This window comes from Coturnix japonica, chromosome 25 (assembly GCF_054131305.1).
Source record: "Coturnix japonica strain WE chromosome 25, WE-NBRP24, whole genome shotgun sequence".
Taxonomy (NCBI): domain Eukaryota; kingdom Metazoa; phylum Chordata; class Aves; order Galliformes; family Phasianidae; genus Coturnix; species Coturnix japonica.
Genome location: NC_140687.1, coordinates 8,281,710 through 8,352,500, shown reverse-complemented (window position 1 = coordinate 8,352,500; position 70,791 = coordinate 8,281,710). Strand labels below are relative to the sequence as shown.

General features: G+C 45.9%; 2 protein-coding genes and 1 long non-coding RNA gene across 5 annotated transcripts; 2 read left to right on the top strand and 1 right to left on the bottom strand.

Annotated features, from left to right (window-relative positions):
* The first annotated feature begins 19,278 nt into the window (after window positions 1–19,278).
* Window positions 19,279–24,934, top strand: LOC146756926 (uncharacterized). Of its 2 annotated transcripts, XM_085523890.1 has the most exons (3): window positions 19,279–21,611; window positions 22,210–22,320; window positions 22,426–24,934. In XM_085523890.1, exons 1-3 carry the CDS (start codon window positions 21,578–21,580, stop codon window positions 24,192–24,194), a joined length of 1,914 nt encoding a protein of 637 aa, XP_085380016.1. In that variant the 5' UTR covers window positions 19,279–21,577; the 3' UTR covers window positions 24,195–24,934. The 2 variants fall into 2 exon arrangements, with proteins under 2 accessions (XP_085380016.1, XP_085380015.1); XM_085523889.1 differs by lacking the exon at window positions 19,279–21,611 and having other exon boundaries at window positions 21,755–22,320.
* A 2,698-nt stretch (window positions 24,935–27,632) lies between these two features.
* Window positions 27,633–28,798, bottom strand: LOC146756925 (uncharacterized). Its single transcript, XR_014937200.1, has 2 exons — window positions 28,085–28,798; window positions 27,633–28,009 (listed from the first exon to the last, which is right to left on the bottom strand). It is a non-coding gene; the product is annotated as an uncharacterized LOC146756925 (long non-coding RNA).
* Window positions 28,799–33,413: 4,615 nt separating this feature from the next.
* On the top strand, window positions 33,414–44,183 carry LOC146756924 (solute carrier family 15 member 2-like). 2 transcript variants are annotated; one of them, XM_085523887.1, is made up of 5 exons: window positions 33,414–33,773; window positions 37,040–37,127; window positions 37,746–37,887; window positions 39,653–39,745; window positions 41,033–44,183. In XM_085523887.1, exons 1-5 carry the CDS (start codon window positions 33,669–33,671, stop codon window positions 41,253–41,255), a joined length of 651 nt encoding a protein of 216 aa, XP_085380013.1. In that variant the 5' UTR covers window positions 33,414–33,668; the 3' UTR covers window positions 41,256–44,183. The 2 variants fall into 2 exon arrangements, with proteins under 2 accessions (XP_085380013.1, XP_085380014.1); XM_085523888.1 differs by lacking the exon at window positions 33,414–33,773 and adding an exon at window positions 34,684–34,918.
* Window positions 44,184–70,791: the final 26,608 nt, after the last annotated feature.

Sequence of the window (70,791 nt, the reverse complement as noted above, 5' to 3'; positions counted from 1 at the left end):
CATCGCCTCCAATCATGGCCCCCATACTGATGTCCTCCATATTGCTGTCTCCCCCATTGCTGTCCCCCATATTGCTGTCTCCCCACTTGGTGTCCCCCATATTAGTGTTCCCTGCACTTATATACCCCTCATTGATGTCCCCCTCATTGGTGTCCCCCATATTGCTGTCCCCTCCATTGGTTTCCTCTTCCTTGATGCCCCCCATATTAGTATCCCCCCCTTGGTGTCCCCTCTATTGATGTCCCCCCTCTTAGTGTCCGCCATATTGGTGTCCACCATACTGGTGTCCCCTCCCTTGCCGTCTCCCCCCCTTGGTGTCCCTGTCCCCTCCATTTTTGTCCCCTCCATTGGTATCCACCATATTGGTGTCCGCCATATTGGTGTCCCCCATATTGGTGTCCCCCCCCTTGGTGTCCCCTCTATTGTTGTCCTCCCCATTGGTGCCCCATCCAATCATGTCCCCCCCCTTGCTGTCCGCCATACTGGTGTCCCCTCCATTGTTTCCCCCCTCATTGGTGTCCCCTCTATTAGTGTACCCTCCATTGATGTCCCCCCCCTTGCTGTCCCCCATATTAGTGTCCCCCCCATTAGTGTCCTCCATATTGCTGTCCACCATATTGCTGTCCCCCATATTGGTGTCCCCTCTATTATTGTCTCCTCCATTTGTGCCCCCTCCATTGATGTCCCCCCCCCTTGCTGTCCACCATATTGTTGTCCCCCCTATAGTCGTCCCCCCCCTTACTGTCTCCCCTCAGTCCTGCCCTGACTTTGACATTGGGGCCATCATGGTGGTCACCACCTGCAGGAGGAACAGCAGCGGCTTGGACACCATTTTGTGGCCATTTTGCGGCCATTTTGCAGCCTTTTTGAGGCCATTTGTGGCCATTTTGTGGCTGCTTGGAGGCCGTTTGGTGGCCATTTTGAGACCGCTTGGAGGCCACTTGGAGGCCATTTTGAGACCATTTGGAGGCCATTTTGAGGCCCTTTGGAGGCCATTTTGAGACCATTTGGAGGCCATTTTGAGGCCCTTTGGAGGCCATTTTGAGACCACTTTGAGGCCATTTTTTGGGAGGCCATTTTAAGTCATTACCTGTCACCTGGCTGCTCCTCCTTTTGCCCATGGCGCCGCTCACCTGAGGGGTACAGGCGCCCATTGAGCATCATTTCCTCACTATTTCCCCTCAAATCCACCCCTGGCCGCCTGATTTCTCTCCCTCCCCCTCCACTTCCCAGAATAACACCGTTATCCCGCTATAACGAGGCCCAATGGCGCCCATCCCCCCCAAGGCCCTTCCTGGCCCTGCCGCCATTTTGCTTCACCTCATCTCCCGCCCGACGCCTTCCCGCCTTTTTCACACCTCGCGCTCTGCGCCTGCGCCGCACGGGGGACGCTGGGAGTTGCAGTCCCCGGAGAAACGTAACGCGGCGCAGCGCGAGGGTTGCTGGGAGTTGCAGTTCGCGGCACGCCGTAAAGCGCAGCAGGGTGCGGCGCTTTTGTGACAGCGTCGCCATAAAGTGCGGAGGTGTTGGCAGCCCCGTAGGAGGAAGCGGTGAGTGGGGACAGACCGGGACCGGGACGGTCCGATGGGGGGGGATCGAAAGTGGGGGTCCAATGGGGCTCCAATGGGGGGGGGGGTGTACAACGGGGGGGATCTAATGTGGGGGGGGGGTCCGATGGGGGGTGCACAACGGGGGGGGTGGGGGGGGGGGGAATCTAACTGGGGGGGGGTCTGTGCTCTGGCACAGGCATACATGCATTTAAGGAATTATAAAATGATGGATAAAAATCAGAAGTATTTTGTATTTAAATATATGTATACATTATTCAGTTATTCTAATGCGACATCAAATGATTACCATTTTGCCCACAGATGTGAGAACTGTTAAGAGAAAATATACTTGCTTTTAACCACTGTAGATCACCCATGGCACATACCTAAGGACAACATAACAGCTGAAAGCAGTAACTGGGAGAAACACTGTACAAAGTATACAGATTGGGCTGCACATGCATCAAGTGATTTATTAACACAACGAGGTTGGGGGGGAAGAAGAATTAAGTTTGATACCTGTTGTCTTCGTTTCTCCTCTTCAATAACAGCTTTGGCTTCTGCCTCTTTTATCTGTCCAGACATACAAAGTGATAAGTAACTGTTGTAAAAGCAGGTAAAACTATTATCTTACAGAGCCATAATTTATAGAACAGTTCTCAGAAAAGCGAGCAAAACCTTCACCAAGTGAGCTGTGAGCTTACTCAGATTCTAAAACATTCTGTGAAAAACCTCTATCAATTCATGTTTGAAAAACACGGAACATAAGAGACGCTACCATGTTATAAAACTAAACTTCTGACTAACTGGAAAATTCAAATGACAAATATAAAACCTGGGGAAAATATAAATATATATATTCATTAATACCAGGGAAAATTCCTTAATAAAGTCACTCTAAGCTTTCAGTAACTCAGTCCTCAATTCAGCACACTGTACACTGACGGGTAAATCCTTATATATGTATGTAATTTACACTCACACACTTCATTCCAAGTAGTTAAATATGCCCTGACTGCTAGAGCAAAAGGAAATCTCCACTTTTGTACCAAATGACATATTGGATAATGCATACTCATATTGTTCTACTGCTCTTGTTGTAATGGAAACTGTCAATGCAATTACATTTGCTTCACCATCAGAAAGTTTTATGAAAAATAAAACCTGGAACTACAACTGATCACTCTACAGAACTGTTACATAGCATTCAAGACAGCGAATTAAATGCCAGAAACTTAAAGGAAAAAGAATGGCACAGAAAATATTAAAACATAAACATACAATGCATCTGAATCACAGTTCCTGCATTATTTTCATCCTACAATAACAAAAGAATGCAACGCCTAACATACATAAAGAACAATGGGATGGACTGGCTCCGGAATCACAGAATGGCCTGGGTTGAACAGGACCACAATGACCATGGAGTTTCAACCCCACTGCTGTATGCAGGGTTGCCAACCACCAGACCAGGCTGCCCAGAGCCACATCCAGCCTGGCCTTGAATGCCTCCAGGAATGGAACAGCCACAACCTCTCTGGGCAACCTGTTCCAGCACATCAGCACCCTCTGTGTAAAAAACTTCCTTCTATTATCTATCCTAACCCCCCCTTCTTGTGCTGGTGGCCCCAGGCCTGGATGCAGTACTCCAGATGGGGCCTCACAAGAGCCAAGTAGAGGGCATCTCCCTCTCCTTGCTGGCCACCCCTTTTTAAATGCAGCCCAGTACACAGTTGGCCTTCTGTGCTGCAAGCACACACTGCTGGCTCATGTCCAGCTTCTCGTCCACCAGGACCCCCAAGTCCCTCTCCACAGGGATCTCAAGGAGATCTTCCCCCAGTTTGTACAAATATCTGGGATCGCCCCAACCCGAGTGCAGCACCCTGTACTTGGCCTTATTGAACCTCATTAGGTTTCCATGGGCCCACTTCTCCAGCCTTTCCAGGTCCCTCTGGATGGCTTCCCTTCCTTCCAATGTATCGACAGCACCACTCAGTTTGGTGACATCCGCAAACTTGCTGAGGGTGCACTCGATGCCACTGTCTGTCATTGATGAAGATGTTGAAGAGCACCTGTCTCAAGACCAACCCCTAAGGGACACCACTTGCGACCAGCCTCCACCCAGACACAGAACTGTTGATCATAACCTTTTGGCTGCATCCAGCCAACCGATTCCTAATCCACTGAACAGCCTATGTACCTGCAGAAGCCCTTCTTGTTATCTTTCACTCCCCTTGCCAAGTTCAGCTCCATCTGTGCCTTGACTTTCCTAATCCTGTCTCTTCACACATGGACAACAGCTCTGTATTCCTCCCAGGCTATACAACACTGCTCCACTTTCTGAACATTTCCCTCTTTTCCCTCAAGTTTAAGCTGCAGGTCCTTGCACATCCATGATAGCTGCCTGCCTTCCCTGCTTGACTTCTTCTGCAGGGGGATGGAGAGCCACTGTGCTTTCAGAAGGGTGTCCTTAAAGAGCTGCCAGCTCTGTTCTATACCCCTGCCCTTAAAGTTGGTTTCCCAGGGGAAGCTGCTAAGAGATGTTTAACTTGGATTCATCAGGTAAAAAGCAGGTGATTGACAGGACACACAATCCTGAAGACAGTGAAAGTGCCAAATAGTATTTTTCATTACACAAAAAGGCATATAGATGCAGCAAAGCCATCAAACATTAAGACACTGTCTCGCTCCAATTTACAGGAGGGAGGCAAGGTTCTTTTCTGTATATACCCGGCATGAGATTAAGAAGCAACGGTTCAAATGTTGGTCCAACCAGTTTATTAAAGTCCTAGCCATTTTTAGGGAGACGGGTAAGGGAAGGTAGGCGATAGGGAAAGTAGGAAATATAAGCAAGGAGTCTTTGCAGATAGCAAAAGAGATATAGTCACCACCGTGGGTCCAGCGAGGTACACAGTAGGTCCGTTGATCTCAGGAACTCGTCTGATCGCCGCAGGGGATGGGAGACAGCCAGGGAGCTCCGCAGCAAGCCGGTCCCGGGGTTCTTCCGACAAAGTTTTCCCCTCAGGGAATTCTCCGTCAAAGGTGTCTTTGGGAGTTTGTCTCCAAAGTCCCCAGTTTAGCGAGGGCCTTTTATCCCCCATTTCGGTGGGAATTTTCCCTCTTCGAAGTTTGGGAATAGCAGCTCAGCATTTTTGGTGGAAATACCAAACTTCCAAACAAACAGGCAACCATTCTTCGAAAGATGATTTAAAACCAACTTTTGTGGCATTCCTGGCCCACAGATAAGCCAGCAAGGACGGGGGAGGAGGGTGTCTCTATTGCCAGACACAAGCGTTATCGCCTTCCGCAGGGGTCCGCTCCTTCGAGCAGCACCCCTGAGAAAAGACTGCTAGTCCTGCTTCTGCTTATCTTTGCAATCATAAGCAGAGGGACTGTGGCACAACAACACCCACCATTCACCCTCCTAGATAGTTAGCAGTCGCCAGTCAGAGTCTTATAATCAGAAAGGCCTCACGAAGCAAGCTTTGAGACAATAAAAGAAAAACAGTTCCGTCCTTTACAGACACCAGCTCTATCTCTGAAATTCCCTCAGTCAGGCATCACTACAGTGACCGCAGTACCAGTGTGCTGGGTCAGTGTATGCGTATCTGCTGCTTGTACATGTTTCTTGGACCTCCAACTCTGCAGCCACTTAACACTACCTTAGTAAAATTAGATCTCAGAGTAATAGAATGCCCTAAGATGTAATGATATGATTGACAACTTGAAGTTAAAAACCATCTTGATCTCAATAATCAGTCTATATATGTACATATATATATTTATGTATCACATTTTGCACAGTAAAAATGGTAATTAACTAAGTAAGGTATGCACAGATGGAATTTGTTCCAATCAGTCTACAACTTAAGAGCTGTTGAAGACTAAGCAGAAGGCACACCAGCTCGTGCTTAAGAACACCGCAGCTCAAAGAGCGTGCTCTGTGCAAGCAGTTACATTTGTGGATTTTCAGATTTATTTTTTTTTTAAATTGTTAAACCATATATGAAATATCACTAACAATTTCATTTCACCTAGACAACGTCAGAGTGTCTCATCAGAAAAACATACAAAGGTCTTTTTAGTCATGAATACCTGAAATAGGAAAGTTTGGTTTGCAAAAACTGCAGCCCTATCCCTCCTGGTATTTCACTGCCATCTAATGGCAGAACATCAGTTCCAAAAGAGAAATCAGCCCGTGAACACAGAATGTAGCTTCTTTTGTACGCTGCTGTTGTCATATTTGTGTAAGATTCCTGCACACGTTTGTGCGGAACTTCCTATGCTCACAGGAACCTGTAGTCATTTGCTTGATGCATTAGATTATTTTCCCAGTTGAATTCAATGGTACAGATAAAAAATAGGAAATATTATCTGCTGAAGTGAAACTGCAGCTGATGCTGCACCCCACTGAAATGTGCTCCTTTGTTGATGCAGACTTCTATGAATTCACCCCCCTTCAATGCACTCCATGCCCAATAAACTCACTTCCACACTTCACTAGAATGATTTGTTACTGCTGGTTTTTCTAGAAGTATATTCCAAGAGTCTTGGTGTTCAAGCTGATTGCAAAGGTGTAGAATTTGATTTACAGAGTACGTCTTAGAACTTGCCTGACAATCCTGAAATTCTGAGCAGAAACAGACAGATGTAGCTTTTACAGAACGAGGTTTTGGGTTGAATATTTAAATTATATATATCAGTATATTACATATACTACTAAGTTGATAAAAGTTAACCAGCTCATGCACCACTTCCTCATGTTTCCATAAAAGGCCTAGAAAAACAATGTGGATATTCTGTCTCTTTAGGTGAGATTCTGCAGCAGTTTCTTTACTTCAAACAAAATTATTGGAGAGCATCCATGTTTACAATGGGCTGAAAAGCACATGCAGTTGCTGAAAGCTCTCTGTAATTGTGGCAGTCACCTAATACTGTGTGACAGGAACACACAAGATAACACTTTGCTAACCTTCAAAGTAAAAGTAAGGCCTAAATGAAGTGCTTCTATAGCTCTCACTAGCAGTAATGATTTTATTATCATTGATTAGCACTTCTTGGCTGAAGAGGAAATCTCCAGTTCCAATGTACATTAAAAATAAAGAGGTAATAGAGCATTACCTTAAAACAGTGTTTCATCAAGTGAGTTGACACTATCTACAAGTAGTGCAATTCTCAGCAATAAGCCAGATTCAATAGTCCAAAAATTAAATGTGCAATTAAACTGTACGCTGAGTTACACTGCATTTCTTGCTATTACTGTCTTGAAAAAATAACGATCTGCCTGTTTTTTCCAACTTTTCTCAAGGCAATGAAGATAACATAACTAAAATGGATACACCACCTCAGACGCCTTCCGTTTCATTTCCTTGCATAACGCATCACACTCCAGTGAAACTTGGCCTTCTTGTATCTTGCTGCACTGTACTTCCTGTTAAGTATAAATTGAATTGTTTGTAATTCATTTCCCTATATAAAAATTTAATTATAACGTTCATTTTGTTGGGAAAATTGTAAAACAATTTTATTCGGTATATTTACAGAATGAAGCTAATAAATAAATATTATTTGAAACTGTAACTGTATTCAAGCATCCTTTTCTATTTTCCTTCTTTCTGATAAGCTAAACTGAAACAAGGATAAATCAAATGGTTCAGTTTAATTTTTCTTGTCTTTTTTTTTTCACTTATTTATTTAAGACAAAGCAATATAACCTTGTGAACTCTGTTACAAAAGATACCATGCAAAGTAGCTAATAAGTAACTCTTCTGAAACTTCGTATCAATTCTCTAAACTGGCTGAAACTACAGGGCAAGGTCTGGTCATGGGAAGATCTCCCCTACTTCCTTCTCCTTCCTCCCCTTACATTGAAGGCCAAAACAAACAAACAAACAACAACAACAGAAAAAAAAAAAAAAACAAAAAAAACCACCAACAAAACCAAAACAGAATACCAGCACAGAGAGAAAGATCTTATAATCTATACCACTAGCCTATGAAGAATTTTGTCAGGAAAGCACAGTAACAGCCAGAAGCTATTCTGGTTTTCATGCTTTCTGACAATATGCAGAACAATTTTCATAGCATACAGTAAAATCCAAAAACTAGCTTCTTCAGAGCAATTCCAGCATGCTAAGATAAACCACCTGCCTAGATGGTTAAGAATATGGTCCACTACAAGTTGTGGGTTACAAATTCAAGTGGTTTATACGACCTTGCATGTTTACATGCATAGCCTCATGGTGCAACAGTTAACTTCAACACCAGAAAAGGAAGAAAAAATCCTCCTGTTTTGCACTCAAATTATGAGCTCCTACATTTGATATTAATTGTGATGGTTCAGATGAGGCATATTTACAGAGCAGCTTGGAATACGTGTCCTGTCAACCCCCAACTTCACCAGTAGTATACACAGACAGAAGACTGGTAGAGGAGAATTCAGCTGCAAATATTAGGTACTCAATTCTGTTTCTCCTTATCTTCAAGATCACAGGCTGCAGGCACAGAAGACTAAATATACAGGTACACTATCCTATCCAAGCTAAGAAAGAAGTACACTATCTGCTGTAAGCATGCAGCTCCAAGCAAATATGCATAAGGACCTTCTGGAATCAAAGATATCCTAATTACGATCTCAGACAAGGGCAGATGCATAAAGCAAACGTTAAAAGACCTCATCTTTCACACTACAGAAACGAGTCATATTTCTGCAGTCAGATTAGCTGCAACTAATACACAGTCCAATTATCAATGGCTTATTGGTTCTACCATCATTTACCCTCTACACTGTAGCTCGCTGTACAAAAGAGAGCATGGATTTGGGGCTTGACCTGGAAACAGTGAGATGATATTTAAGGTGGGGATAGTGTTTTCTTCTCTTTCTGAAGGGAGACACCATTTCACTAGGAATCAGAAGGATCACTTCGTGGCTATTTAAATAAGTGGGCTGTCATCATATAAGAATTAATTTTTTAAAATTATATAATTAACTCATAACAACCTTTCCACCTTATTAAAATCAAATTTACAAGATTGAGGGGGGGAAAAAAAGTAACCGTCATCATATTTAAGGACCATAAAACTTTCAGAATAGCAGATCTGGAATGTTCCATTTCAGGCCACTGTAAAAGTGAAAAGTGAGCATCCTAAACATTAATTTCATTGCTTCTTGCTACCACATTTCAGTTGGACATCCACATAATCACTGAAGACATCCCGGCACTCTGGGACAATAAAATCTGAACTGGTCTGAAATAGCTATACAGTGTCAGAACTCAGCAGAAGATGATGACACAGTTTTCCAAAAACAGTATGAAAATTAGGGACAGCAACAACTAGATGTAACAGAGCTATCATGGAAATACCCATCTTCCTTATTCAATTAAGTCTGGCATAAGAAACAAGACCTCAAAGATCATCAAGTCCAACTGTAAACCTATATCTTAAGGAACAAGAAGCAGAAGTATACACGCAACCAATGATATTATTGATTTTACTGAACACAATAGAGTAAGAAAAACTGAAATTAGTAAGAGCACTTAGTCACAACAAAATAATTTATCCTCAGCAGAAGTCAACATTTCAACTTACAAATAAAGAAAAGCTAGTTATTTATAAGCAGAGACTGCTCAATTTGAAGCACGTACTCTGGGCATTACCATCCTTTCTCTTGAACATGCGCCCTGCAAGATCTGAGATTTCTGAAGACATTTCTTGGAGAAGCTAAGAACTCTGGGGAAACTGCATCTGTGTGGAAAGCTCAGAAGTTAACCGGGTCTTGAAAATAATTTAAGCATGCTTTGTTCAAGCCAGATAGTGAATTTTTCATTAAGTTAACACTTGTCAAGAGGTCACAGCAGCCTCTGGTTTTCCCCTCATCATACTTGATAGCTATAAGCTTTGTCCTTTATCTCTGCTGAAAGCTAAGGATGCTGATGCCTCTGTTTGCTTTAAGGGCCTCAGACAACCATCAATTAGGAATTCAAAACATCTGTGACTGTTCCAATTTATGTAATTATAAACTTCTCAGTTCCTAATGAGGAAAATATGCTTTGACTTCTTAAATCACTCCAGATCATCTGATTATTTTCCTAATGGAACTACAAAAATTGAAGTGTGCTTGAAGAGAAAGGTATTGCAAATCTGGGAGCTAACATTTTCTACAATGAATTTTATGTTCCTTAGTGAATATTTTGATTGTTCCACCCAGACTTTCAGCTGCTGTTGCTGCTCTGCTCAAGTAACTGATTCTATTCCAGTCTTGACCAGAGACAATCCATGTACACAAGCCTAGGAACATACAAAGAAAATGTGTCACTCTCAGAACTGCAACTTCAAAACTTACCTTTTTCGGTCGCTTACAAGGACACTTGAGTTTAACCTTCTGGCTGCAGTTCAGAGGACAATCACCTGAATGGCAAATCTCTTCACACCGGTGACCACAAGGCAACTACAAGCAAAACAAGAAATACCCCACCAATGAATAACTGAAATTGCATGCAGTCTATGAACTAGTTTTATTTCAGACACAGCAGCTAAACAGAAAACTCATTCAGCTCATCAGGTTTGTCTTCCTACCTGCAAAACTGCAAAGAAAAAGGTCAACTTATTTCACTAGTTACTCAGAGTTTTTTGGTTCACATAGAATTATTTATCTTTTACTGGGAACGCTTGATCAAAAAACAATTTTTTCTTTCAAATGTTACAGGAACAGTCATCTCCACAATGATTCATATTTCGACTGCCCTAACTACCTGTATGATGGAGGAATAAAAGTAGATGAAGTAAGAAGGAACTGAAAACTGAAATGAAGTGTGATGTGACCCAGCCTGACCCACAAATTGCTAACAAGAGGGTAGAATTAGAAGCAAAAATACCACAAAACTAGTTTTTATGTGCAAGAACCTTGCAAACTATGCAGGAGTCAAATACAGGCCACCAATATTCTTACACCTGAATTAATTTCACTAAATCCTAAATTTCTGCATTTGGTAAATTATCCTGTTTTTGACATCTGACAAATAGCATTTCCTTTTTTTAAACTATCAGTGAAAATTTTAACACTTATTATGAAACTATTATTATTCCTTACTGTATATTATTATTCATTACTGGGATAATTTAAATATGCTGCTGCCTTTTAGGGATGTAACAGTGTTCCCAGAATGACATTAGAGATTAAAAAAATAATTCACAAGAATAAAAACAAGTTTTCTTCCACAGCGTGTTGGGAGCTCAACTGACCTTGCTCAGGTCCCAAACAAAATCTTCATAACGATGATTTTTCATTTCCAATTACATAAATCAATACTGTCCAATACTGTTTATAAACAAAGGCAATAACTCATGTAAGATACCCAACTGATTCATTTATAAAGGTAGGTTTAAACAATATCACTCCCTGTACAGAAAGAGTTGGGGGAAAACACACTGGACAAATGACCACAGAGTCTCTTCCAGGATCCCACCTTAAGAGGCAAGAGCTTTTCCATTCATTTACATTTATTTTATCCAGCCATTAGTTCTTATCCACAGACTGAAAAACTTCTCTACTGTCCTTTCATAACAGGCTCTTTATTCCCATAATATTCCCTTCATTGAATTCCAAGCAGCTTCAATCAATGTTTCTTGAATATAGTAGCCAGAACTGCAAGTAATATTCCAGCTGGAAGAACATTGTACAATGCCTTAATTGCAGCTTATTCTCCACAGAATATCTTTCCCTATACATCTTCCACTCTCATGTTCACTTCTCTCCAGTTATCCATGCTGCAACAGTAAGGATTTCTACTGTCTCCCAGGAGGGTTGTTATTGGCCTTGACATGCCCAGTCTCACTGGTTTTTCTGTATCTGTACCATGTCCCAAACGCATGTGTTCTGCTGCACATGCGTTTCCTCAGTTGTCACCTACTGACAACACACCACAAATTCTCATAAGAAAATCCCAACGAGTTTTTGGTGCCAAGGTCATTACTGCAAACAGTGCAAGACTAGCCCTCAATTTGAGCCCTTGGAAAATCCCCTTATTGCCAACATTTCTCGTTCCAATCACTCCTGCAGGAATTTTTGTTGTTGCTTATGGCTTTTGAGGTGGTTGCCCTAAATAAAAAAAAGAACCACAAGCAGTTGTTTCCTTCAGTAAACACCAACTCTCGCAACGATCATCTCTTTTACATGAATTAGCTGTTTACTGTCTGGCACAGCCTCAAGAGCACAAGTGAAGTATGACATATGGGACTACATCTCTTCTCTTTGTCTGGAGGAAAAAAGGAATTGGTTCTTCTATCAAAGAAGGAATTCAGTTTTGTCTGGCACAACTGATCACCTGCAAATCTACTTGAACTCTGCCTCATTGTTAAAAGATGGGTTAGATGCTCATGATTAAGCCTTGCACATGCTGAAGTCAGGCATGCTTCCATTAATAATGTCAAAGCCTGAACAGTTACATACCACCAGAGCACAGCACAGGAATATACTTAATGCAATACCAAAAATCGTATTTGCTTATTGAGTTCATACACAGCTCACATTCAGTGGGATGCAGGACAAGAATGAAGCTGACAGTTTCAGCTGCTTCTCAACCCCTCCAGTGCAAACACAACATAAACTCATGGGAAGCAGTTCTATGAGTGGCAAAACAGCAGCCCCAAGAGCTAAGAGAACAGAAGCAATCCAACCAGTTCTGCCAGATAAGTGCTGTAGTGGGAAGGGAGGTGGTTTTGTCCATTTATTTTTTGCAAATGTTGAGGTGCTAAAATATAATGTGTTTATCCCCTTAGATCTTTTTCACTGTAAATATTCTGTTGTTAATAGCTAGTAAACTAAAGGCTGAAAAGAACAGGCTTTATATTTGTCATAGCAAGCCCATTAAAAGAAAGCAGTATAACCCACAACTCTGAAAACAATCAAACAGAAATCTTCATGAGCATTTTCCACTTTGGGAATGCATTTAAATCCTAACATTATGCCTGGTGATGACAAAAACCGTCAACATTTATGGATGCTTAACTAATCTTCACCAGCAGGTAATAAGCTATCTGTTAATGCACACATGAGAATAACCCCACTCTTGAGCAGCTGTCTCAAAGTTACAAACAAAAGCCAAGCTTATCACTTCCAACCCATGGGGCAGACTCACCAGTTTTAAAGTGTAGCTCTGCTCTCAGAGCTCTGTGAAAACCTCTACTGCTGAAGCTAGACACTGAGAAGGATACATGCTTATGATAGAAGCAAAGCTTTCATTGCACAGTAATAAAATGTAATGGAATACTGGCGGGGAGGTTCAACCTCTACTGCCATCCCACTAACATCTGCCTCTGATGTCATGGGCTGACATAATAAAATAGGAGGCATTACTTTCAGAGCAGCCCTCATAGATGCAAGCCCTCATAGATTACAATGGGGTCCCATGTTTTACAATAAGATAATAGCAGAATGCACAGTAAAAGCACAAAGTACTGTTATTTTGTTGAAAAAATAATAATTACACGGAGCAAAGAAAAACATGTTAAACAGACCCACAACTACTGGTAATGGACATGTAAGCAATGGAAACAGATATGACTGTTAAAACTTTCATTTAAGATCTGTCCCAAAACATCTGCTAACGTGATCATAAGAATTTAATCACCCCTGATTAAAAAAAGTTACATTTCCTTCAACAGGATATTTAGCTATTGCTACCAAACAAAGCAAAGAACTTTTTAATTAAAGCTTCACATCCAACAGCTGTAGCAGTATCAAAGACTTTGCTTCTCCCTTTAAGCAGATAGGAAATACGAGCTGTACCGCACAACATTTGAAGTCTTTCTTAATAGCTCAATACTACCACATGCAAAACAAAAGCATGAAACCTGGCAGGACTTTTCAATTCCTGCTGTATTTTTCCCAAGGCACCAGACAATACAGCTGATTTTCATAATCCTTGGAAGAAGCACAACACCTGCAATTCAAGTACAATGCTTTCCACCATTTCCATTAATCAAAAAGACAAACATCTCAAAGCTTCAGGAGAATACTGTATTCCATTGAACCTAAACTGCACCATGCCGAACGTGGTGGAGTTACAGAATACACTGATTTTTAATAAACATTAGTTTTCCTGAGCTCTTCTGGTAAACCAAGCTCAGATTCTGACGCTGAAAAGGAAATTCTCATAAAAACTAACCTGGTATTTACTTTTGGGCTGCTAAGATAACACAAAAACATTTCAGATTTGGTGTTGAGGAGACAATTCTATTTAGGCATGAAGAAATTAAGAAGAACAGAGAGTACTTCTGAGGTTATCAGAACAGGACTAGGGAAAGCAGGAGGAACAGAAAAACAAGGACAGGAACTACATGAAGCAGGACTGTGCTAACACATTTCAAGAAAATTACTAAGACAGAACTAGAAACACAGGAAGAGAAGAGAATGTATTTTTATGTAACTGATTACACTACAAAGTTTTGCATGTAGATGAAACAAGATAAATCCATATCTACAGGAATGAGAAGAGTTAACCAAAAGCCTTATCCAACTAAAACAGACCCTGCTGCCCTGAGTCTTCTGTTCACATCCCACTGAATTCAATTCTAAAAAGGCCCTGCTCTACAAACGATGCAATTCTGAATTGCAGACTTGAATTCAGTAGTACTACTGGATGGATTTTAAACCTCAGACTGAGTCTTGGGAATACATCCAGAAAAATCTCAACAGTTAACATTAATCAAAATCAAAGAAGAGATATGGAAAAAATCTTTGAAGAGAACCTGAAGTACAGGAACACGCAGTTCATGTTAAGAGATTAGAAGTACTCCTGAAAATAAAGAGGAGGAAGCGTTGCAGCAAATAAAACCAAAGTAACAGAGAAGGAAATGGAAGGACAAAAGTTAAGAGGTAAACAGTGAAATAAATCCCCTGCCGAGAAGAGAACTTTCAGACATCCAGGTGAGAAGATTGTGATAGATGGATTCATTTACTCAAGTAAGACAAATAAAGAGGATGTGCAAAACGAAGACATCACAAAGACAAGGGCAGAAAGCAGAAGATGCAAGTAGACACACAGCAAAGAGCCCAGAATTTCTATTGGGGTTTCATGGATTTGTTAACATAACCTTGTCTGAAAAACAGAGACTCTTGGGAAGCAGGCAGGAATACTCTCAGTTTTGCAAGTTACTCAAAACCAGGAAAGTCTATCTAGTAAAAGACTGGACACTTCTGAAACCAGAAAATAATGCAACACAGGTTTTGAATCTATGTCTATTCAGTTGAGGCAGAATTCAGGCAAGGTGAGACAACAGATCTCAGACTAGAGGACTCCACAGGCAAAGCAGCACAACGGAACAGAAAGCAAACAGTGCAGAAGGACAAGCTGAATCAAATTACTTCTGAGTGCCAACTACATACTACTGGAGACAAAGTACAAGGCCAAAACAGAGTAAAAAACCAATAAACAATTTCAGGATTAAGTATTCTCAACCCTTTGAAATTATGCACAAGCCTTTTCTTTACAGCTGGGATGCAGAATTTCTGAGAAATTCTGAAGTGTTTAACAGTGGAAACACTTTCCAAAATATTCCTGACTATTCACGTTTTTCCTCTTTGTAAATTTCCTAATTCTACAGTAAGGAAACAGAGTGAAGAAAGGGCTGTCACCCCTGCCACAACTAATGACAACTAAAGAACAAAGGCACAATAGTAAGTAATACATAGATTTCTGAAAACACACAAGCAGCACAGAATAACAGCACTGGGAGGGACTAGGAACAAGTCATTTTGCCCGTCCCTCATGTCTTACAGCAATAAAATCCATAACTAGACTAACCCCAATATATGTCTAAGCTGTTACTGATGAAAATTCTGTAGCTTTTCCAACCTATTCTTCCCAAGCTCTACAAGCTTTACTACTCAAAGGCAGTAACTAACACGAATCTTCCTAACTGATACAACCACTAGTTCATAGCCTGTTTGCCATATAACAAGTTTACTATTCTTCTTTACAGCAACCCTTCATATAGTCACATACAACAAAGCAATTAACTCCTTTGTCTTAAGCTTCAAGCTACTCAATATGTTTCACTAGCACAGTCAGACATTAAGAATTCATTTTACTTAGGTCCCGTGCAGTTGTTTTTTTTTTCTCTTTTCTTGTTTCCTAAAACTGTTGTGCAGACAGTGATCACTGACCCTGTGCAAGAAAAATCACAAATACACTCCTCTGTATTTGTCCCAACCAAAGAGTATCCTGTTGAGAAAGTCTGTTCAAGATCAGTTTTCAATCAGTTTTTCAGATCAAAGGACATACTCTTCCTCATTCAACCTCAGCAGCTTCAAGCTTCAGCTTTCAAGCCATGAATGAAGTATTCACTGATACTGTCCTGGAGTCCTTAACCCTCATAGAATAAAAAAATCATTAGGGTTGGAAATACCTCTAAGAACAAGTCCAACCATCAACCTATCACCACCACGTTTGCAGCGTTTGAGGCACGGACTCAGATGTGAACGATCCAAATCGTTTATTACAAGTTCTCACATCCCTTATAGACCTTCACAAGTTGTTATTTTCTAACTTTCCCGTCCGCCCTTACAACTTTCCCAACCACCTTTACATGTCAACAAAGCATTCTACAGAACCCTTTTCAACTGTCCATGCAGGCACGTATCCAATCAGAGCTGTGAGACCCTTCTTCTCCTTGCAGAGGTGTCCTTGGTTCTCATGCTGTTTATCTTGCTCCACAGCTGCTGCTCTGAACAGCTTTTCTTGTATTCCCACAAGTACCAGTGCAGCCACCGCCCTCAGGCACCCTGGCCATCCCTTACTCACTTCCTTGGCAATTTGCAGCTCAGGGGTTTGGCAGATGACTTTTTTCCTGGCAGTCCTTAAGGTTCAAAGTCCAGCTGTAATCTCATTTTCCAAATATGTCACTTGCTGTTGAGTTATTTGTGCTTTCTGTAAACCAAGAAACTCAGCAAACTCTCAGTCTATTGTACACAGTCCTTTTGTTGCTGTGGCAGCCACGTGCTGCAGTAAAGTTCCACCCTAGGATGGAGGATCCCAGATCTCAGGCTCATGAGTTGACCATCATTAAGCTGTTCTCACAACCCTGGGTAACACTGTCCAGGTTAACTGAGACTCTTCTCCCCATATCAGGGCTTTCCTATTCAAAGGCAAATAACGTTGGGCTTCCTTTGGCCAAACCAGGCAGAAGAGACATCCCTCAAATCCAGAAGGTAAACTCCATCTTTTCGTTCCTTAACTTGGTTAATAAAGTGCACGGATTTGCCACCACTGAGTGTATCCATTCAACTATTCTAGTACTTGCCCTCAAGTCTTGTACCAAACTACAGCACTTGCTATCAAAATTGGAATCCAAACTCCAAAAAGTTACCTATTATTTCTTTTATCCTTCTACAGTCCCATACCCTCAAAGGGCACCGCTTTACCCTGACTAGGCAAGCTCTTGCTTTTAACTTCTATTTAGGGCTTCATTTTTAGCCCTGATGCCCACACCACTAAGTGTATCATATTTGAGATTGCTGTAACTCCTGGGGGTACAACATTGTTTTGCCCAGTTTGTGTTAAAGCCAGAGTTACAGTTTTTAATCAGTCAATATCGTTGCACTCTTAGCTCCAGTTTTATTCAATTTCTTGCCAGAGTAACCTGGCAGGTACAAGAATTTCTGTATTCCTGCTTGTTTTCTTAGCTTATGTTTAATTAATCCAAAAAAGGAAACCTTTTCCCGTTGGGCAGTAGCATCTACTACTGTTACAAAACCATCTATGGGTAGTAAGAAGCACCCATATCCACCAGAAAACGAACCTCAATATCCTGCTTTCCTAAATGCAATTTCCCACTGCAGTTTGCACACTGCTTTTCTTCCAGTGAGGTCACTCCCAAGTACACTGCCCGGTGCAACTCAAGGGTCGGTATGGCCAGCCATACGGACCACAAACCCACACAGAACCGCAAGGTATCGCTGCACAGAAGACTTATTAGGACCCTTAGACAAGGATCTGGGGAAAGTCGTATTCTTACAGCAGCTTCTGGGTAAAGCTCCTAGCCACAGCTCGGTTCCATTGCAAGAGTTCTGTTCAACACACAATGTCCTCTGGTGCTGTACCGGAGACTGCCTCTTGCTGGGACATACTCGTGGGGGAGAGCAGTAACAGGAACGCCAGGACAACAAGGGAGGGATGCCTGATGACAAGGGTGTGCGAATGTCCCCACCGAAGGAAGCAAAGAGAGCCGGCAGAAAGCGATGCTTCATTAGCGTAACAAAACACAGCCCCCATTCCTCCCTCCCTCCTCCCCCGCACCCCTTCCCATCGCCATCCCCCGGGGGCAGATGTGCCGTGAAAACGAGCTCTGGGCGTGATCGTTGTGGGAATTCCTGCCTTCCTGAGCCTGTGCGGAAGAGGCGAGAGCCTGGCTGGAAGCCATCCGGGCAGCACCGCGGTGGCAGGAGGTGCACCAAGGCCGTCCTGCGGCCAGCTCCGGGCTGAGGGCACTCGGCGTCCTCTGCTCTACGCGACTCCGAGGAGCCCGGCTACCTGCACCAGAGCTGGGAGCAGCCTGCTCCGCACCCAAGGTAGGTGCCCTTCGTGGCTCGTGCAGAGGAGCGCACGCTTCCTGCCCCCTGCCAGCAGCACCGGGAGAGGAGCGGGGAGCGGCCCCGGACGGGGCGGAACCCGCACTGCCGTACCCCAGGCGGGACCCTGGTCCCGGCTCCAGCTCCCGCTCAGCGCAGCAGGTTTGCTGGCCCAGACGGGCTGCAACCAGGGCGGCAGTTCATGCAGCCCGGGCTGGGCTCCGAGGGGCACGGGAACGGGCTGGGAGCTGGGACAGTGAGGAAGGGAGCAGAGGAGGTCAGCGTGCTCTGCTGCCCGGTTGGATCTCTGTAACACAGCGCAGCTGGGGCTGCAGTTCTTCCTCTGGGCCACGGGAGACACGAGACGGCCTCGCTCTGCAGCTGTGCACGCGTGGATTGACGGAAGCTTTAAACCCCCCGATGCCTCCTTTAGAGTGTCTTAATGTGAAGCCTCCAAGTGGAAATTTGCACTCGCCCTGCTCCTCCTCCCCGGCAGCCCCCAGCTTCTCTTGGGGGACCCTGCGGGCAACACGTGCCTCTGGCGACCCTTGAAATGGCGTTACCTTTTGTTTGCTGAGCGCTTGCCTGATGGCTCAGCTGGGGTTGTGCAAAGCCCTGGCATGGCTTTTGTTCAGGCTGTCCCGGCAGCTGCAGATGCCTTGAGCACACAGCTGCGGGCCCTGAGCACGTTCAGCATCTGCAGCAGCTCCGGCACTGGGCTCTGGAACAGACGATGAGAAGCTGGCAGCCTGTGGGCTGACTGGAGCACGCGTTGAGAACACGGCCGAGCAGCAGCAGGTCAGTAAAGCACAGCCCAGGTGCCTTCTGCAAAGGGCACGCGGTGCTGAGAGCGTCCCCTGGCAGTGAGCGCAGTCTGCGTGCTCGGCTGAAGAGGGAGGGAGGAATGAATTTATTGATATCATGCAGGTGTCCTGGAGTGCTCTAACAACTGCTTAACAAGGCTGTTGTAACCACGTGGTTGTTTATTGCCTTAATTGTTCTGTTTAGCACTGCTGCTATTCGATAAGTTGCCTTCACGGTTCAGTTAAAATTCCCAGCACAGCATCGGCTGGTGGTGGCTGTGACCGTCACAGGCTGGTTTGGCTGCAGTGCTGTCAGATACTCTCTCTTCTCAGGAGATGGAAAAATAATCTCCATGTGGTTGGATGTTTTGTTGATTTATTGTTGTGTTTAAGTAAGCCATCCTATTTATTTGAGAAGTGTGAACCATCCAGTTGACTCCTCGCCGTTTTGCACTTCCTTACCCGAGGAATGTGAGCCATCACCACTTTTAGGTAACATCAGCAGTAGGTGGTTTTGAGAACTACATCAGTCACCTTTACAGAGTACTTTTCCCAACCCTTTTCTGAGGGCTTGCTTGATTTCAGCAAGCCCAGGGCTACTTCCACTCCTGAGAGGATGTACGGACATCTGCCAGAGGATTTAATCCATTTGCCACCAGGTGTTCCCTCACGGATCTGTGGAGGTGGTGCTCCAGCAGGCTTGCTGTGTTTGAGTGTTGGGGGCTGCATTCACGGTGTTCTTCCATGAACCAGGTGCTTTTCTGCACCTCCTGCTGGATGGTTGGATGGCCATACCATTTTCTAACAGTATTTCTGCATCTCTTTCCTGGGTAGCCGTCCCCTTTAGGCGTGCTTGCAGTCAATCAAAAGATCCCCCAGTTGGCACAGGCTGTCCTTGTTGTATGTCCTCAACTTCCTTCACCACTCAGACCTCCAATAGAACTCCCCTTTCCCATTCCTTCTGTATCACTCTTCAGTTTCCTTAACTGCAGCTAGGGCAGGCAATAAGCCGTCATTCTGCTGCCTCTGTTTGCCTTAACTGTGTAGAGGCAGTGCCTTTAATTAGTGCTATGGGTGCAGTTTTGCATCTGTTTGGAGCCAAACCCTACAGGTGGAGGATGTGTGGCCTAAAGGATTGTAGGCGACTCGGGGAGGTCTTCGTTTATTGTGTGAATAAGCATTACCTGCACAACTTGCACCACGTAGTGCAGCAGAAATATTGTGGAATATCAGTCGCTTTTGATTCTGGGAGGACCGGTGCAGTTCTCCTTTGCTTCATATGTCACTTTCAAACCCGACACGATGCTGATAACACCTTTCCCATTTTGCATCCTATTACTGCCCCCAGTGACCTCTGCTTTCTGCTCAACTACAGCAGTAGCCACGAGAACATTCACAGAAGAATCTGGGATGCGCTTCATGTCTCTTGTCATCGGTTTGTTTCCCTTCTTGCCATCCTGCAGACTTTGCCCATTGGTCACAAGTGGATCCAAACACAGCATACACTCCTAAGGGAGAAGCAGGACTATATTTGTTGATATAATAGGGATATGCTGTAGTGATTTAACAGTGACACAGCAGGATCAGAGGTGGCTGGATACACTTGGTTATTTACTGCATGGAGGGTAGGGTTACGCACACACCTACAGGAGGCCCTCCCATTGAGTCACGAGGCTCAGAGTAGGTCCCCTTTTTTTCTCATGTCTTCAGACCACAGAGGTAAGGAGCTAGGATGTGGCTGGATCCTCTCCTAGTCCCAAGCTTGGTCAAGGCTTTGTGTGGAAGGAATCATACGTGCACAGTCCCTCTAAGACAGAACCTTAGAGAGTACATGAAAGCTCCAAAGTAACCACGGGTGTCTTACAGAAGATCTGTATTGAGAAGGAGTCTTGATGTCAAGCTGCAAGGGATCTCTGTGCAGGTGTGAGCTGCAGAAACAGCCCTGCTCGAGGGCAGGTCCTGTGGTGCAGCCCGCTGCTGTGCAGCAGAGCTGGAGGGGCACTTGGGCTGCTCCCTCTTTTGGGGTAAGATGACTGCCTCCTTGCCGTGCTTTGTCTTAAGTCCCCTCTCAGTCTCAGCTGTTGAACTAAGTGTCAGCTACCAGTTGTTTCAGCCTCCCAGTCTGAGACAGCTTTGTGACGGTTCATCTCTTTGAGCCAGACTGTTTCCTGTGCTGCAGCTCATTGTCTTCCTCTGCAAGGCTGGGCAGTGCCCTGCAGAAGGGCTGAGCTGGGACTGGGACTGCTGCATTCCCTCACAGCTCCCCTGCCATTTCTCTTCTCTCTGCAGGCTCCAGTTCAACTTCTGCCTTCCAGCCGTGATCATCCCAGCCTGCAGGAGAGCAGCAAATGGCCGCAGCACATCCAGTTGAGGTAGGGGTTGGGGAAGCAGGCAGGAGAGGCCAAGGGGCCAGGGATGTGAATGCAGGGGTAGAGGGAGGTGCCCTCAGCCAGCGTGTGTGTGCTGGGGACAGAAAAGCAGCTGGGGTGTGAGGTTCTGTCCTGTGCGAGCTGCTTGCCTGGGCCTTGGCTGTTCCCAGCAAGGAGCCTCTTTGCTTGCAGGAGCCCGTGAGCTTTGAGGAGGTGGCCGTGTATTTCAGCAGGGAGGAGTGGGCGCTGCTGGACCCTGTGCAACGAGAGCTCTACCGGGACGTGATGTTGGAGACATACCAGTGTGTGGCCTCGCTGGGTGAGAGCTTGTCTGCCTTTCCTCCTCGTTAGGGCACCTTTGGCTGTGCAGAATGAGCCTCTGCAAGCCGGGCCTTGAATAAACACCATGCAGCTACATATTGACTCACACCACAGTGCCAGCAAGAAAGGAGATATTGAAAAGCATGAGTTTCAGAAGGGATTAGTATGCACGGCACTCTGATCAAAGCCACAGAGTCAGTGCTGGCAAGCAGGCATCAGCCAGGAGGGAGAAAACCAGCCCTTGTGTTGTGTGTTGCTTGGTGCCACCAGCTCCAGCTCACAGATGAATCCCTGGTTACTGCTATGGAATTGAGGATTTTCCATGCAATTGCCATCAACATTTTGATGCCTTGACCACTGGTAGACTGTAAGAAAACAAATAAGCTGTTGTAAAGTTAATTTGAAAGAAAAAATATCCCTTCACAATGTTCAGAGATGTCAAAACATTCTTTGCTCCAAGGGAAGCTGTAGGCACAGTGTCATTTAGACCTAAATGGTGGTTTCTCCTTGGGGAGGGGCACAGAGTGGAACTGTTGAACAGGCACTGTGCCAGCATGAGGGAAATGCTCTCTTGTTCCCTGTTTCTCTCCCTGAAGCTCCACTTCCAGCCCCCAAGCCCATGCTGATCTCCCTGCTTGAACGAGGGGAAGACCCCTGGATCCCAGATGTGCGTAGCCCTGAGACCATGCCAGGAGACCTCAGCCCAGGTGAGGTGGTGGAGGGAAGGGGAATGTTGGGGCTGTAAGAGCCTTCTCTGCCTGTGTTTTATTTTGGGCACCGTGTGCTATTGCTGCATTTCCTCTGTCATCCAGCAGCTGATGGGATCAAAAATACAAAGGAGGTTCCGCAGAGAAATTGTGTAGCGGAAATGCAGCTGAATCGCATCTCTGTGGAAGAAATCAGAAGGGATGTCCAGGAAGTCCTGCAGCAAGGTCAGGGTGAGCACATCAAGAAGCCCCTGGGAAAGCATCTGGGAATGACACTGAGGAACCCAGTGGACTCCAACATAGGTCCAAAGCAGCCTGAGGAAACCAGGAGCAAGGATGTGTGCCAGATGAAAAAGCAGAATCCATGCACTGAGTGTGAGAAAAGCTTTAAACTGGATTCCAGCATCACTAGCCACCAGTGCACGCACTCAGCAAAGAGGCATTACGAGTTCTGTGATTCTGCAGAGAGCATGAAATGGAGACTCCACCCCACTGGCCAGCAGTGCATGTACACAGGAGAGAGAGCCTTTGAGTGCTCTGACTGTGGAAAGACTTTTACGGACAGTGGGAGACTCACTTCCCACCAGTGTATCCACAGAAGAGGGAGACTGTACAAGTGCCTTGAGCGTGGGAAGAGCTTGAAAGGTAGTTCTAAACTCAAAATACACCAACGTGTCCACACAGGAGAGCGACCGTATAAGTGCCTTGTGTGTGGGAAGAGCTTTAAGGATAGTTCTAAACTCAAAATACACCAACGTGTCCACACAGGAGAGCGACCGTATAAGTGCCTTGTGTGTGGGAAGAGCTTTAAGGATAGTTCTACACTCAAAATACACCAACGTGTCCACACAGGAGAGCGACCGTATAAGTGCCTTGAGTGTGGGAAGAGCTTCAAAAACAGTTCCAGCCTCACCATCCACCATCGCATTCACACAGGAGAGAGACCCTGCAAGTGCACTGAGTGTGGGAAGAGCTTCAAAGGGAGAACCCACCTCACCATCCACCAGCGTGTCCACACAGGAGAGAGACCATATAAGTGCTCTGAGTGTGAGAAGAGCTTCATAAACAGTTCTAATTTGAAGCACCACCAGAGCATCCACACAGGAGAGAGACCCTGCAAGTGCTCTGAGTGTGAGAAGAGCTTCATAAGCAGCTCTGATCTGAAGATGCACCAGCGTGTCCACACAGGAGAGAGACCATATAAGTGCTCTGAGTGTGAGAAGAGCTTCATAAGCAGTTCTGATTTGAAGCTCCACCAGCGCATCCATACAGGAGAGAGACCATATAAGTGCTCTGAGTGTGGGAAGAGCTTCATAAGCAGTTCTAATTTGAAGCGCCACCAGAGCATCCACACAGGAGAGAGACCCTGCAAGTGCTCTGATTGTGGGAAGAGCTTCATAAACAGTTCTGATTTGAAGCTCCACCAGCGCATCCACACAGGAGAGAGACCATATAAATGTCCTGAGTGTGGGAAGAGCTTCAAAAGGCGTTCTGAATTGAAGATGCACCAGCGTGTCCATACAGGAGAGAGACCATATAAGTGCTCTGAGTGTGAGAAGAGCTTCATAAGCAGTTCTAATTTGAAGCACCACCAGCGCATCCATACAGGAGAGAGACCATATAAGTGCTCTGAGTGTGAGAAGAGCTTCATAAGCAGTTCTGATTTGAAGCTCCACCAGCGCATCCATACAGGAGAGAAACCCTATAAGTGTCCTGAGTGTGGGAAGAGCTTCAAAAGCAGCTCTGAACTGAAGGTGCACCAGCGTGTCCACACAGGAGAGAGACCATATAAGTGCTCTGAGTGTGAGAAGAGCTTCAAAAGGCATTCTGAATTGAAGCTGCACCAGCATATGCACACAGGAGAGAGACCATAGCTTCTGTCGGACATTTTAGAACATTTTGGCCAGGCCTGCATGCAGGGAGATGCCTGGGAACTTGTCTTTTCTCTCCCTCAGAGAATCCCATCTGCTGTGTTACCAGAATGTCTGCACCAGTGAGCTGAAATGGCAGGAAGCCTTGAGTGTGAGAAGGGCTTTGTGCTGAGCAGAGAGCTCCTCACACTCCCAGAAGAACTTCATGCAAAGCTCAGTCCTCATTAAACATTGCAGTCCACAGGACAGGTAGCTACTAGGACTGCATCTCCTGCAGGAAGAGTTTCTCTCAGGGCTGGTGCCTCATTTCTCATGGGAAAACCCCCAGCAGGAGAGACCCTCAAAATGCTGGAGAGCCCGGGGATGAGGGAGACCAATGCTTCTCTCCATGCAGGAAGAGTTTGCAAAGGAGACGGCATCACCGACACCCTCTGCAGAAGGGACTTAACCCAGGAGCTTCAGATGGCCTTTCCTTGCTGCCCAAAGCACTTCTCTCACCATGCCCGCTTTCCACTTCTACTCTTCCCACCAGCTGCTTTTTGATGCTGTTTCCTAGTGGAGAAGTGGTTGTGTAGGGATCTGCTGTGTGTCTGTGTGCATGTGTTGCTCTCAGTCATTTCTGAGCGCACTGATGCATCCCAGAGAAGGGTCAGCAGAGCAGTAACGTGGCTCTTGGAGGTTTTCTGAGAATCTTCTGTAGTGGAAAGAGAAGGGGGTGAATAAAGTAGCTGAGTTGTTCTGGAGCTTTCTTCACTGTAGTCTTGTTTTTGCTCTTAAAATAAATGTCAGCATGTGGAATGAGGAGAGGGAAAGGTGCAAGCAGGGTTTGGTTTTGGTACCCTCTCCAGCCCACTGCTTGCTTCTGGACAAGGCATTTCCTTTCTTAATAGGGGAGATGCTCCAGGCCCTTCACCATCTTCGTGGCCCTCCGCTGGACTCTCTCCAAGAGATCCCTGTCTTTTTTGTACTGGGGAGCCCAGAACTGGACACAATATTCCAGATGAGGCATTAATAGGGCAGAGTAGAGGGGGAGGATCACCTCCTTCGACCTGCTGGACACGCTCTTTTTAATGCACCCCAGGATGTCATTGGCCTTCTTGGCTACAAGGGCACACTGCTGGCTCATGGCCAATCTGTTGTCCACCAGGACGCCCAGGTCCCTCTCAGCAGAGCTCCTCTCCAGCAGGTCTTCCGCCAGCCTGTACCGGTGCATGTAATTATTCCTCCCTAGGTGCAAGATTCTACACTTGCTTTTGCTAAACCTCATCCGGTTTCTTACTGCCCAGCTCTCCAGCCTGTCCAGGTCTCGCTGAATGGCAGCACAGCCTTCAGGCATGTCAGCCAATCCTCCCAACTTCGTGTCATCAGCAGACTTGCTGAAGGTGGTCACTATCCCCTCATCAAGGTCGCTGATGATGTTTAACAAGACCAGACCCAGTACAGACCCCAGGGGGACGCTGCTAGTTATACGCCTCCAGCCAGACACCACACCGGCAATGACAACCCTCTGCACTCTGCCAGTCAGCCAATTCTCAACCCACTTCACTGTCCACTCATCTATCCCATACTTCCTCAGCTTTATAAGGATGTCATGGGGGACAGTATCAAAAGCCTTATTGAAATCAAGGTAGACTACATATACCGCCCTCCCCCTGTCCACCCAGCTAGTGACATCTTCATAAAAGGCGACCAGGTTGGTCGAGCACGACCTCCCCTTGGTGAACCCATGCTGAGTACTCCTGATAGCCTCCATATCACCCAGTTGTCTGGAGATGGCATCTAGAACAAGCTGTTCCATCACCTTCCCTGGGACAGAGGTGAGGCTGACTTGCCTGTAATTACCCGGGTCTTCCTTCTTGCCCTTTTTGAAGACTGGAGTCTTTTTGCTTTTATAAACAAAGCTCTTCTTGTGGGTTGCTGAGCACTCTGAGGTTCTTTGAAGTCAATTGACTACAAACCTCCTGAGTGGCCCTCTGTATCTCATAGGACTGGCACTGCCAGATTTTCTCTTGTATCCTAGGCATAGCCAAAGGCCATGTAAAAGGTGACTGCTTTTTTCATCATGGCCTTATTAAAGCTAACAAATATTGGCACTAATGGATTTCTGTCACTGAATACCAGTGTAGTCTCCTCTGTTTACTGAAGGCTGTGCAAAAGCTCTTGGACAGACCTAAAGCTGAATACTGAACAGCAAAAGATCAGCTATGAGCACAGGTGTAAGAGGTGGTGGAAATCCATATTGTCATTTGGAGCTGCTAGGCATCCACAACGATGCAGGTGGGAATGGCAGCTGGTGAGTAATAAATGCAAAGAAGGACCCAATCAGCGTCTAACAAATACACTGCAGGAAGATAAAGGAAATCCGTTGAGGGTTTGTATCCTTATAGTGCATGAGGAACTACTTGGAAACAGGTTGGGAAAGCAGAGGGGCCAAGAGGTGACCATAGTGGCCTGACGAATGAAAGCAGCCTCAAATAGATTCATCAGACCACCTGCTGTTGGAGCCAGACTCATGCTGAGCCTGCAGTTGCACAAACCCAATGACTTGCAGCATCCAGGCTGTAGGTGCAGGAGAAATACCATGTACCATTGCCTGCTGGTGGGATGTGCATCTGGCTGCTTCCTTGCAGCTTCAGCTCTGCTCTGCAGCTCCCTGTGTCCATGAGGAAAGCATGTCTTTGCTCAGGGGTGCTGTTTGTATGAAGAAGAGCAACTTATGAACTCCTTCTCTTATGTGAGTATAACCTTTCTCCCCTGCAGTCGGAGGGGATTTGCACCAAGAGCCAGTGGAGAGCAGACTTCCTTGTGCACAGCATAGCCAGGACAAAAGAAATTGTGCTACAGACTGTCAGTTCAGACTGTGTGTTTAGGAAAAGTCACTAATTTTGTGTCTTTCCCTCTGGAGTTTAATACAGGGAAAACCCACTCAGCTGCTCTTCCTGCTGGAGTTGCTGTCTTTCCCCATCCGACAAAGTGATCCCTGTGGTCACTGCAGAGGGAGGCAGAAAAGAATGGATGGCACCACAAGCTCATTATAAAAATGTGGGGAACCAGAGTTAATGAATCTTGGATGAGCCCCTGATCAGCCTGGCCCTGGGTGTGGCAATGGAGGGAGCTGGTCCAGGAGGATCTGATTAAAATCTCATAGCAATGACAGTCCCTAGAATGCAGGAGGCTGTGATGTGTCTATCTGTGCTTGCATCTGGTAGGGGCCACTGATGTAGAGCTGGGATCTCTCTGGATTAGATCAGTAGGATTTCTACCAGGACAGATATTATAGGGATTTACATGTTCCCTGACCTGGCAGCTTGCCCTAATGAAACACTGATTATGCAACAGCAATCTAACTTAAGCTCTAGCCAAAAAAATCCTCTGTGCTGAGAGATGGTGAGAGTACTCTCTCTGCAATGGCAAGGATTTGAAATTGTGCAGTGCATTAAGTTTGCAGATAATGAAACAATCAGGCTGTTTATTGTTGGTGCATGAAAAACAAAACTGGAAAAACTACAATTAGTGCCTGCCCTGAGATTCTCCTAGTTGTATGGCCAGATTAATGGATGAAAGTGTTTCCTTTGTGTGTATGGGAGATTAGTTCTGCTTGTCTCTCATTTCATGGCCAGTGGAGCTAAGGATAGCTCCAGGTGTCTGATATATAGCAGAATCAGAACTGAACCCTGGTGTCCTGCTGCCACATCCAGGAGCTGTGAACCCTCCTTTGCTGTCCAGCAGACCCCCAGTGCTGGGCATCCCTGAGAGCTGGCTGCGAGGGATGGAGGAGTTGCAGGATTCCTGCGTTTCTTGCTACCAGCTGCCTCTTCCTGAAGGAGAAACAAGTAAACAGTGAGTACAAGCAGCTGAGCATGGAAAGGGATAGAAGATGGTATGGGACTTACCACTTTGTCAGTGTGAAAAGGGCTGTTCCCAAGGCAGTATATGTCCCAGAGGCTGGAATGGACTACAGATGGCTGAGATGCTGCATGCAATTGTTTTTCAATCTTTGCTGTGATAACGCTAAAGGCAGGGCAGCTTGATGAATAGACTGCTGAGCTGGCACCTGTGAGCTTTCAGTGGAGTCTGCCTTCATCAGGACATTTTTTTCCCCTCTTTTGCCCATCTCTGAAGAGGAAATAGTGTCATCTGCACAGTGAGACACCCTGAGACCTACAGCACTAAGAACCTGCTACCAGTACCACCAGGGAGAAAATGTTTGCCAAGCAGCCATCAAGTGCTTTTTCAAAGTTCTGCCACACCACATCCATCTTTCTTCCAGCTGCAGATACCTCCCACCTTCTCACTCCATGAAGGGGATGGAAGATCCAGCCCCAGGCAAGTGGATGGGGTTAACCTGTGGATTCTTCTAGTGCCAGGTTTTAATCAAAGAGCTGGAGTTATGCCAGAGCCAGTCAGCTGTGGTGGTGGGTGTGTGAGAGTCTAGCACATCTTGATTATTAGGGGCATTAAGAAAGCCATTCAGAATTTAGCGATCTCAAACAGCACTAAGTAGGGTGTTAGAAGATGAGCTAATGTTCCCTTTAATACCCATCTTGGTTCTCCTTTTCTTAATTTCTTTTTATTTTCTTCTTCTTTTTTTTTTTCTTTTTTTTTTTTTTTTTTTTTTTTTTCTCAGACTTTACAAACCTGTATGAACAATAAAACTAGGTATTGTTTTAATAAGGGACTGCCTCTAAGACACGAGTTGCATTCTTAAAATGCTTTAAATGGCTATGGAGGGAGATGAAGGCCAAGCAGGAAGGACAGAGAATACAAATCTCCCAGGGATTGGACATGTGCTTGTGGGTCAGCATTGCCTGGAGCACCTCAGTGTCCATTTCCTCTGTCTTCAACCTACACAAACTGGTGCAGCTGGTCAGCTGGGAGTCAGGGCACAGTGCCTGACCTCGCAGTATCAAATACAACTTGGAATCTCAAGGGGGAAATAGTTGGAAAGGAATTCAAGAGGTCACTTAGGCTCTCTCTGTACTGACAACCTGAATAGTTAAATTATTCCTGGTTTTCAAAGTAATGTATATCCTTCCTTGGCACTCACTGTTAATCAGTGCTTGGTTACAAAAGACTGCAAGTCTTGTTCTGGAGCCAGCTTCCAATTTTTGCAGTGATTCTGTGATGTTCCCATCCTGAGAGCCTAGAAATGAGTTTACATTTATGGTTGTATTTGTTTGCACTGGGTTTTCTTCATTCTGTGTTTTGCTGAACATTTCCCCTAAGTGAAGATAAATATCCTAATTTTTATGTGCTGTAACAGTCTCTTTAAAAGTCCTTTGAAAGGGAAAGCCCTTTCCTGATGTGTTTCCCCTCCCTCCAGTCTTGTAACAGAAGCCACAAGCATTTCCAAACAAAGCTTTTTACAATTCTCTTTCTATCTTTTCATCTCTATTTCATTATATGGCCTATAGTGCTCATTCCTCCTTTCTGCTTGTTGAGTAAGTAGTGAATAAATCACTATTTATTGGCGACCAAAGGACTGCTGCTGTGAAGTGAAACATTAACAGGGTGAGAGAGAGCCAGGACTGCTCAACAAGGTTCATCTTCAAGCACTACATAGCTGTGCTCATCTGGTGCACCCAGAGCAGAAGGAATGGCAGAGAAGGACTGTGAGCTGCAAACTGCAAAGGAAGCCCAAGCTGGTGAGAGAATTTCTTAAAACTCCTTTTGCTAAACTGAAGGCAAAAAGGCACCAGGAGTGATGAGAAGTTTCCCTGATGTGCACAGGCTGACTAGTGACCCGCTAACAGGCACTTAAAGACAGTTTAGGTGCTTGATATTGTTAGTGTTGTTGACTGACATACCTTTACAAGTTTGAGTCCCTAAGAGCTAGTGAGTAGAACAGGGAGGCAGGACTGAAGACTTGTGGCATATTTTCTTGGTTGATCAAGTGAAACATTTGTGTTTATTTTTTTAAATTACTCTGGGATGAGTCTGCAGGTGACTGGGAGCCAGTCTTGGTCTGTCTAAATAAGTTAAGCTGTGATCTTTTCTATAATGGAAGAACTGGAGAAAGGAATCTGGAGAGATCATCTTGTCCATCTGAAGACAGACCACAGCCTGAAGTGTTCCTGGCACAGCTGTAACTTTTTCTTAGGAAAAGAGGAGAGAAACAAAGATATAGTGAAAATACTATTAAAGGATGACCAGTGTGTGTGAATTCAAAATGAGACTCATTAGAAAGAGACCAGTGTGGCTGAGCTGAAAATCAAGAAGGAATTGAACAAGATGAATGCAGACATAAATGAATTGATCAGCTGAGTATAAACAGATTAATGTGTACAGCACTGCAGGATAAAGTACTGAGGATCTAAGAATTGTAAATGCAAAAGGAAAATGCAGATTGTCCTCCTGTAGATTTAGGGATCTGAAAAATGTAGAAGATTGACTCGAAGTTGTAAACTAATATATTCATGGAAACTTACAGCTATGCAAGGCATCTGGTAGCCAAGTTTTACATTGAAGCGTGGATCATCTTACAGGTTGTCCGCTTGCAGGAAGAACAATGCAGAAAAAATCTTACATAAAGCAAAGCAGTCCTTGCTTGCCAGTTGAAGTTGTTTAGAACAGGCTTTTCATGGAAATTCAGAAGAGTGAACATCAGAGGGGCACCTGATTCGTCTGCCAGCTCTGGAACAGGGCCTGACATATTCAGCCAGTCCCTAAGATGATCTTAAATATCCAACATCAAGGACTGCCTCAACTGCACCACCTTTCTGCCAGTGCTCCCACATCCTTGCAAGAGGGAAATTTGGACAAAAGAGGCCCCAGATCTTCTTTACTGAAGTCAGTTATTTTCCTCATCTTATTAATGAAGGTAGAGAATAGTTGATCTCTGTGTCATTTTTCCTGGGGGTAGCATTTGGCAGCCATTCCTGAATTTCATCTTATTCATTCCAGAGCCACAAGATGTTATCTCCCACATAAAAATTTTGAGTTAATGCCCTATTCTCCATCCCAGTTTTGGGCACAAGTGCAAGCAGCCTGCTGGCTGTGCTTTTGTTCTCTTTGCTCATGGAGAAGTTGGGAACCTGCATGTTTTCTACCTTCCCAGTTTGGTGAGAAAGTATTGTGAGAGGGATTTCCTGTTTGCCCACTGGATGGATATTTCACATGAAGCCTCACTTGCCTTTTTAAAGATAATGGTGAAGCTTGTGCTACCTCTGACTCTTACAAGGAAGTTGGTTCAAAAACAATATCCACACCTTGAAGTGAATTTGATCAGGCTGTAGCAATTTGAGCACAACTGAAGCATCTGAATATTGTATATTGTGGCTTCTTCTTTCTTTTGTTGAAGACATACAAAAAGAACACAACTTCCCTGGCTTCTCTCGATCAGCCTTTGTTTGCTCGTTTTCTAGTTTCAATAAGACTTTCATTTTCCTTCCTCTTTCTCCAGTATTTACAGCATTTCTAACACCTTTTCTTATTGCCTTTTGTGTCCCCTGCTAGCTATAATTCATTTTGTGCCTTAGCTTTTCAGCCTCTATTGCTCCATACTCGATCTGTTTGTTTATACTCATCTTCAGAAGTGTCACCTTATTTCCATTTGTGGTACAATTCCTTTCCAATTCTCATCCCAGCCACACAGGTCTCCTATCAAGTTCTATTCAACTTGCATCTGAGTTGCTTGCACATATATTCTCCTTAACTCATTCTCACTGTTTGCTTTGACTTATTATTTATTACTACACATTTTTATTCTTTTTTCCCCCCTTTCTGTCTGAGAAAACCTTCCAGAAGATAATGGTCTAAACATCTCTGCACTGTATTTGACAAGCAGCATGTTAATTCTACTGACTGATACATATATTTTTTTTCATGCTAGTATTAGAAAAATCATTTAGCTGGTGTAAAGCACAGGTCTGTGTACTCACAAAGGAAGCATAGTTGCAGGATTCTGAAGATAATATTAAGGCATCACATTGCATCAGCATGGGAGCCCTGCATGAGGGATGCTGAAACCTCTCCTGTCTTGCTTTTGTGTAATCCTTTAATAAACTTCACTGTGTTTGTCCTGCTCATCTGTGCATAGCAGAACACAGCGGGCTCCTACTGAGGCTTGGCTGGAGATGCTTTGGCAAGTAAGAGAGACCAACAGCTGGCTTGGAAATATTTCTGCTGCCTTCAGTAAAGGGTCAGATTGACAGGACTCAAGAGTATATGCTGGCCTGGTGTGCAGGAGACAGGACCAACTTGCACATGATCTGTTATTTGTGTTGCTCTTAGCCTTGAATATACTTTAAAGTCATTCTTGCCTGTGAAATGGGCTTAACAGAGATGTTCTCTGTGTCTTGTTAGCAAGAACTGAAGACAGGCTAAGGATCTGTGGTATGAGCAGATGCCTCTTTCCTGGTTTGTCAACTGCAAACCTGGCTCCATTATACCCAGCACTAGCAGCAACTTGGTGCTGGAGCTAGGGGTGAGTTTATGGAGACACTGGTGCCAACTGCAGATCCTGGGTATGATCTGTGCTTTTTCTGATAAGAAACAGGAGGAATATTTGGGAAATTGCTTTGAATATTTGCCTTTTAAAGAAGCCAAATGGAAGGGGAAGAAAAAGCCCTGCACTGCACCCAAAATGCCACAGAGCTGCAGCCACTCAGGGTGGTTTATGGGAAGGCTGTGAATTTTGTTGTAACTGCAGGCATTGCTGGGGAGTACTGATAAGGAGCTCCCTGGATTCCCGTGGGAAGGGCAAATGAGGAGGGACACCAGGGTGGGTGCCTGCTGGGAGCCGGGGGCTCCCTACCCAGCATAGAAAGCATTTGCATCATAGGGATCCCAGAGGTGGCCTTTTGTATATAAGGAGATGTTACAGCGGATTTGAAGCTGCTTCTGGGTGCTGTCTGTGCCCTCAGGATTAAACTGCCCCATAGGGGAAGTCAAGGATGTTCCAGGGAGTTGGTGTGGAAATGTACCCTGGTCCTGGAACAGCAAAGAAATGACTTAATACCGTGCAGGCACCTATGACATCCAGTGTCTAAGGGTGATGAGTGTTTCAGTGGTTATGACTTGGAGTAACATGATTTTTCAGTGGAGCGGGACCCCTGTGGAATGAACCCGACATTACCACAATGGAGGACAGATTGATGCTTTTCTCCTAAATCAGCAGGCTCTAGAGGTCTCTGGGACACTGGATTTTTATTCGTCTCACATCTGTGCAGCATACGGGGCTGTGCTGGGTTGATGTGTGTAAGACAGCTGGGAGCATGCCAAGCAAACTGGAGGTCTGTGCTACAAAGTGCTCACAGCCCCAACCTGCAGAAGGTTTAAGCTGCACTCCCCAGCTCTTCCTGAGCTCTGCTGTTGTCTTTCTTTATGGCATCTCCCTCCCCTTTCTGCCCTGGCCGCAGAAATGTGCTCAATTAGGGTTAACTCAAACTGAATCAAACTTCATGCCTGAGGTTGGAAATCTTCCCAGTCAACTCACCACGGCCACAGAGCACGGTGGGAGACGAGGCGAGAGGGGAGATGAACACTTTTCAGAGAAACGAATCCAAGGAAAGTTTGTTCACTTTTATTTCTGCAGGAGATGATCCCCCCAGAGGAGATTTCCCTGTTCAGAAAAAATCTCCGGTGAGTGTTACAGCTCATTTACTTTGCTATGCTTTCTGCTCAGCTTGCTCTAAACATTGCAAGATCTCTCTGTTCTTTCCTCTTTTGTGCTCTGGCTAGAGACAAACACCCTTTCTTGCAGAGGGTTGAAGTAAGCGTTAACAACTCCATGCAAAAATTCCCTCCACTAACCTGATTAAGTTGACAAAGGGCAGCTTAAAGTGTAAAAATGAACTGCATCCTTGGGGAAAAATAAAAGTGAGGGTTTGCATTGCTGCCTTTTTCCTGAATGCTCCTTTCCTTGTGGGAAAGGACTTCCTTCTGTCAATTGCAGGAAGCTGTCATGCATGGGTAGGAGGGAGCTGGGTTGTGCGTTTGCTTCCTTTGGTGAGACCATTGAGATAGGTTTCCAGGTGCTGCTAAGCAGGAGGAGGGATGGGGACTTTGGACAGGCCACTGATGTGTGTCCCAGAGCCTCAGCTTTACGTCTTTGGCTGTGAGTTAAGCCAGATTCATTGTTTGCTTACCTTGCAGCTCTTGCGTTTGTGTAGGTTTTCAGGCTAGTTCCAGCTGAGGGCTTGACACTAAATACCGTACACTATATTGGCTTTGGTAAGAAAGAGGCTTGTTTTGCACGTGCTTTGATTCACAGGACAGTGTGGTAGTAATTGCTCTTGCAGCCAGTTATGTCATAAGCAAGCTAGATATTTAGCTGACTGTTTTAAGTACTGTGCAGGCATTAATTATTGGGTATTCAGAGCTCATGTGAAATACTAATCTTAGTCCTATTTTGCAGCTGATCAGCAAGAGAGAGAAGTGAAAGCAAACAACTCTGCCACTGGCACTTTAAGGGATCCCTTATTTTCTCTCTCTCTCTCTCTCTCTCTCTTTTTTTTTTTTTTTTTTTTTTTCTTCTTGAAGACACAGATCTATCAACTTCCACAATATTTCTAAGAGCTCCATAATCCTGCACATCCCAGGCTTACAGTGGTTAGCTAAGCACAGCAGTGTAGCTGTGTGATCGTCAATCCAGGTTTAGCCTCTTTGCTTTTGCTGGGGCTATCTGCTGAGCAAGGTCCTCCTCTGCAAAAGTGAGCAAACTGCAGCTGGCTCTTCCCATGGATGAAGGTTGCCCACTTTTGGATGTCCAGGCAGGCCCCATGCAGGTCAGTGATGTAGCAGAGAGAGCACCTGAGTGTTTCTGTGTGCGCTGATGCTGTCTCACAGCGTCCAGGCCAGACGAAAGTGTCCCTGCTTGTAAGTCCCTTGCTCAGCATTTGTAAGCAGTTACTTAAGGTGCTGGCTCAGGCACTGGGGAAGGTTTAGCTGTACAGTCTCTCTTCTTGCTCCCCTTTTCCTGCTTGCAGACACTGATGTGTTGGAGGTGCCCATCCCAGAGCAGGAGCCACTGCCAGGGTTTCTGTCACTACAGGTCACAGCATGGCACGTTGTACCTCCTACTGATGCACACAGATCCTGCAGGGTTTGTGCACGGAGCAGTGATTTCAGGCAGCAGCTTTCCCTACACCTGGCTGCCTTGGCTTTGTGGAGTCCCACTCTGTATCTGCATCAAATGCTATTAATTATCAGAGTACTGACAACGAGGTCTGGGAAAGAGTGGAAGAAAGATATCCCTGTTATGTCATTTTATTTCCAAGTTCAAAAAATGCCACAAAGTAACCAGAGGAAGCATTATTTCCTCCTTATGGCTTTTCCTCTATAATATTAAGAACGTGTTGCGGGAGAGCATTGTGCATTTGTGCATTTGCAGCTTCTATATACTGCCATTTTTCAGGCTGGTCTAAAAGCAGGAGCCCTGGGTCCAGTTTCCAAGGGAGCACCCTCTGTGCACTCTGTCTTGGTAGCCATATGCTGAGCATGACAGCTTCAGCACAAACGATAAATGAAATGGATATTTACATCTTTATTCAAGTGAACCCAAGAGTCCAAGGGTTTCTTAATAACAAGGCATTCCATGAATACTGAGAGGAAAGTATTTCAAAAATCACAAAAATATCACAGATACTGGGTTAGGGAATGGAAATGGGTTTAGTTACAGTGTTGTGTTGTTTTTGTTTTTATTTTATTTAGCAAACAGTTTCTTCTCTTCTGTGGTCCTCGTATAATCTTGAGTGAGACACCATGATTAGCTAGTCATCTAACCTAGGAGGCATTGCTTTGGGAATCCAAATAAGCTCAAGTCTCGTGGTGGAATAAACCTCAATAAACACATCTATCTTCTTATCTGTGTTTGCATTTGAGACTCTGGGAAGTAATAGAGGAATTCATTACTTCTGACACAAGGTACAGAAATGCATACGAAGAGTTCATCTCACCATACCACGGCTGTTTAAAACTTTGGATGTAAATGCAGATGACAGTATTACACCCCCGTCCCTCACCCCATGTATGGCCAGCCTGTCTCTCCCACTAATTGGCAGAGCTGTGAAATCTTGCTGTCCTTGGTGGGAGGCAGTGGAGATAAGCAGCTTCCAGCAGCTCCCAGCTGCTTAGCTGGGACCACCGTGGGTAGTAGAGGGATGGGGGCCTGCACAAGGTCATGCTAAGACCTGGCTGTTCAGGTGCCTTGCACTTCATTTGGAAACAGCAGATTTTAGCTTGAGTGAAGTTGATGTCAATAAAAAAGTAGCCAATTTCAGACAGGTTTGAGAAGTGCATAGCTCTTTTGTTTGATTTTTGTTTAATGAATTGAATTGTCCATAGCTCTGCCAGCATTCTTGGGATATGAAATAGCTGCCGTGGCTGAAGCTCTGCTGCAGTAAATGCAGTGGTGCAGTTTGGTGTAACTGAGGTGCAGAGACTGAGGGCAGTTGACACTGAGGAAGAAGCAGCTCTCTGGGTGCTGGGGGAGGCAGCAGTTTCAGGGGAGAGCAGTAACTCTGTGTGAAGTATAGATAAAAATGCATCTGAAGGTGTATTTTGTGTCTCAGTGGGATGTTATGTTGCAGCAGAGAGGCAGTACAATCTTTCCAAAGAAGCTTCTAGAGCTTAGGGCATAGCAGATGTTGGCTGCTGGCAGTTCTGGAGTCCCTTTGCTGTTCCTTATGGGGTCCACACCTGCCAGGAGGGTTCATAGGGAACCCTAACCAAAGCAAGATGGATGTGTGGCCTCCTTACTCCTCTGAGTCCAACCTGCAGGTTAGCCAGGCAGCACTGAGCACCTGGGTTTCAGACTGGACTCCTCTCTGCTGCCCAGGTGCTGTGTGGATGTGTTGCTGGGGTGAAAACTGTCAATAAGCTGATATGTTCTACTTTAATTCCTGTAGAAACTCTGTGGCTCCAACTACCCCCTGAGCATCGCCTTCATTGTGGTGAATGAGTTCTGTGAGCGCTTCTCCTACTATGGCATGAGAGGTATGTGGCCCATGGGAAGAGACTATCCGATCCTTGTGTTTCTGTATATGATGGCCTGGCGTTCCAGAGTTCTGCTGTATATGGTCTCAGTTGTCCTTCAAAATAAACTGGTATTCTGGGATATAAACATGAACAGCACACCCTGATGTTGAAGCTAGACCTGTTTTAAACACGAATTGGGACTAGAGACCTCCAGTGTTGCTTCCAGTCTGAATTTTTTATATCATTCTTGGTCTCAAACCAGTTTTTCCAGCATGTGATGCCTTTCAGTTGTGTGCATTCTGTGTGTCTTTGAATTGAATCATATAGGCACCTAATTTGCAAATAGAAAATATGCATAAACAGAACTACAGGTTCAGGTGTGATAAGCTAGAAAATATATTTTCCAGCTAAACACAAATGCTTATGAGCAGGGGAAGCCTGATACTCACATACCTCATTTGAGCTTCTCCTGTGTCAGGGATTATGAGGAATAGATCTGAAAGCACAGATCTTTCCACAGCAGTGCTCATAGCTGGTACGCAAGTCCTTGTTTTCCTTGTCACTGTGATGTAGCTTCCTGCTTACCCACAGAGATGCACATCAATTATCTGATGTGGTTTGCTTGCTTCCTTTTAGCTGTCCTGACGCTGTATTTCATAAGCTTCTTCCACTGGGATGAGAATCTCTCCACTGCTGTGTACCATGCCTTTTCTGCTCTCTGTTATTTCACACCTGTCATTGGAGCCATCATGGCAGACTCATGGCTGGGGAAATACAAGTAAGTAGACATTTCTCTAATTCAGACAGGATCTGTCTGCAATGTACAGCCTGCATGAGATTCAGTGCTGCCCGCGCTTCTGATTTTGAGCTAGTTCACGGTGCAGCAAAGACACACTTTTGACATATTAACAGCTTCTCTATGTTAACTGGTGAACAACTAATGTGTTTGCTCATGCTGTTACATGCTCCCCTTTCACCCAATGACCAATAGGCAATGCAATTCAAATCAATAAATTAATTCATAGATCACAATGTTCCTCCCCTCTCCTTCCCCATGAACCTTGAGGAAACTAAGATATAGGGTGGTTAACCCTCAGCTTGCCAAGTTCTGTTGCTGAGATAGATTCAAAGTGGTAAGGAAGCAGTATTGTCCTCTTGATCTAGTAGTTTCAGATGAAATGTCACTAGCTGTACTCACATATGCTTTCTCAGTTTAGGGAATGCATTAACACAACCATTTTTATCCCAGAGTAACCTGGACTCAGACAAATCATCTCCCTTAGTACAAAACCAGCTAAACTCTCCCTGAGAAAATTAGGGACTCTTCCCTTAGGCTGATAATTTGCAGGCAGGGCCACCATCTGACCCAGAGTGGTGGTGAGCAGCTGTACACAGGCCATTCTTTCCTTGGCACTGTCTGCTCTCTGCCTGAGGAGTCTTGCTGTTAGTGATGAAGTGCAGCTGAACCCTTCCCTATAGGTCTAAGCACATCTGGCAGTGTGAGTCTCTACATGGAAAAAAATGGCTGCAATATGCCTTTGTAGCAGAAAGCTCTTAAAGAGATATCACTATTCCTTTTTTTCTTTGTGCTTTATTTTAGTCATTTTCTCGAGTGAAATAAACCTACACACACACACATACACAAAGTTGGCTTGTTTTTTAACTTCATTAGTTGTCTGTGAATACTCATTGCTGTTTGAGGATGGATATCCATCTTGCAGCGTAATGTTGTGAAAAAATAAACCATTAGGCAAACTTTTGTGCACTAGGCAAGAGGTTTTTCCCGGAGTAAACCCCTGGTCTTTATAAATGGTAGTTTTTGCTGCAATAGCTAAACCAATACTAAGAACAAGATAACAGATTAGAGGAGCTCATGGGGCTTCTTCTAGATTCTCTTTCCTAACAAGTCCTTCCATTCTCGCTTTGAGCATTTTGTCTGCACATAAATAAATAAATGTGTTGATCTCGAAGACAATGAAGCAATGTAATGTACTCAAAAGCCTGACCCTTCTGGTCAGATTTCCTGCTCACACTCACCAAGATGTGGGAAGCAGATAGATGAGCTCAGTCCTCCAGAGGTGCTTGAGATTCAATTCAGTCTTGTAACAGGAAAACCACACTCCTAATTTGGTTGTAGTAATCAGGTGGGTTGAAAGCGTGCAGCAGTCCCTATGGATTCCTTCCAGCACAGTTAAGTGCATTCTACAAACTGCCAGTTATTAGTAGTCTGGAAACTGAGTTGGACCTGAAGAGTACTCATCTATTTGCAGTGTAGAACATTTAGCTTATTCTACCCAGCAATCTCCCCAAAGAAAGTAGCATCTATGCTTCCCTAATCTCAGCCCATTTGCCTATCTCCTTTTTCCAGCATGCAAAATGTTGACGTGAAAGTTATAGCTGTCTGCAGTACTGGGGATATGGACAAAACTATTCCTTGTGCATCAGCCAAATAGACCTTTCATATCAGGAAACACAGGCACACTCTGTTTAGAGACTGTACATCACACAGCACCTTCAGTCACTGCTGTTTGCTTTGCTTGCAGGACTATCATCTACCTCTCCATTGTGTATGTGGTTGGCCATCTGATAAAGTCAGTCAGTGCAATTCCATCCCTTGGCAACCAGGCAGTTCACGTGTAAGTAGCAGCTGAAGCTGAATGTTCTCGTAGGTTGCAATGGTAGGTGGTTTACCCACTACTGTCACTTGTTTCCCCTCCATCGGGCCAGCAGTTTGGAGGGGAAGTGTGAATTCACCAGGAAAAGCTTGGAACAGTCACCAGGACTGAGCCCTTTGATACAGGGACTTCTGATCATGCCTCTCTGCTACATTATGCTACTGGAGTTTGGTCTCTTCCATTCAATTGCTCATACAAACTCCTTTCTTCCTCATTTTCTCATTGCTATAGCTGTCCAGCTCAGCAAGTCCCTTTGTGTACATGGGAAGACTAAATCCTAAATACACTTTTTTTTTTTTTTTTTTTTTATGTGTGACAGAGGAATTATCTGTGTTATTTAGAATCAGAGGATTGCTCAGGTTGGAAAAGACCTTAAAGATCATTGAGTCCAACTGCAACCTAACCATACTGCCCTCACTAACAACACTCTGCTAAATCATGTCCCTGAGCACCACGTCCAAATGGTTTTTAAACACATCCAGGGATGGTGAGTCAACCACCTCCCTGGGGGGCCTATTCCAGTGCTTAACTACCCTTCCAGTAAAAAAGTTTTTCCTGATATCCAACCTAACTTGTAGGATACTACTCTTCTTGCCCTCTAGACTCTGAACTGATAGGAATGTCAAAGTAGTTTTCCAGCTGGCATTTCTGAAGCCACTGTGCTGTTTTTACCAAGGTGAACCTGGCACTGAAAATACATGCATGCAGGCAGGAGTACATCTGGTTGATGGAGCAGCTTTCTTTTGTCCTAGATCTGGACAGTCCTGATACTCCTGTTCCACCCAGAAATAATCAGTAATCCTTTGGACCAGCAATGGGATTTTGAGGAGCGCTGGGAGGTAGAAAGCACCCAAGAGCCTATTTCAAACAGAATTGCTTTGCTTATCCAGACTGGAAGCCTTATATGCAAAGGGTCTTTTTGTTTTGTTTTAATTTTCCTTTTCACAATTGATTTCTGCAGCCTTTTGTTCTCAGATGAATGAAAAATAGTCCCTTGGATCTTTGATGTCTGGTGGGCCTCCGAAAAGCAAGAAAATGACAAACACTGTTTGTTCAGTTGACTGATTCTGAATGCAGAAATGAGGATAAATATATATATGTGTATATATTTGCAGTTAGCTGGCTCATCATCATTGGCAATGTGCAAGAGACAGTGATACGAGAGGAATTATAGTTGGGTGACACTAAAACGTTCCCATAAGCAGTGGAAGGGTTCTGCAATGGTGTTGTTTTTGTTCTTGCATGAAGGGTCCTGTTTATGGTGGGTCTGTTTTTGATCGCCCTTGGAACGGGAGGTATCAAGCCCTGTATCTCTGCATTTGGTGGGGACCAGTTTGAAGAGGAACATGTAAGATTTATTTTCTTTTCTAAACTCTGCAGTGTCTGGGTATGTTATGAGGGTGTTCTTGTTTTTAGATTCTGTTGTACTAGAGCCTGTTTGCTAGGAAAATATATAGGAATGATTTGCTAGGACAAGATGTGAGGTAGGATGGTTTGCACAAGACCTGAAAGAATCAATATGCTTCAGAGAAGGAGAATGTCAAAAGAACACTATTGATATCAAAAAGGATAAATTATAATACATACAATAATAAATGATACAAATATTGGGTGTTGGAAGAGTTGGAAGGTCCTCTATAGTACAGCGTAGAAAGATTGCTGTTTTTGAGCCAGCATAACGACCATGATTATAACACACTGCAACACAATGCAGCAAACAAAAAGGAAGACTGTACTGCTAGCCTCTCTGCTTGGGTATTTTCCCTCAAAACAGGGACCGGTCTGTTGTAAGAACTATAGAAAATTATTGACTTCTGAAGGTAATTCTAATACCCAGCGTGGTCAGAATGTTTTATAGATATTCCAGAATAGGAAGTTCTGGAGAGCTGGAAAAATGATTATTTTTAGTTCTATATTGCATCCTGCAAATTTCTATCCAATTTCTTCATGTTCTCATTCTCCATCACAAGGACTTTAGCACTGGCCTTCATGTCGTGTAATGCACCAATCTCAAATCCCCATTATGCAAACCAGAGGCTAAATCAGGGATAAGGTAGCACCCGAAGAAGTGAAATGGGTCTGAATGTACTACCTTCAGCAATTATGATTTTGTGTATATAATTGTGTATAAATTATGATATGTGTATATCATAAGTCATAGGAGGCCACAGGCAGGCTTAAATCCAATAAGAATTATTTAGGATTGTGTGTTAGACAAAAATATGCAGAAATATACTGAAAATATATATACTACTGAAGAAGACTGGGACCTTTGGAAGATGGAAATCCCTGTCAGTGGAGGTGTTGAGCAAGGACATTCAACAAGTGGTCTGTCAGAAAAGCCACTGATAGATTCAGATTACAGATAGTTGCTCAGCCTTAGTGAAGGTAGCTCTGTAGGGCAGTTTGATGTTTGCCTTTTGCAACGTTTCACTATGTAGTTAGCATTTAATGAATTAAAATACTTGTTTTCAAATGTGGAGAAGGCTTGGTCTTTCTGCACGTCAGTTATACGATACTAATGTGATGAGTCTTATGATTCATTACTTAAAAGCAGATCCTTCTGCAGGTGTGTGCATCCTGGGCTGCCAGTCAGACCTGCTGCTCTAGAGGATGCTGCAGTCAAAGGTGGTCACCACAACTCTGGCTGGCAGTGCAGCACACTGCTCTGGGGATGTGCTGTGCGTGTACCAGCATTTGGGCATCTCAGGTCGCAGTGCCAATAGTTCCCCCACAAGAATTGTAACAGGTGCTACATCAGCATTTGCAGAAGTGCTACTTCTATGAATATTAATGATTAATAATGTTTATCCAGCATCTTTCAATTACTACCTAATTACAGGATGATAACATGTCCCACTTATCTTCAGAGTGTTTTATAGACTTCAGCTAATGAATCTCAGCATCCCAGTCAGGCACATGATATTATTATCCCAAACTTACCATCACAACTCAGTTACAGAGAAAAACCTGAACTGCTCATGGCTATGTGAGCCTGTGCCTGTTCTCCAACAGTCAGACTATGCCTCTCCAATAGATTTATCAAATGCTAAGGCTCAGACATTCCCTTGTGCTGCCTTCAAGGGAAACTAATTTAGAAAAAGAAACTGTAAAAAGCCTTCTGATAAGGACAATATGTTCTGTTCTATTCAATCTTTTCAGAATAGAAACTTTGTATTTTACCATTTTGAAATGACTTTTCCCTTCAGAAGAAAAAAAAAAGAAAGAAAGGTTTTACGTATGTGATAGGAAATTTAAGTCTTCAAAACTGGGATGAGAAGTTTTGATTTTGTAAGGGATGAAAGATTTAGAGCCAACCAGAACTTATTTTTTGTTCTCTCAGGAGTGTTGTTTGGGAAGGCTTCCTGTGTTTTTTGTCTTTCACTCTAGCTAGAGTGAAGTAAGCTTTAGAAATTCCAAATGAGATGAAGAACTTGATTTCCCCCTCAATTTTTAAGGCATCAATAAACTTCAGCTGAACCCGTAAGTGCACGGGTTTAGCTGTTCCGCCTGTAAACGAGGGATGTGGTAGCCTGTATATAAAGTGAGTAAATAGTTTTCTCCTGTGGTTTCCACGTGGAGATAAAGCTAAGTTTTGAGGCATAGGCACACTGTTGGCCTGGTTTTCTTTAGAGTACTTTGTAAAATCTTGGCTCTGCCACTTTCAGAACAGCAGTACTACAAGCAGTGATGGATTCTGATTCAGCAGGAGCTCAGATAGAGAAAATAGATTTATCTGCAGATTTCCAAGTACCCTTGTCAATGGAATTAGCAGTCCAGGCTAAAAATGCCTGAACAAAATGATATTTACAATATGTTACATGAATGCACAGGCTGCTGTGCATGTTAATTAAGGACCAAAGCTGCTTTCAAACAGTTTGGTATGGTTGTTAAGGTACTAAATAGCTTTCTCTTTGTTTCTTTGTTTTGCTGTTGCCAAGGAGATCAGGATTATCATGTACAGTACCTTTTCTCTAATTAGTTAATCCAAATCATGTTATTAATGCACGTCTGCTCCGAAGATTAAGAAAGAAAGGAGGGAAATCTTTTTTTCCCAATCAGTGTAAATTGCAAGCTGTTGGTCATTATTTTTATATTCACTTCTGCTTCTCTGACCATTTTTTTCCATCACTTGAATCTATAAATGTGTATAATAAGGAAGTTTTAATACACCTTGAGATCCCAGGCTTGATTCGTTAAAAGTTGTCCTTTTACACATCTGCAGTTTTTCACTTTTTAGTCCTGTTTTTCAGCCTTGTGAATATTGTTGTCACAGAATCACAGAATCACAGAATCACAGAATCACAGAATCACCCGGGTTGGAAGGGACCTCAAGGATCATGTAGTTCCAACCCCCCTGCCTAGCAGGGCCACCAAACATACACCTTTACTAGATCAGGTTGCCCAGGGCCCCGTCCAACCTGGCCTTGAACACCTCCAAGGACGGGGCATCCACAACCTCACTGGGCAGCCTGTTCCAGGACCTAACCACCCTTCTAGTAAAGAACTTTCCCCTAACATCCAACCTAAATCTTCCCTCCTTCAACTTAAAACCATTTCCCCTAGTCCTGCTATTATCAGCCCTTTCGAAGAGTTTACTCCCCTCCTGGGAGTAAGTTCCCTTCAGGTACTGAAAGGCTGCAATGAGGTCACCCCGCAACCTTCTCTTCTCCAGGCTGAACAAACCCAACTCCCTCAGCCTGTCCTCATAGGGGAGGTGCTCCAGCCCCCTGATCATCTTCCTGTCCCTCCTCTGGACCCTTTCAAAAATCTCCATATCTTTTTTGTACTGAGGGCTCCACACCTGGACACAGTACTCCAGATGGGGCCTCACAAGAGCAGAGTAGAGAGGGACGATCACCTCCCTATCGCTGCTGACCACCCCTCTCCTGATGGAGCCCAGGATCCCATTTGCTTTCCGGGCTGCCAGAGCGCACTGCTGGCTCATGTTAAGTTTCTCATCTATCAGGACACCTAGGTCTTTTTCAGCCGAGCTGCTCTCAAGAACAACTCCTCCCAGCCTGTACAGGTGCCTGGGGTTCTTCCGGCCCAAGTGCAAAACCCCATAGTTGGACCCCATAGGGGTCAACGGGGACCCCAGCCCCATAAGTGGGAACACAGACCGATAAGTGTGACCCCAAACCCCATAAGTACGATTCTAGCCCCATAAGTGATACCCCAAACCCCATAAGTGCCTCCGCAGCCCCATAAGTGTGACCCATAAGAGAGGCTCCAAAACCATAAGTGTGACCCCATAGGGGCCAATGGGGTCCCTAGCCCCATAAGTGTCACCCAAAGCCCCCTAACTGAGACCCTATGAAACTTTGAGATGTCCCCAGCCTCATAAATGTGACCCATAAGTGTGGCTCCAGCCCCATAACTTCATCCCCAGCCCCATAAGTGTGACCCCAAAAAGGCCAGTGGGGACCCCAGCCCCAGAAGTGGGAACACAGACCCATAAGTGTGACCCCATAGGGGCCACTGGGGACCCCAGCCCCAGAAGTGGGAACACAGACCCATAAGTATGACCCAAAACACCATAACTATAGACTTGGAGATGGCCCCAGCCCCATAAGTGGGTGTCCAGACCCATAAGTGGGACCCAAAACCCCATAACTGAGTTCCTAAGTGTGAATCCAGCCCCATAAGTGAAGCTCCAGACCCATAAGTGAGGCTCCAGACCCATAAGTGTGACCCCATAGGGGCCAATGGGGACCCCAGCCCCATAACTGTAACCCCAACACCATAACTGAGACCCTAAAGACTTGGAGATGTCCCCAGCCTCATAAGTGGGACCCCATAGGGGTCAATGGGGACCCCAGCCCCATAACTGGGAACACAGACCCATAAGTGTGAACCATAAGTGCCTCCCCAGCCCCATAAGTGCGTCCCCAACCCCATCAGTGTGACCTCATAGAAGCCAATGGAGACCCCAGCCCCATAAGTCCATCCCTAGCCGCATAAGTGTGACCCAAAACCCCATAACTGAATCTTCAGCCTGATAACTGTGTCCCCAGCCCCATAACTATAGACTTAGAGATGTTCCCAGCCCCATAAGTGTGACCCATAAGTGCATCCCCAGGCCCATAAGTGGGTCCCCAGCCCCATAAGTGTGACCCACAAGTGAGGCTCCAGCCCCATAAGTGTGACCCATAACTACATCCCCATCCCCATAACTGAGTCCCCAGCCCCATAAGTGGGTCCCCAGCCCCATAAGTGTGACCCACAAGTGAGGCTCCAGCCCCATAAGTGTGACCCATAACTACATCCCCATCCCCATAACTGAGTCCCCAGCCCCATAAGTGGGTCCCCAGCCCCATAAGTGTGACCCATAAGTGTGACCCCATAGGGGCCAAATGGGGACCCGAGCCCCATAAGTGGTTCCCCAGCCCCATAAATGTGTCCCCAGCCCCGTAAGTGTGACCCCATAACTACATCCCCAGCCCCATAAGTGGAAACACAGCCCCATAAGTGCCTCCCCAGCCGCGTAAGTGTATCACCAGCCCCATAAGTGTGTTCCATAAGTGAGGCTCCAGCCCCATAAGTGTGACCCCAACCCCATAACTGTGTTCCTAAGTGCCTCCCCAGCCCCATAAGTGTTACCCATAACTGAGTCCCCAGCCACATAAGTGGGAACACAGCCCCATAAGTGTGACCTATAACTGCATCCCTAGCCCCATATCTGAGTCCCCAGCCCCATAAGTGTGACCCCGGCCCCATAAGTGTGACCCGTAAGTGAGTCCTGCTCAGAGTGAAGAAGGTAATGACAAGTCCAGACCATTCTCAGAGACACTCCTCCTGCTATACTATGAAATATTTTCATTCTCCTACAACAGTGTACATTTAGCACCATTACTTGCCTTTAATTTCATATATTTCAGCATTCCTTAAGCAGAAGCAGCATACGGAGCTCTAACCTTCCTCTTCTTTTGTTATCCCTCCTCCCTGGATATTTTCATGTGCTTCATGTCTCATATCTTTAACCCAACTGCTCTTAGAGCACCAAAAACAGCCTCTGTGCCATTCAGTGTGAATCCTAAAAATCTGCCTGTTTGCAGATTGAGTGAATTATCCATGTCTACTGAAAATACTCCTTCCCCCCACATGTCTCCCCGCAGCGCCCTGGGCAGCTCCCGGGCAGGCTGAGTGCTGAGCCTGGCAGGCGGCAGAGTCCCATACCCGGCACACAGCCCCTGGGGCACAGCAGGGACCCTGCTCTGCAGGACAGCCCTGGGCACCCGCCTGCAGCCCCGGCTGCACAGCCTGCAGCCGTGCTGGGACATGCAGCTCCCCCCCCCACACACACCCCGTAGCTCTTATGCTGCAGCACAGAAGCCCTCAGCTGGACCAGAAGGCTTTTTCCACAGTAAAGAAACATGCATTACCTGCAGCCAATCTGCTATGGAATGTCGTGTATTTTGTTAACCCTCTATTAAAAGCAACTGCATTGCCTACTGCATGAGACTTACCGTGTTGTGGTCTGTGAGCAATGCTCCTTCATAGAGCTCACAGCCCGCTCACACAGTACATATCTTGTAAGCTCACTCCAATTTCTCTCCTCTCTTTCTGTCACCTGCAGGCTGTGCTGTGCACAAGAACTGCTCCTGGGCACAGCTGTCTCTCTACATCTCTGCCCACTTTTATGAGCTCCCTGTGTTTTAGGAGCCCAACCCAGCTGAGCAGTAGAGGATGTCATTTTTATCCTTCCCACTTGTCTCCCCTGAGATTTCCCTGCATCATCATGGCCAACAGTTCCTGAAAGTCAACAGCATCATGACTGTGCTTTGGAATATGTTGAATTTAACAACAGATTTCAGGTGGTCAGTGACTAATTCCTGACATGTGGTGAGGCCTCTCAGAGAGTGTTTGCTCAAAGAGGGCACTCATACAAGTACAGGATATCATAGAATCACCAAGGCTGGAAAAGACCTAAAAGATCATTCAGTCCAGCTGTTCACCTATCACCAATAGCTCCCACTAAACCATGTCCGTCAACACAACATCCAATCATTCCTTGAACGCCTCCAGGGTCGGTGAATCCACCCCCACCCTTGGCAGTCCATGCCAGGTCCCAAAGTTCAGGACTTGGCATTTGGTCTTGGTGAACCTCATCCCATTGGCTTCAGCCCAGATCTCCAGCCTGTCCAGATCCCTCAGTAGGGCCTTGGTAACTTCAGGCAGATCTACACTCCCAGCTAATCTGTTGTAGTTTGCAAACCTACATAGGATGCACTCAGCGCCCTCATCCAGGTCATCAATAAAAATATTGAAGAGGACAGGCCCCAGCACAGACCCCTGGGGAACACCAGGTAGGCACACAGGTGGGCGTCCAGGCGGGTCTTGAATATCTCCAGTGAAGGATACAACACAACCCCCTCGGGTAGCCTGTTCCAGTGCTCCATCACCCTCACCATAAGGAAGTTCTTGCACAAATTCGTGCAGAACTTCCTATGCTCCAGTTTCTGTTCAGTTCCCCTACTCATATTTCCACACACTGACATCACGACACCCAGGTCCCTCTCTACAGAGCTCCTCTCCAGCAGCTCATTCCCCAAACTGTCCTGGTGTGTGCAATTATTCCTTCCTAAGTGCAACACTCTACACTTGCTTTCATTGAACCTCGTCTGGTTTTTTGCTGCACATCTATCCAGCCTGTCCAGGTCTCGCTGAATGGCAGCACAGCCTTCAGGCGTGTCAGCCAATCATCAGCAAACTTGCTGAGGGTGGCCACTATCCCCTTGTCAAGGTCACTTATGAAGAAGCTGAACAAGACCAGGCTCAGCACCAACACCTGGGGAACACCGCTACTTACAGGTCTCCAAATGGACTCTGCTTTGACAACGACCACCCTCTGTGCTCTGTCAGTCAGACAGTCCTCAACCCACCTCACTGTTCACTCATCTTTCCCACATTTCCTTATCTTTGTTATAAGGATATTGTGGGAGACAGTATCAAAAGCCTTGCTGAAATCTAGGTAGACAACATCTACCGCTCTCTCCCCATCCACCCAGCCAGCAACAGTGTTATAGAAGGCTACCAGGTTGGTCACACATGACCTCCACTTGGTAAACCCATGCTGACAACTCCTGATAACCTCCTTTTCTTCCAACTGTCTGAAGATGGCATTCAGCACAAGCTGTTCCATCGCCTTTCCAGGGACAGAGGTGAGGCTCTCTGGCCTGTAGTTACCCAGATCTTCCTTCATACACATTTTTGAAGACAGGATTGACACTGGCTATCCTCCAGTCTTCAGGCACCTCCCCCATTCTCCAAGACCTCTCAAAGATGATAGAGAGTGGTTCTGCAGTCATCTCTGCCAGCTCCCTCAGCACACATGGATTTCTGAATATTCTTGTGGCCTAGGCGCTCATGGGCCAACTCTACCTTGACTAAAGGCAAGTCCTCCATTCCCCATACCCTCTCTCTAAGCTCCAGGGTCTGGGATTCCTGAAGGAGAGCTTTTACACTGAAGACAGAAGCAAAGTAGGCCTTCACTATCTCCACCTTCTCAACAACCCCCATTACCAGAACACCTCCCTCACTTAGTAGGGACTCACAGTCTCACTAGTCTTCATATTATTCTTAACGTAATTTCAAAAGCCTTTTTTATTATCCTATTTAATGAGTGTCAACCCATTTACGTAATACAATGTTCTGCCTGTGAGGAAGCGTGAGAGGGAGGAGGGCCAGTCAGTGCTGGTTCTGTGGCAAGGAATTTATCACTGAAGAATACTAACTGTTAATGGAAAGATATATGGTATTAACGGTGTTTATGGGAACTGAAGAACTGTATTGTTTGACAAACTGTTCTTATGGTATAAGAAAGCATAATTGTTAATGGCATATGGATGTGTTGTTGAGGGAATGTGGAATTGTATCTGAGGGTACAAATAGTGGAATAGTTCACAGAGGAAAAAGGGTTAAAGAGAAAGTGAGTTTATCTGCACTGACATGAGAGCAACCCCCCGCTCCATTCCCCTGCAAGCAGAGCAAAGCAGAGCAGAGCAGAGTAGAGCAACTGTCCCCATGTAGCATGTAGTGTTATTCTGCTTACTAAATGGATGAGCTCACTACAGAAGAGGCAAATCTTCTGTTCTGCTCCATCTCTGGCATACTCTGGAGTCCAAGGCATTTCAAAGCTATGGAACACCTACGTTCTTTCAATGATGACACCTTAGTATGCTCTGGGCTCTCATTTCAATTGCATCTAAGTAAGTTAAGAGTCATGACAGCTGACTGGAAGGCCAATGGTCCCATAAAGTGCATCAAGTAAGTTATTGCCATCTGGGTGAGGGAAAGGGTCGTCCCTGTCTGCTCTGCACTGCTGCAGCCTCACCTGGAGCACTGGGTGCACTTCTGGGCACCGCAGAAGATAAAGTGCATCAAACTATGGGGGAGTGTGCACAGGAGGGCACTGGAACTGAGAGATCAGAGATTCAGAGTTACATTGGGATTGACTGCTTGTTCAGACGGGGCCCTTCTCACATCCCACATCCTGTGATGAGACACAGGGCACATGTGGGTTATGAACTTGACAGCATTTCTGCAACACATGCAGAGCCTGGGATCTTCCCTTCCCATGTATTTCACTTAACATCACATAGATTTCAAACTCACTGCCACAGGAAGTGCCCTGAGCCAACATGAGAGACAGGATCTCCATGCCTAGTGTCTGGGAATCAGGTCTTGTCCTGTTTGCTTTTTAAGGCAAAGAAGGATTTTCTTAGCATCAGAGCCACCATGCCAGTGCCTTTGCCTGACTGGAGTCATGGCTTCCAATTATCTGCTCTAACTAGTCCCTTGGGAAGCTTGCTTACTAATGGCCCTCAGTGGGCCCACTAATACTCCAAGAAACTTCACTGTTACTTCTGACTTTGTCGTGCTGAGTTCTTTGTGCAAACTTCTCTCTGCACTGGAGATTGATGGACTCAGCACCAAATGCGCCCTGGGGCCCATTATTAACTAAAGAGTCTCTTGTGCCTTGTGCCTTCCTGTTGTCTTCTTCAGGTTTTCAGAACGTGTTCAGCAAAATGGAGAGAGCTTAAAGAGCAAGAATCCAAAATGCATTTAATGTCTGTTTATTCATAGTTTGTTTTATACAAGAAGTTAAAGAAGCACTTTGCAACTGATGTCAATGCAGGATGTCCCCAATGAGTTCTAATCTGTTGCTGTGTGGACAAAGTTCCTCCTCAACCTCCCCACCCCTCTTCTACTCTCATTGGCCCCATGGGACTTGCATCACTTTTCCTCAAATCACTCTTCTCTGTTGTCACCCGCTCAGTGTTAAACCTCCTTTGTACCAACTCCCACTGGCTTTCCACAGAGAACCAGCTGCACACAGAAAAAGAAAGATTTCTCTTTATTTATGGCCAACAAACAGAAGGAAAGGTGATGCAATTGAATGAACAGAAAAACACAGTTATCAATTGCATGCCACTTCCAAGCCGCTTCTATTGAGGTTTATCTTTCTTAGGGAATATTTGCACAAGAAATGAGTTATACACAGATAGGATGGGATAGATAAAATCATGGTGAAGGACTTGACAACAGATTTTTGAGGAATGGAGAAAATTCCAGTAATCTCCCTGGGATAGATCAGCCAGGGAGTTGGGAGGTATCAACGTAAAATTGAACAGGACTTGTGAGTATTTCACACACTGAGCATGAAAAATTAAAAAGAGAGAAAGAGAAAGAGAAAAAGAATAAAAAAAAGAAAGATAAAGAATGAAAGGAAAAGGAAAATTATAGGAAAAGGAGAAGGAGAAGAAAACGACATAGCAAAAGAAAAAGAAAGAGAAAATGAGAAGATAGGAAGGGATAGAATCACGGTGAAGGAGTTGACAACACAGTCCATCAGACTTTGGTGAGATGGAGCAAACTTGAGTCATCCCCCTAAAAGTCAGAAATCAGACCGATAATTGGGAGGTATCTGACTGAACAAAGACAAGGGATGGGGAAATCTGGCAGGCTGTGACAGGAGCGTGTGTCTAAATGGCCTGCTGAAAACATGCCCTTAACCACGGCCATTTATTGAGGAGAACTGGAGACACCTGGAGGATGAGGGACATCAAAAAGGCAGCAGGGAAAATCAGCGGCAGGCGCCAGGCTATAGTCACAGGTCATTGGCACTGGCACCGCTGTCTGTGTCTCTGAACCTGAAGGCATTTGTGCCCAGCAAAAACAATTCTGGAAAACATCGTAGTTTCAGAAAAAGAAAAAGAAAAAAAAAAAAGAAAAAAAAGGACATCAAATCACCTCAAAGATTCATATTTACAACTTAAAATGGAAGAAGACTCATGAGAATTTCTCATGTTGAGAAGGGTTAACACGTTCTCATTGATTTTGATCTTTGTCTTCAATCCTTTGTCTCAATTTTATTGACATTTATGAACATCTTCTAAGCTTACACCCTCAAAATAAATAAATAAATAAATAAAAAGAGATACATTAGCATCTTGCACTTGGCCTGATGCCCCTTTGACCTTTATAATTCCCACCAGACCTTCCATGCTGGAGAGCATGAGATCCAGCAGAGAATCTCTCCACTTTGGTTCCTCCACAGCTTGGTCAAGAATCTCCCATCTGTGCTCTCCATGGATCTGCTGGATGGCACATGCCCTGCTGTGCTGTCCCTGCAGCAGATACTGGAGTGAAAAAGGCTCCCAAAGAGGACAATGGCCTGACAACATGTTAAACCCATCTGTCTGCAGAGGGCACCTTCCAATTGCTCTCTATGATCAAGAAGCCAGGAACAGACACTGATGGTCTCCTCTGTTTGCCATTTCCATTAGCTCTGACCTGGCTGCTCTTCCATCCCCAGGCAGAGCTCAGTGCACTCTCACAGAGGGCAGTCGCCCTTCCTTGACTCCTCTTCCATCCATCCTAAAGACTCTGTATCCCCCTTGCGCTACAGTGCAGTTGTTGTTGGAAATATCCTCAATAATTTTTGGTCAGGGCGGTATCTCTGATAAAAAGCAGTTTTTATTCGTGATTGCAATGGCGGGCGCCCTGATGGCAGAAGCGCACCTATGGACATGATGTTACAGTTTTTATACCTTTTCTCCCATATGTTTTCCCCTCCCCTCTCCCCTTTGGTTGGGTATTACAGGTTACAATTTTACCCGAGGTTTGCATTACATTCTGAAATTTGTTAGTTCACTTGCTATCTTGTCAGTCGCCGTCCTGCTGTTTCTGTTTCCAAGATGTCTCGGTACTCTTATCGTATTGATATGTTGATTCCCTTCAAAGCTTCTTCCATTCTGTCCTAGAGGCCTTTGTTAAACAGAGAGCCGGGGGGGGGGGCGGGGGTGATTCCAGTCCTTCCCGATATCTCTTCAGGCACATCCTTAGGTATTTTTACAATGCGTACAACAAAACACTAAAACATACATTGTTGCTAGTTTATACAGGCATATTGTTAATTATTTTAACTTCTCCTCTTTGGATCCTTTATTACTCAGGTCTTATTTGTCCAGCATCAAAAACCAGTAGTTCTATTTCTGACAGCTGGGCAGACAGGAGCTGCAGTCTTTGTACCTGTGACTTCTACATAATAACTACAAATTGCTTCACATATATAATGAGACATTGAAATAAAATATTTCTATCTTATTCTAAATGCAGAAACAACATTTGATTCCCACATTGTGGAAGCCATTAAACTGTGTTCCCATGGTCCAAACAGGAGCTCAGGCCTGCAGCTCTACCAAGATTTCTAGCTTATTGTGTGTTGGTGTTTGCATTAGTGCAAAACCGCAGAAGTAAATATCCTAATTGAAAATCATCACTGGACATAGCTGGACTGGATAGCTCATCTATGGTATCAGTGTGCAGAAGGTGGCACACAGACATTAGAGCGATCGTGGGTCTTGGAGGTGACGTAGCAGAACAGACACACCATAGGCATGGCTTTGCTGAAGGCCCTGTGCTGCTCTTGCAGCTGCATGTGAATTCACCAGACAGCCGGTGCTATCCCCTCTCTGGCCCTCAGCTGATGCCCAGGAAAGAGGTGTCTATCACAGGGACTTCCCACACGGTTTACAAGCACTGGCACACATCAGGAGCAGCCCAGGTATGGTGGGCATCACCCAGTGTCTGTGTGTAAGCAGCTGCGTCCCTGCTGAAGGGCCGAGGAGTCAGAGCAGGAGCTCACATGCAGGCAATTCCTTGTGCACTTCTGAACGGAACCAGAGGAATCCCAGGTCCTGTGGTTCTGTGGGGAGCTGAATCCCATTTCAGCTCCAGGATTTCTGTCAAGGGATGAGACTCCTGCACTGCCTCAGCTGGATCACTGTCCTGCACAGGGAAAGTCCAAACCTCGCCTTCCTTGTCTGGGTGCCCTTTGTGCTTCATCAAACGAACTCTGGTAGCACTTCCCATATGTCTCCAGTCACTCACTGACCACTGGACATGTGGTGGTTAATTGAGCAAATTTCAACGCACAGTCACGATGCAGTTGTCTTTCAGGAGCTGTTGGCCGTGAGGACCCAGGGACATGTCAGGGGAGATGAGTGGGAAGGATAAAAATGACATAATCTGTTGCTGAGCTGGGCCGGGCTCCTGGGACACAGGGAGCTCATAAATGTGGGCAGAGCTGCAGAGAGACAGCTGTGCCCAGGAGCAGCTCTTGTGCACAGCACAGCCTGCAGCTGACAGAAGGAGAGGAGAGAAACTGGAGAGAGCTTCCAGGATGTGTGTGGTGTGAGCAGGCTGCATGCTATCCGCAAGAGCATTGCTCACAGACCATGAAAAGGTAAGTCTCACTGCAGACCGTGAGCTGCTTTTCATAGAGGGTTAACTTAATTTGGGATATCCCATAGCAGATACGTCTGCAGGCACTGCATGTTTCTTTACTGTGGGAAAAGTCTTCTGCTCCAGCTGAGGGCTTCTGTACTGCAGTGTCAGAGCACAGCCCTGAGGGCTGTGTGTCCCAGCACGGCTGCAGGCTGTGCAGCCAGGGCTGCAGGCGGGTGCCCAGGGCTGTCCTGCAGAGCAGGGTCCCTGCTGTGCCCCAGGGGCTGTGTGCCGGGTATGGGACTCTGCCGCCTGCCAGGCTCAGCACTCAGCCTGCCCGGGGAGCTGCCCAGGGTGCAGCGGGGAGACGTGTGGGGGGAAGGAGCCCCCGGCAGGGCTTTTGCTGCCACAGCTGCTGCCTGGGGCAGGGGATCACAGCTCCACTGCACAACTGAATGTTTCTGAGGGCCCTTTTCAAGAGGAGAGCCAAGGCAGCGGGTTTCCATTTCCTGTTCTGAGGCAATGAGATTTGGAGTCAGAAATCTAAAAGGGGCAATAAGAATTCTTAGAATTTTTTGTCGATCAATTGCTTGTTTTGTGAAAAGTCACACATGATGCGCTTTCATTCTCCCCTTTCTCGAAGGATGGAATTATCTTCATTTTCTGTAGGCATGAATAATTCACTTATCCTACAGACAGGCAGCATTTTCTAACTGAAACTGAATGCCACAGAAGCTGGGGTATGGGGCTCTAAGAGCACTTGGGGTAAATATACGAGACATGAAACAGATGAAAATATCCAGGGAGAAGGGATAAGAAAATAAGAGGAAGGTCAGAGCTCCATATGCTGCTTCTGCTTAAGGAATGCTGAACGACATGTAATTAAATGCAAGTAATGGTGCTAAATGTACACTGTTGTAGGAGAATGAAAACATTCCATAGTATAGCAAGAGGAATGCCTCAGAGAGTGGTCTGGACTTGTAATTATCATCTGCACTCTGAGCAGGACTCCAAGCCCAGGAACAGCAGATGCCCAACAGCAGCTCCATCAGCGAGTTCCTCCTGCTGCCGTTGGCAGACACGCGGCAGCTGCAGCTCCTGCACTTCTGGCTCTTGCTGGGCATCTACCTGGCTGCCCTCCAGGGCAACGGCCTCATCAGCACAGCCGTAGCCTGCGACCGCCGCCTGCACACCCCCATGTACTTCTTCCTCCTCAACCTGGCCCTCCTCGACCTGGGCTGCATCTCCACCACTCTCCCCAAAGCCATGGCCAACGTCCTCTGGGACACCAGGGCCATCTCCTACACAGGATGTGCTGCACAGCTCTTTTTCATTTTCTTCTTCATCTCAGCAGAGTATTCCCTTCTCACCATCATGTCCTATGACCGCTACGTTGCCATCTGCAAGCCCCTGCACTACGGGACCTTGATGGACAGCAGAGCTTGTGCCACCATGGCAGCAGCTGCCTGGGGCACTGGGGTTCTCTATTCCCTGCTGCACACTGCCAGTACGTTTTCACTGCCTCTCTGCCAAGGCAATGTTGTCAACCAGTTTTTCTGTGAAATCCCCCAGATCCTCAAGCTCCCCTGCCCAGAATCAAATCTCAGGGAAGTTGTGTTTCTCTTTTTTGGTGTGAGTTTAGGCATTGGCTGCTTTATTTTCATACTGGTGTCGTATGTGCAGATCTTCATGGCTGTGCTGAGAATGCCCTGTGAGCAGGGACGGCACAAAGCCTTTTCCACATGCCTTCCTCACCTGGCCGTGGTCTCCCTAGTTGTCAGCACTGGCGCTTTTGCCTACCTGAAGCCCCCGACCATTTCCTCCCCACTCCTGGATCTGACAGTGGCACTTCTGTAGTCAGTGGTTCCTCCAGCAGTGAACCCTGTTATCTACAGCATGAGGAACAGGGAGATCAAGCACGCTCTCAGGAAGATGTTGCAATACACACTATTCCAGCTTCCATAAAATGCACAACTTCCTCATAGGATTCCCAGTGATGGTTCTTTATGTTCTATGCATCTTTGGTTGTTTGATTATGTGAGATATAGCAACATAAAAAAAAAAATAAAAAATTGAACTCATAAATAAAAATGTATTACAATTCTTTCCTACCTAATTTCCATTTTTTCACTCCAAGAGCTCATGTAAACATGTATCCAGATTCCCTGAATACATTTGAAGATACCTGAAATGTTTTCAAAAAAGACATTTGCTTAGGTTTTCTCTCTTCATACTTTGTCTGGATTTGGGGAGGTACAGCCACAGACAGCAGCTCAACGTGCTCTTTTCATTTCTGATCTCTTTACACTGACACAGTGCTCTCGAGCCCTCTCATTTGTGCAGTCCTGAAGGTCTTGTGTGTCTCACGACTATCCTGTTGCCTCTACAGCAGAAATCGAGGGCTGCAGTCAGTAGCCGGCAATATGAACAGATCTGTCAGAGCTGGTCTCCTTGCTGGCACTGCCATATCAAGAGGGCCCCTTTAGAGCAGGGCCAGAGAACTGGAGGCCTCTTCCAAAGCTGGTGTAAGGAATATACCTCAGGAGCTGCTCCCTGAGAAATCCTCAAGATATTCTGGTGCTCTTCAGTGCGTGACCGGATAAACTGAACATTCCCAAGGAGATCAGTAAGAGACTCGGGGCAGTGCTGTGTTTAAATTTTATGGGTTGAGATAAAGAGAAAAAGAAAAAGATAATAATTATGAGAAATGTATTTATACATATATAATATATTTAGTGTATTTTCACACATATACAACATATGCAGTTGCAATCATATATGAACTAATCCCTATGTTTATCTGTTTGCAAGTCCAGGACTAGTTGCAGGGGTTTTAACAGCCATAGGGTTCACTGTAGGAGCTGTACTGACTTTCAGGCTGTTGCTGGAGTTGAAGCGACCTCAGAGTTCATTGCCAGAGCTGGAACCACCACAGGACATGTGACGAAGTTGGAGCAGCCACTGGGCTCATTGGAGGGGTTGGAGTGACCACAGGGCTGAACCTCCTGGCACAGTGCACCTCCCTTGGGAGGAATTTGTTTCATTACATTTGCAATACATGGAACAGATACAGGACCTGTAGCAGGAGTGACTGCAGAGCTCATTATGAGGGGTGGAGTGACAGCGGGATCTGTCCAGAGTGTGGAGTAAGTGCAGAACGTGTAGCAAAACCTTGGAGCTGCTGCGGGGTCTGTGCCAAGAGTTGCAGAGGCTGCAGCACTGTCAGCAGATTCAGCTCTCTTCCCCTTGAGGATGCTGACGACACACTTATGGGGCTGGGGATGCAGTTATGGGGCTGGGGACTCAGATATGGGTCTGTGTTCCCACTTATGGGGCTGGGGATGCAGTTATGGGATTGGGGATGCAGGTATGGGGCTGGGAGTGCACTTATGGGGCTGGAGATGAACCTATGGGGCTGGGGAACCACTTATGGGTCACACTTATGGGGCTGGGTACAGGTATGTCAACCAGGGACCCCCATAGTGTCCCCATTGTGGTGACACTTATGGGGCTGGAGATGCAGTTATGAAGATTGGGGTCTCACTTGTGGGGCTGGGGATGCACTTATGGGGCTGGGGAGGCACTTATGGGTCACACTTATGGGGCTGAGGATGCACATATGGGGCTGGGGACACACTTATGGGGCTGGGGACTCAGTTATGAGGCTGGAGATGCAGTTACGGGTCACACTTATGGGGCTGGGAATGCAGATATGGGTCACACTTAAGGGGCTGGGGATGTAGTTATGGGTCACACTTAAGGGGCTGGGGATGTAGTTATGGGCCACACTTATGGGGCTGAAGACGCACTTATGCGTCTGGGGTCCCACTTATGGGTCTGAGGACCCACTTATGGGGCTGGAGCCTCACTTATGGGTCACACTTATGGGGCCGGATCACACTTATGGGGCTGGGGAGGCACTTATGGGTCTGTGTTCCCACTTATGGGGCTGGGGACTCAGTTATGGGTAACACTTATGGGGCTGGGGACCCAATTATGGGCCTGGGGATGCACTTATGGGTCACACTTATGGGGCTGGGAACATCTCTAAGTCTATAGTTATGGGGCTGGGGACACAGTTATCAGGCTGAAGATTCAGTTATGGGGTTTTGGGTCACACTTATGCGGCTAGGGATGGACTTATGGGGCTGGGGTCCCCATTGGCTTCTATGAGGTCAAACTGATGGGGTTGGGGACGCACTTATGGGGCAGGGGAGGCACTTATGGGTCACACTTATGGGGCTGGTGATACACTTATGGGGCTGGGGAGGCACTTATGGGGCTGTGTTCCCACTTATGGGGCTGGGGATGTAGTTATGGGGTCACACTTATGGGGCTGGGGACACAATTATGGGGCTGGGGAACCACTTATGGGGCTGGGGTCCCCATTAGGCCCCTATGGGGTCAAACTGATGGGATTGGGGACGCACTTATGGGGCTGGGGAGGCACTTATGGGTCACACTTATGGGTCTGTGTTCCCAGTTATGGGGCTGGGGTCCCCACTGGCCCCTATGGTGTCCAACTTATGAGGCTGGGGACATCTCCAAGTCTTTAGGGTCTCAGTTATGGGGTTGGGGTTACAGTTATGGGGCTGGGGATGCAGTTATGGGGCTGGGGTCCCCATTGGCCCCTATGGGGTCACACTTATGGGTCTGGAGCCTCACTTATGGGTCTGGAGCCTCACTTATGGGGCTGGAGTCCCACTTATGGGGCTGGATTCACACTTAGGAACTCAGTTATGGGGTTTTGGGTCCCACTTATGGGTCTAGACACCCACTTATGGGGCTGGGGCCACCTCCAAGTCTATAGTTATGGTGTTTTGGGTCATATATATGGGTCTGTGTTCCCACTTACGGGGCTGGGGTCCCCATTGGCCCCTATGGGGTCACACTTATGGGTTTGGAGCCTCTCTTATGGGTCAAACTTATGGGGCTGTGGAGGCACTTATGGGGTCTGGGGTGTCACTTATGGGGCTAGAATCATACTTATGGGGTTTGGGGCCACACTTATGGGTCTGTGTTCCCACTAATGGGGCTGGGGTCCCCATTGGCCACTATGGGGTCACACTTACGGGGCTAGAATCATAGTTATGGGGTTTTGGGTCACACTTATGGGTCTGGGGGCCCACTTATGGGTCTGGATCCTCACTTATTGGTCCCACTTATGGGTCTGTGTTCCCACTTATGGGGCTGGGGTCCCCATTGGCCCCTATGGGGTCACACTTATGGGTCTCACTTACCTTGTTGCTTGCCGGCCTTCCCGTTGTCATTGGGATGAATGAGGTCCCATATAAAGGCCTTGATGGACTCATCACCCCGATAATGGAGCAGGCAATAGAGCAGGATGGCCCTAGAGATGGTGACTTGCGGAATTAAACCCCATAACCACCAAGTAGTTATAAAGCAGGTATGTTTAATGAGTGATGCACACATGCCCTGGTGCAAGGGGGGTAGCTCCACCTCACTTGCACACCGTCAGGAGAAAGTGTGCAACAGATACAGGCTGAACTAATATATCCTCAGTAGTTAGCAGGAATTGGGATACATATTCATTACATTCCTCAGACCCCATTAGCATGCAGTCCCTCCCCCCTTGCGCATGTGTAGTGAGTTGTGGGGGTGGTCATGGGATGAAGGCTCATCATCTTCCTCATCGTAAACTTTCGACCCTTCAGGAGGGGCACCCCCCAACCTGGTTCCAGTTGCTCTGTGGACATCTAATCACCACGCTGTTCTCGGGCTGTTCCACCCTGATCTTCATGGCCTTCATCCCCTTGTTTTCTCAAGCTTAGCGTCTGCTATTCCCCCTCTCTCAGCTCCCCTTAACATAAACTATCTATCTGTAACTACCCTTTGCCTTAGTGAGGCCCCCTTTCCCTTTCTGTAGCAAAGTGTTCTCTTTTCATCTACTATGGGGTCCCTTTTCACTATTCACTGACACTTCATGATGGATGGGCAAGGAAGATGAGGAAAGGCTGCTGCCCTTTGTGAGAGTGCACTGAGCTCTGCCTGGGGATGGCAGAGGAGCCAGCTGAGAACTGATGGAAAAGGCACAAAGAGGAGAGCGGCAGATTCTGTTCCTTGCTTCCTGATCAGGAAGAACAAGAGGAGGAGGACAGGCAGGAATCTGAGTTACAGCTCAGATGGAATTGTCTTCAGACTGCCTGCTATGGTGCAGTGTTTTGGTTCTAGGAGAAAACCACTGATAACACTCTGATGTTTACAGCTGCTGCTAAGCAGTGTTGTACGGAGCCAAGGCCATGGTCAGTGGAGGGCACATGGAGCTGGGAGGGAACAGAGTGAGGACAGCTGACTGAAAGTGGCCAAAGGGACGTTCTCTATCAGCTGACAGCAAGCAGAAATTGTATTGAAAGGGGTGGGAGTTCATCTCAGTCTCTTCACTGCCCAGAGCCCAGCTGAGCATCAGTCTGGTGGTGCTGAGCAAGTGCTTGTGCATCAGTTGTTACATACAATTCCATATCAACGGATATGTAGTGATAACTATTACTCCTCTCCTTTATCTCTCTTAGTAAAGTGCTTTGTTACAACCCACACGATGTACTTTTTTTTCCCAGTTCTCATCCTTATCCCACTGGGAATGGGGCAGTGCACTGAGCACTGTGTGCTGCTGAGCCACATGTTGGGTTCAACAACCACCGTCATTTTGGTGCCTGATGTGAGGCTCCAAGGGTTGAGATAACAGCACAACTGTCCAGAGTGAGATAACACAGGGCTCTGTGGGAGCTGGAGAACTGCTGGCCATTATGCTGATTGTTTCCCTATGTGTGGAGCTTGCTGAGTCTTCTCACGAAGTTGCATTGCACAGCTCCTTGCTTTTGCTTGTTTTCCCTGCTGCATTATTTGTCAACTCTGGATGCTGGATTAGGGTATTTATTTTGCTATGCTTTTTGACACTGGTTTATATCATGATAAAATTGGCAGCTGACAAAGTGAAGTTTTGTGCACAGTCAGCTCTGTGGTCATCTTTGCGTTTTGGAAGTCATATTGTCGATATGATTTGGAATTACACATTTTACATTGTCTTCTCCGGGAGCCCAGGGCTATTCAAGGAATGACTGGATGTTGTGTTGAGGGACATGGTTTAGTGGGAGCTATTGGTGATAGGTGAACAGTTGGACTGGATGATCTTTTAGGCCTTTTCTAACCTTGGTGGTTCTAGGATTCTAGGATTGAGGTTAAACAATTATTCAGGAATATCAGTGAGAGATCTGCCCCAAGGTGAGAAGGCTCTGCATGGCAGGGGGTGTGGGACCGTCTTGGCAGCTGCCTGGAGTGGTGGGCACCCCCAGGGCTTTGGAACTTCATCTCTGAGCAACTGCAGGATCCTGAGAACCTGGTAGAATATTGGAGGCAGGTCTGCTGTGGTTCTGGTAATCCCCAAGAAACACAGATGACTGCAGTGTGCCAGATCCAGAGAGCTGGACATGCTGACAGTGCTGCAGCCTCTGCAACTCCAGCACAGACCCTGCAACAGTTCGAAGTTTTTGCCACATGTCCTTCAGTTGCTCCAAGCTGTAGGACAGATCCTGCTGTCACTCCACCCCTCATAATGAGCTCTGCAGTCACTCCTGCTACAGGTCCTGTAGCTGTTCCAAGTATGGTAATAAGAAAATCCTACAAATTCCTCCCAGGTGAGGTGCACTGTGCCAGGAGGTTCAGCCCTGTGGTCACTCCAACCCCTCCAATGAGCCCATTGGCTGCTAAAACTTCAATCACATGTCCTGTGGTGATTCCAGCTCTGTAAATGAACTCTGCGGTCACTTCGACTCCTGCAACAGCCAGACAGCCACTTCAGCTCCTACAGTGAACCTTCTGGCTGTTAAAACCCCTGCAACTAGTCCTGGACTTGCAAACAGGTATGCATGTGTATTAGTATCTGTGCATATATGTTTGCAACTGAATATGTTGTATATGTGTGAAAATATACTAATTATATATTTATAAATACATTTCTCATAATTATTATCCTTTTCTTTTTCTCTTTGTCTCAACCCATAAACTTTAAACCACAGCACTGCCCTGAGATGCTTACGGGTCTCCTTGGGACTATTCAATTTGATCTGGTCACACACTGAAGAGCACCAGAAGATCTCGAGGTATTCTCATGGAGTAGCTCCTGAGGTAGATTCCTTACACCAGCTTTGGAAGAGGCCTCCCTCCAGTTCTCTGGACCTGCTCTAAAGGGGCCCTCTTGTTATGGCAGTGCCAGCAAGGAGACCAGCTCTGACAGACCTGTTCATATTGCCAGCTACTGACTGCAGCACTGGATTGCTGCTGTAGAGGCAACAGGACTGTCGTGAGACACACAAGACCTTCAGGACTGCACAAATGAGAGGGCTCGAGAGCACTGTGTCAGTGTAAAGAGATCAGAAATGAAAAGAGCACGTTGAGCTGCTGTCTGTGGCTGTACCTACCCGAATCCAGACAAAGTAGGAAGGAAGAAAAGCTAAGTAAAAGTCTATTTTGAAACCTTTTTAGGTATCTTTTAACATATTCGTGGAATCTGGATACATGTTTACATGAGCTCTTGGAGTGAAAAAATGGAAATTAGGTAGGAAAGAAGTGTAATACATTTTTATTTATAAGTTCAATAACATTTTTTTTTGCACGTTCCTATATCTCACACAATCAAACAACCAAAGATGCATAAAACATGAAGAACCATCACTGGGAATCCTGAGGAATCTGTACATTTTATGGAAGCTGGAATAGTGTGCATTGCAACATCTTCCTGAGAGCGTGCTTGATCTCCCTGTTCCTCATGCTGTAGATGAGGGGGTTCACTGCTGGAGGAACCACTGAGTACAGAAGTGCCACTGTCAGATCCAGGAGTGGGGAGGAAATGGACGGGGGCTTCAGGTAGGCAAAAGTGCCAGTGCTGACAACTAGGGAGACCACGGCAAGGTGAGGAAGGCATGTGGAAAAGGCTTTGTGCCGTCCCTGCTCAGAGGGCATCCTCAGCACAGCCATGAAGATCTGCACGTAGGACACCACTATGAAAACAAAGCAGCCAATGCCTAAACTCACACCAAAAAAGAGAAACACAACTTCCCTGAGATTTGATTCTGAGCAGGAGAGTTTGACGATCTGGGGGATTTCACAGAAAAACTGGTTGACAACATTGCCTTGGCAGAGAGGCAGTGAAAATGTACTGGCAGTGTGCAGCAGGGAATAGAGAACCCCAGCGCCCCAGGCAGCTGCTGCCATGGTGGCACAAGCTCTGCTGTCCATCAAGGTCCCGTAGTGCAGGGGCTTGCAGATAGTAACATAGCGGTCATAGGACATGATGGTGAGAAGGGACAACTCTGCTGAGATGAAGAAGAAAATGAAAAAGAGCTGTGCAGCACATCCTGTGTAGGAGATGGCCCTGGTGTCCCAGAGGGCGTTGGCCATGGCTTTGGGGAGAGTGGTGGAGATGCTGCCCAGGTCGAGGAGGGCCAGGTTGAGGAGGAAGAAGTACATGGGGGTGTGCAGGCGGTGGTCGCAGGCTACGGCTGTGCTGATGAGGCCGTTGCCCAGGAGGGCAGCCAGGTAGATGCCCAGGAAGAGCCAGAAGTGCAGGAGCTGCAGCTGCCGCGTGTCTGCCAACGGCAGCAGGAGGAACTCGCTGATGGAGCTGCTGTTGGGCATCTGCTGTTGTTGGGCTTGGAGTCCTGTTCAGAGTGCAGAAGATAATGACAAGTCACGACCATTCTCTGAGGCATTCCTCTTGCTATACTATGAAATGTTTTTATTCTCCTACAACAGTGTACATTTAGCACCATTACTTGCATTTAATTTCATGTCGTTCAGCATTCCTTAAGCAGAAGCAGCATATGGAGCTCTGACCTTCCTCTTATTTTCTTATCCCTTCTCCCTATATATTTTCATCTGTTTCATGTCTCATATATTTACCCCAAGTGCTCTTAGAGCCCCCTACCCCAGCTTCTGTGGCATTCAGTTTCAGTTAGAAAATGCTGCCTGTTTGTAGGATAAGTGAATTATTCATGCCTACAGAAAATGATGATAATTCCATCCTTTGAGAAAGGGGAGACTGAAAGCGCATCATGTGTGACTGTTCACAAAACAAGCAATTGATCGACAAAAAATTCTCAGAACTCCTATTGCCCCTTTTAGATTTCTGACTCCAAACCTCTTTGCCTCAGAACAGGAAATGAAAACCCCCTGCCTTGGCTCTCCTCTTGCAAAGGGCCCTCAGAAACATTCAGTTGTGCAGTGGAGCTGTGATCCCCTGCCCCAGGCAGCAGCTTTGGCAGCACAAGCCCTGCCGGGGGGCTCCTTCCCCCCACACGTCTCCCTGCAGCGCCCTGGGCAGCTCCCCGGGCAGGCTGAGTGCTGAGCCTGGCAGGCGGCAGAGTCCCATACCCGGCACACAGCCCCTGGGGCACAGCAGGGACCCTGCTCTGCAGGACAGCCCTGGGCACCCGCCTGCAGCCCCGGCTGCACAGCCTGCAGCCGTGCTGGGACACGCAGCCCTCAGGGCTGTGCTCTGACACTGCAGTACAGATGCCATCAGCTGGAGCAGAAGACTTTTCCCACAGTAAAGAAACATGCAGTGCCTGCAGACGGATCTGCTATGGGTTATCCCAAATTAAGTTAACCTTTGAAGAGTGAGCAAAGCCTCAAAATGGTGGTAAGGTAACACTTTGCTATAGAAAGGGAAAGGGGAACTTCACAGAAACCAAGACAAAGGGTAACTGTAGATAGTTTACATTTAAAATGGCAGGGAAAAGGGGAATTACAGACACTTAGTCAAAAGAAAACCAGAGAAGAGGGCAATAAAGATTAGAAGAAACTGTCCAGAGACCTCTGACAAGAAGAAGGATTAGATACCCCCGGGCAGGACGATGCTTACCTGGGAGAATGGTACCAGCAGATAACACCAAGAAGAAAACAGAAGAAGAATTTCACCCCAAAACAACGGCAAGGGTCGCAGGGAATGGGGTCAGGGGGAATGAGGGAATGGGGTTGCGGGGAACGGGGCCATAGGGAATGTAATGAATATGTAATCAAACTGAGGAGGAGACTATTGATTATGTATTAGCTTGACCTATAACTGTAACACACTTTTCTCCTTACGGTGTGCAAGTTTGGTGGAGCTATCCCCCTTGCACCCGGCGCTGCGCAATAAACATACCTGCTTTATAACCCATCTCTGGATTATAGAGTTTGATTCCGCAAGTCAATTTGGCACCCCAGATGGGACTACCTCTGTTTGGCTGCGGGACCAGCTGAGAAGGGGGACGCCTTTGGCGCGCCCCGAGATTTCTCGGAAGGACTCCCCTCCCTCATCTGATCACTGCAGGAGCAGACAAGAACCATCTGTCGGCGGAAAGGTATGTGAAACTGGGAAACGGGGGTCCCGTAAGTCGTGAGGAGACGTCCTACGCAGGGCACAGTGGAGTCGGCGTGCTCCCACCCTAGGGACGTGAGCTCACGGGTTAAGTTAGGTTGCCGGCTGGGTTAGGACTCCCTAGGGAGTGCCTACAAAGGGGCCAGTAAGTCGTACGCATGGTAAAAGAGCTATTGCTCACATTCAGGTGATTGCTAATTGGGCAGAGCTTGTCTGCTTTCTCTGGTACAGGGTGATTTGTGTAATCCTGGGATAATTGGTATCGTACAGTGCTGTCTATATAGGTGGCCTAAGTCAACAACTAGCACCGGTGTTCTTAACATCTTTGGTTAAGCTTAACAAATGATATATTGTAATTCTGTTTGAATTGTCGTGTGAGTGTGGTGTGAGTGAGACGCAGCGCAGCTGCGGGGCGAGTGCGGAGTCCCGACCCGCGGTTCCGTCCTCCCACGAGGGAAACGGCCGGGGACGGACGAAGCGAAAGTTGTCTCCAATACTTGTTTATCTTTGTTTTAATACGTGTTTATTTTGTATTATTAGTTACCGGTTGTTGTAAAGTACGTGGTCATAAGTCATAACGATACTGTTGTGTCAGAAGTGGTTTTACTTATAAAAGAATACGATTGTTTATATTAAGTTACGATGGGGAAATCACAGAGCAAAGAGGTCCCTGAGCGCACACCCCTGGGTTGTATACTGGCACACTGGCGAGATATTGCTGGGAAATCAAGAGGAACCCTGAGTCGGAAAAACTTGATTAAATATTGTAATCAATGGTGGTTGGTGTATAAGCTGGAGGAAGGGGAGAAATGGCCTCTAAATGGAACAGTAAAATATAATACAATCTTGCAGCTTATGTTGTTTCTGAGGAGAGAAAATAAGTGGGAGGAGGTAGCATATGCAGATATGTTCTTCACCCTCCGCAACCACCCGGAATGGCAGAAAGAGTGTGGAATGGGACCGCCACAAGATCCTTTTGTACTAACTATAGAAAAAGTACGGCGGGAGGCAAAAGAAAGTAAAATAAAACGCTGCTGCTCATCCTGTAGTATCGGACAGCAGTGCACAAAGACAGGCAAGGTTAGGGAGCCTGAAGAATTGTCGGAATATCTCCAGGTTCAGCGGGCAATAAGGGTGAGAAATGAGGAAATCCCACTAGATCCAGAAATGCCTTCTCTTGAGGATTCTAATCCTCCTTCACCCCCTTCACCCCCGGCCCTCCCTTCTCCCCCTGAGCCTCCTGCCTCCCCAGTAGCCTCACGTACCCGAAGCCAGCAGCCGTTAACAATAGCTCTGTTGAGGGAAGTGGTACGTCCAGAGGGGGGTACAATGTTAGTTAAAGTTCCGTTCTCTTCATTTGACTTAGAATCTTGGAAGGAGGTTTGTAAAAACTACCGAGATGACCCATCAAAGGTAGCAAGACAAATGCAGTTTTTAGTTAGACAATTTGAACCAGACTGGAATGATATTCAGTTGCTGTTAGATCAACTGACCGAAACAGAAAAACAACTGGTTCTAAGAACAGCACAAACCCTGCTTGAGGATAATTTGCGAGGAACAGATGAAGATATTAAAGACTATTTCCCATTACAAAACCCTCGCTGGGACCCAAATACAGATCATGGGAGGGAGCTTTTGGAGAGATACCGAGAATGGGTAATAAAGGGAGTAGAAAGAGCTATCCCTAGAACAGTGAACTGGTCTAAATTATTTGAAGTGAAACAGGGTCCCCAGGAGACTCCCTCGGAATTCCTTGAAAGGCTGAGGAATGTAATGAGAAAACATACCTCCCTGGATCCAAATTCAGAGGAAGGTATTCATCAGTTGGTGTCACTATTCACAGGGCAGTCTGCAGGGGATATAAGAAAGAAGCTACAAAAATTACCAGCACCGGCCAATAGAAATTTGGAAAGTTTGCTAGAAGTAGCTTGGAGAGTGTTTAGCAATCGGGAGGAGGAAGATAGGAAAAAGGACAGACAGATACTGATTGCAGCTTTGCAAGGGACAGGGAGGGGTGAAATGTGCAGAACAAGAAAGCCCCTGGAAAAGGACCAATGTGCCATCTGCCGGAAAAAAGGACACTGGAAAAATGAATGCCCACTGAGAAAACAGAAAAGGGGGGCATGGACTAAGTTCCAAGCCCCCGTAAAGGAGGATTGACTGGAACCGGGCGAGTCTACCCTGGCGGATTCACTGGTTAAGATAAAGCTAGGGAAGAAACAGAAGAGTGTAGAATTTTTAATAGATACTGGTGCGGCTTGTTCAGTACTAAATGAAGAATTAACTCCATTAAGTAAAGAATTTATGACTGTAAAAGGGGCCACTGGTCAACCCGAAAAGGCTTACTTCCTTAAACCTCTGAAATATAAATTGGGGAAGCAGGTAGGGATACATCGATTTTTATACCTACCTGACTCACCACATCACCTCTTAGGACGGGATCTCTTAGAATTATTAGGGGCAGAAATAAAATTTAAGGCAGGAAAGATGCGGTTTAAAGTAAGGGATGATTCTTTAATTGAGGTACTGAGCCTAGCATTGATCACAACAAATTCAACTCCCGAAAACACAGGGATGCCCGAAGAAATCAGTAATCAGGTCTATCCAGGGGTATGGGCAACGGAAACCCCAGGGCGTGCAAAAAACGCCCCTCCTGTGGTAATTAATATAAAGCAAGGAGCTCAACCCCCACGAATTAAACAATACCCCCTAAGGATAGAAGATAGAGAGGGAGCACAACCATTAATTGATAAATTCATGAGACATGGGTTATTAGTGGAATGTGACTCTAAATACAATACCCCGATACTCCCAATTAGGAAACCAGACGGGAACTACCGTATAGTACAGGATCTGAGAGCAATCAATAAAATAGTAGAAGATTTATATCCCCTGGTAGCAAACCCATATACACTGCTTACAAAACTATCTAGTGAATTGGCTTGGTTTACCGTACTGGATCTAAAGGATGCATTCTTCTGCTTACCCCTAAGTCCAGAGAGTCAGCTATTATTTGCATTTGAGTGGGAGAACCCTAAATCCGGCAGAAAAACACAACTGACATGGACAGTGCTTCCCCAAGGGTTCAAGAATAGCCCAACTATTTTTGGGAATCAGCTAGCCAAGGATTTGGAACAATGGGAACGCCCCTCTGAGAAAGGAGTTCTGTTACAGTATGTAGATGATCTATTAATAGCTACTGAAACGGAAGAAGAGTGTGTAACATGGACTATCAGTCTACTGAATTTTCTGGGGCTTAATGGGTATCGAGTCTCCCCACAGAAGGCCCAGGTGGCAAAACGACAAGTAGTCTATTTGGGCTACGAAATCACAGCAGGACTAAGGATGCTGGGAACAGCGAGGAAGGAAGCCATTTGTCAGACCCCCGAGCCCCGGACTGCAAAGGAGCTGCGCACATTCCTGGGAATGACAGGCTGGTGTCGACTCTGGATCCATAACTATGGACTTCTGGTAAAACCACTCTTTGCACTTTTAAAAACTAACCCCAATACTCTCACTTGGGATGGGGAAAGTAGAAGAGCCTTTAAACAGTTAAAGCGTGAGCTCATGCAGGCTCCTGCCTTAGGGTTGCCAGACACAACAAAACCATTCTGGCTATTCTCATATGAAAAACAAGGAATAGCCTTGGGAGTCCTGGCTCAGAACTTGGGGCCTTATCGAAGAGCAGTAGCATACTTTTCTAAACAACTGGATGAAGTAAGCAGGGGGTGGCCGAGCTGCTTGAGAGCAATAGCTGCACTGGTATTAAACGTTCAGGAAGCACGTAAATTTACTTTAGGGCAGAAAATCACAGTCTTGACATCTCACACTGTTTCAACTGTGTTAGAAGTGAAGGGTGGGCACTGGCTCTCACCGCAGAGACTCCTTAAGTATCAAGCTATCCTGATGGAACAAGATGATGTGGAAATAAAAGTAACTAATATTGTTAACCCAGCATCCTTCCTTAGTGGGACCTCGGGAGAACCAGTACTGCATGATTGCCTGGAAACCATTGATGCGGTATGTTCCAGCCGACCAGACCTGAAAGAAGAACCACTAGAAGATGCTGAGGACTCTTGGTATACTGACGGTAGCAGCTTTGTGCTGCAGGGGGTACGCAAAGCAGGCTATGCTGTGACAACTACAAACAAGGTAATAGAATCAAAAGCCTTGACCCCAAATACCTCTGCACAAAAGGCAGAAATCATAGCTCTAACTCGAGCATTAGAGCTGGCAGAGGGAAAGAGAATCAACATATGGACAGATTCAAAGTATGCTTTTAGTGTGATACATGCCCATGGAGCAATATGGAAGGAGAGAGGACTATTATCAACACGAGGAAAGGGCATTAAGCATGCCGAGGAAATTTTAAAGCTCCTGGAAGCAGTTCATCGACCAAGAAAGGTGGCTATTATGCATTGCAGAGCACACCAGAAAGGAAAGATGCCGGAAGAAGTAGGAAATGCTTTTGCAGATCGAGAGGCAAAACGAGCAGCAAGGGAAGACCCGGTGGAAATGCATTCTTTAATTCCAGACGGTAAAATCCAAATTGATAGTGAACCCAGATACTCAAAGGAAGATAAAATTCTCATAGAAGATCTAGGAGGGCAAGTGGGAGAGGGAGGATGGGCCACTACCCCACAAGGTAAAATCATTATTCCCACGGCTATACTGTGGGCAGTGATAATGGCTGAACACAGAAAAACTCATTGGGGAGTGGAGGCACTGCATAAATATTTAGCCCAAAGAATAATTGCCCGGAACTTGTATTCCACAATTAGGCAGGTGACACGACAATGCGAGATATGTTTACAGAATAACCCCAAGTCAGGTCATAAAGTCACCCTAGGGCAGATAGGGAAAGGGAATTACCCGGGACAACAGTGGCAAATTGATTTCT

Bases quoted from the DNA above. Each gene is read 5' to 3' on its own strand.
- LOC146756926 (XM_085523889.1), top strand. From the start codon at position 22,107: ATGGTGGTTTCTCCTTGGGGAGGGGCACAGAGTGGAACTGTTGAACAG. The intron at 22,321-22,425 runs GTGAGGTGGTGG...TCTGTCATCCAG, and splicing joins GCCAGGAGACCTCAGCCCAG to CAGCTGATGGGATCAAAAAT.
- LOC146756924 (XM_085523887.1), top strand. From the start codon at position 33,669: ATGAACACTTTTCAGAGAAACGAATCCAAGGAAAGTTTGTTCACTTTT. The intron at 37,128-37,745 runs GTATGTGGCCCA...GCTTCCTTTTAG, and splicing joins CTCCTACTATGGCATGAGAG to CTGTCCTGACGCTGTATTTC. The intron at 39,746-41,032 runs GTAAGTAGCAGC...TCTTGCATGAAG, and splicing joins GGCAACCAGGCAGTTCACGT to GGTCCTGTTTATGGTGGGTC.